This window comes from Nannobrachium achirus, assembly GCF_963921795.1.
Source record: "Nannobrachium achirus genome assembly, chromosome: 16".
NCBI classification, from domain to species: domain Eukaryota; kingdom Metazoa; phylum Chordata; class Actinopteri; order Myctophiformes; family Myctophidae; genus Nannobrachium; species Nannobrachium achirus.
The window spans coordinates 60,994,650-61,066,738 of NC_137823.1; the positions used below are offsets into that span (position 1 = coordinate 60,994,650).

The following is a 72,089-nucleotide window of genomic DNA, read 5'->3' on the forward strand; positions in this document are numbered from 1 at the left end:
ATGGTTAGCACTGTACTGTGTTCTTTCTCTCTACAACAATTCTAAAGCATGTAGATTGTAGATCGTCTGTTTTTGCCAATGTTGGCTCAGAGAATGCAAACCTTTACAAGCTGAGTGTCAGGTGATGCAGGCCAGCTATTTGTTCTTGGCTCTCCTGTAGTTTCTAGGCCCTCTCTGAAGTTTAGCAACTCAAGCTTCTGCTTCAGAAAGTGTCATTAAGTCATTCATAGCTATGTAGGAGTTTGACATAAAAAAATATATATTTTTAACTTGAGGTGAGACATGGCCGGTGACTATTAGGGTAAAGAAATGTCACAGTAATGAAACTTCTCCAGTTGATTACTTTAAGACTTATTTAAGTTTTCTGAAATTATGTTTAAATATGCAAATTGCATTTGGCATATTATGTGCTAATTTGCATCATTTCAGGAACACGTATGAAGATTGTATAAAGCAAGGTTCAAAACTTGTTTTTCTTGAAATATTGGAGTCAAAACAAATTACAGAGGGGATTTTGGATATTTATCACCCCATAAATCAGAGGATATTGGCAACAGGCATAAAACCGTTTTAGGAATAAAATGTGATGTAAATCAGGCTACAAATGATATAAAACCCTTCTGTAAAAAATCTTCAGGAAATAGATATGAATAGTTATTATATGGCCATAAAAGGGACAAGGACTGACAGATGTAGAGATCTCCATATATGGGAATATCATATGCCTGCTCCATATATGGGCATACCTGCTACCAATGATGTTAGTGACACTGCTAGGCAGGTTTCTGAACTGTCCATAGTCCACTCCACAGAGCAAGTACTCAGAGCAAGTAGACCTACTAGACAGAATATACCATGACGTATTGACATTTAGGGAGTGGGACCAATTATATGAAGACAATGAAAATAATGGATTAATGTAGGTTCTCCTTTTGGTCTGAAAACATCGTTCGAGGGGCAGCAAAAAATAAATAGCCGGCACATGTTGGACAAAGAAACAAACGCACCTAACCCCGCGTCACCACCAGGCGTATAACGGTGGAAAGCCTGGTGTCCATTTACTGTTCAGGGCTTAGATCCGGTGTAGAGCCCGCCTACTGTATCCGGTCATTTCCATACATGCGTAAAAGCGTTGCCGTATCCGCTCTACACCGGATCTACAACTTGCATGCGAATTGATTCTGAGCCCACTAGTCGTCGTCGTAGATATCGCTCTATGCATTGTGGGAGCGGACCAACTAGAGATGGGATTTATGGCTCTTTGAAGTGAGCTGGATCTCTGGGATCCGTTCCTTTCAGAGAGCCGTTCAAAAGACTGGCTCATTTTAGTATCGTTACTTTGTAGATTTTGATTATAATTACAAATAACTTCAACCATATATACATTATTTCAGACATATACATACCTGCCATTTGAAAACAGCAGATCTACAAGCTCACAATGCGTCGCATGATCGCATCTACATTTTACTCATAGGAAAACCTACATTTTGATCTTTTTTTACCGACTATATCTACTGCATAGTCATTCAATGTTATATGAGATACTTAAATGGTTTCCTGTGGAAATAAGTTTAGTCTTTTCTAGGATCTCCTTTTAGTAGACCTTGTACCAGTGAACTGTACCGTCATGAAACTGTACCTTTCCTATGCAAACTTCTAATAAAGTCTTCAATCAATCAATCAATCAATCAAACAAACAATCAACCAATACTTTTTTACTTTTACTCAAATAGTCTACATTTTAATTCCAAACTTCTACTTGTGGCAGAGTATTTCTACATTGCAGTAATGATGATACTTTTACATATTAAAGTAAAGAATGTTTACAACTGTTCATTAGAAAGGAACGCCTCCCTAGTAGTCTTGAAGCTAATCTTTCCAGTGAAAAGATGACTTCTAAAGTAATAAATAAAATCAACCAACGGACTCGTTTCCTACAGAGGATCGCCCCAATGGTCAATTTCAACACACTGAAGACCATAGCTGGTGCAATAATCCAGCCCCTCTTTGACTACGGAGTCCACGTATGGTATCGTGACGCCCCACAAGCCCTAAAAACTAAACTCCAAACAGCCCAAAATAAACTAATTAGGGTCCTACTTCACCTTCCCTATCAGACTCACCTCACCGCTACTCACCAGTTAAGAGTGGGGTGGCTCAGAGTAGATGACAGAGTACAGCAACTTGCAATGGGCCTGGTGTACAAGATACACTACACCACTATGATACCCAAGTACCTGTCAAAATACTTTATAAACATTAAGGATGTCCATAATTACAACACCAGAGGCAGCGCCACAGATCACTTTCAACCCAGAGTCAAAACCAACAAAGGGTCAAACTCCTTTTTCTGCTATACCACCAAAATGTGGAAAGCCTTACCGAAGGTCATAAAGGAGTGTGGATCACTAGCATCCTTTAAAATTGCCCTGAAGAATCACTTACAGGCAGCAGCCATTCGCAACTGGTAAAAAACTAACCTAGCCCAACCCTACCCTCCCCTGCCCCTTCTTTGTATATACTGTTTATTTAGACTTACTGTTTTCTTTTTTGTTTTTCTTTACATATCTACTGCATAGTACTGTGTTCTATTTGTCTGTCATTCAATGTTATATGAGATACTTCAATGGTTTCCAGTGGAAATAAGCTTAGTCTTTTCATGGATCTCCTTTTAGTAGACCTTGTACCAGTGAACTGTACCGTCATGAAACTGTACCTTTTCCTATGCAAACTTCTAATAAAGTCTTCAATCAATCAATCAATCAGTCTACTGCCAACCTGATCCCATCGTTCATTTCAAAGAGCCGTTCAAAAGACTCGAGTCGTTCGCGAACGTCCCACCTCTGTGACCAACAAACACGGGTGAACACAGAGCAGTCCGGCTGCTACAGATGAGGATGTGATCAGGATATAATTCACATTCCACACAAACCCTCATCCATGAATATGTAGCGGAACGACCCTTATCGTCGCCACTCAGACAAACAACAAAAAAACAACAATGGCTAACGGTGAGTGTTGACTATCATAGATAGTGGAGATGGTTTAGCATTAGTTTAGTGCCTAATGTTAGGCTGTTAGCGGTTACAACAGCCAGAGCGAAAATGGTAGCTATGGGGAATTGGGGATATATTATGAACATGTCTCAGTCTGTCTGTCTGCCTTTTGCCAGCACGAGTTTCAGTATGTTGTGTTGGTGCCTGCCTGCTTGGTGGCTATGCTGTCATTCTAGGACTGTTTAGGCTAAATGGCTATTTTGTTAGATTATTTGTACTAGTCCTACCCGTTCAAAGATGTGCTTCAAATTACAGAAGAAATGTTGGAGAACCCAGCAAAATGTAAAAAGCATCAATTTGTAATATAAGAAAAACAATATAACATGAAAATGTGTTGAAAGTACATACACGCACGCACGCACACACACACACACACACACACACACACACACACACACACACACACACACACACACACACACACGCACATACACTTCCCAGCAGACACAGCATTCTTGAATCAGGTCTTGTAAAAGTTTTCTGAAAAACATATGCTATATATCAGTGGTTCCAACTGTGTCATGTCAAGGACCCCCAAAAAGATATTGTGTTGTTTGGCCGCAGACCCCATCTCAATCTGATTTTTTTCTTCTGGGGACCCCCGGCCCAGAAGCAAAGATTTTGGTTACAAATGTTGCCTCATGCTAGATGCAGAATAGATATGCCTCATGCTAGATGCAGAATAGATAAACCATAAAAATGTTAATATACAGCATACGATTTGTGAAAGTGACAAACGGGCTTTGCAGTTATGTCAGGTCTGTTCATATGCTAATGGTCATGCAGATTCAGATCAATTGGTCCAGCCACCGTGGAGATACAGACAGACAGACAGACAGACAGACAGACAGACAGACATTCGGAGAATTATATGTTTGATGTATGGCCATAAATCATAACTCTTGTAGAGTGCTTTTATTTTGGGACGTTTGAGAGAAACGTCCCAAAATAAAAGCACTCTACAAGAGTTATGATTTATGGCTAAGATTTGTACATCTCACAAACTGGTAAATTGTAGCTTTTGATTTACTTTTACATTAATATAGCTCTTTTTTCTTTCAGAACCTGTGAGTGTTGTGTTCAAACTATACTGCTTGTCAGTAATGACAGTAGTGGCAGCGACCTACACAGTGGCACTGCGATACACCAGGACCATATCATCAGAGTTGTACTTCTCCACTACTGCAGTGTGCATCACTGAAGTCATCAAGTTGATACTGAGCCTTGGGATGCTGGCAAAGTGAGTATGAAACAAATGGAAGCAATCTGTGTATGGTTCCTCCCCCAAGTGTCCAAATTAAACTAGTAAAGCCTCTATCATAGTCCAAGGTGAAGAGCTATCAAAAAAAAATGTGTACACGTCTACACACGGACAAGCTGTGATGTTTCTCATATTAAATTTATGGTCGCAATAAATGTATATTATGCTAGGTTTATGGAGTAAGTGGCCTTGTTTTATTTTGACTGTCCGCTCTGGCAATGAATGATTGATGTATGTTACTGTAGTGTGTGTGTGTGTGTGTGTGTGTGTGTGTGTGTGTGTGTGTGTGTGTGTGTGTGTGTGTTGTGCGCACCTCAAGCAGAACACATTCAGAAATATTATAATAGCAAGGCCACAGTGAACATGATCCGGTGATATATGCAATTTCCGCATGGCTTTCCATTGTGGCCTTGAAATGATCTTTACAGAGCTCTCTAGGGTATCATTAAACACAGTGTCATTGTTACCATATGATGAGATACAGCATTTCTACTTCTGCACGACAAACGGCTGGAATATTACATTATTTGTGCTCTGTGTTTACTGTTTTCAAAATCTGTTTGTACTGGTATGTTTGGACTTATGCCTCATTCACACTACAGATATATAGTTGAACGTTTTGCTTGGTAATTCAATGTAATCTCAATGGAAACCAGCTTTAAAGGCTGGGCGTGTCGGCTGTCCTTGGAATCCAGCCTTTAAAGCTGGTTTCCATTGAGATTACATTGAATTACCAAGCAAAACGTTCAACTATATATCTGTAGTGTGAATGAGGCATTACAGACAGTGGAACTAAGATTAACCTGGTTTTAGGATGCTTTGGGGAAATCCAGCCCAGAACGTTTGTGCCAGCCTTCTACATTAGCAATGAAAAGATTCTTTATCTTTTCTCCACAAGATCTCCAAACTGTCGGTCTTGTGGGTCGCACCAATACTGGTGCTTCCTTTAATCTGGTCAGGAAGGAAGTCATTCAGTAAAGGTCTTACATAAGATCTGTTCAATTGTATACAGCAGGGGTCTTCAACATTTTCAGGCCAAGGACCCTTTAGTTGAGAGAGAGATGAAGCAGGGACCCCCACTACCTTATCATAGAGTCCATATAGTTTTATTGTTTGACAGCACAATCGTCAGTGTATTTTGGATTCATGTCAATTTGTGTTTTCAGATATTTAACCACTTGAACCGTCATACTTAATAAACTTGGCCTTTCACTCTGTACTTAGTCTGCTCTTTTTCCCCTCTACACCAAAGCTCTTTGGTGTAGCTTTGGTGTGGCTAAAGTTCTCAGAATATGGACACTATATGGTTCAAGTGGTTAATATAAAAAAGGAGAAAAATAAGTTTCTATCACTCAAAGATTTGGAGGACCCCCTCCTGTAGTAACCGAGGACCCCTTGTTGAAGACCCATGGTATACAGTATCACCATGGCATTCCTTTAGTTTCTGTTTTAACACATTTTGTCCCCATTTTTCTTGCTACAGGGAAACAGGTAGTCCCAGCAGGCTGAAGAACGCCCTTGTGGAACATGTATTAAGAAGTCCCAGAGAGTTGCTGAAACTGAGCATTCCTTCTGTTGTGTATGCCGTTCAGAATAACATGGCCTTTCTGGCCCTGAGCAACCTGGATGCAGCTGTGTATCAGGTAATGTGGCTAATCTCCCCAACCTAGATGCAGCTGTGTATCAGGTAATGTGGCTAATCTCCCCAACCTAGATGCAGCTGTGTATCAGGTAATGTGGCTAATCTCCCCATGTGTCTTTCAGAGTTTCAGATTTTGTGAATTTTCACTGAGTTGTTTCTATTAAATTTACCCCCATTGATTCTGGATGGGGACCCGTTTCGAAACGGGTCCCCATCCAGAACAAATGGGGGTAAATGTATTGTTATCACATTTTTGTCTTAGGAATGCGACAAAAAACAAAAAATATTATTGAACTCTAGTCTCCATGTCGTGACTAATCAATAGAAAAAAAGTCATTTTGGGCGTGAACTACTCCTTTAAGAAATAGTGAAAATAGCAGATTAAAAGGTTACAAAACATCAGTGCCGCGAACTTAGATCTGCTATTTTCGCAATAAACACCATCCTTTTAAATGCATTTTTAATATTTTTAAAAGGCTTATTGATCTCCTAAGGTAGCAGCTTTGTGCATCCATTTATATACCTACATATGTACCTAATTTCCTTATTATTGTTTTGATTTGATTGAGTATAAACATACAATAAAATAAAAGGGATAAAATATAAAGAAGCCCAAAGGCTTATTTCAATTGTGGTCCCTTATTCCACTCCTTATTGATTATTATAGACATGGCCAAAATAAGGATACCAGGTGAAAATGGTTAAGAAAAGCACAAAGGACCTAAGGAGGACAAATATGAAAACTTCTAACTTTCAGCATCCTATATCGTACATTGAAGCTAGTGTGTAAAGCTTCAATGTACAGATTATTGATGTTTTGATTTTGATTGATTTTACTAAATACGTTCTAGGACTACCTATGATTTTTAGATGACTATGACTAGATGTCTATGCATTTGATGTTGATGGATTGATTGAGCTTGTGCTGTCCTTGTTTATTGTAAATTGCTCTGGATTAAGAGCGCCTGCTAAATGCCTAATTGTAAATCCTAAAGGTGTTTGGCCGTGGAAGGCACCTTGTCTGACTGGTTCCTCTGTGGTTTCCCTGCTGTCTGTGTGTGTGTGTGTGTGTGTGTGTTGTGTAGGTGACGTACCAGTTAAAGATCCCCTGCACAGCCCTGTGCACGGTGCTCATGCTGGGCCGCTCTCTCAGCCGCCTGCAGTGGTTCTCTGTCTTCATGCTCTGCGGGGGGGTGACCCTTGTCCAGTGGAAACCTGCAGAAGTCACTGGGGTCCAGGTAGTGTTGTTGTGCCATGTTAAACTCATACAATGCGAAAAAGACGATTTCTATAATAAAATCTTCTTTTTGGAGCTGTGTGGAACACAAGCTCCCTATACGTGGCCGTGTGTGTGGGTCTGTCTGTCTCCGTGTCTCCGTCCGTGTCTGTCTGTCTGTCTGTAGCCTGCACTGCAGTAACCTTTTCTGACCACACATGTTAAGGGAGGGGCGCTGTTGCGCACGCACACACACACACACACACACACACACACACACACACACACACACACACACACACACACACACACACACACACACACACACACACAGCTCCACTTCGAACAGAGGTTCGATTTTAACTATGGCCTTCCCTGCCAATCGTCTTTTTATCGTCTTTTCAAAAATGTTTTTTGGACCTCCAACAATGTATTAGGCATGATCGCAATCACAAAATGAAAAGCGTGCACATGCATAGTGCCTGATCTGTGCACGAATTCGTCCACCAGTGTGCACACTATTTTTTAACCCTTTGTACCATTTTGGTGGCGAAACAGCAATATAAGAGGTCCCACTTTAAATACGGCACCGACTGTGTTAAGTCAATCTTGTGGGGCGCAATGGTTAGATGAGTGGATAATGTGTTGTTGTTAGGGCTGGAATTATGCAATATCACTCTATTTCTGACCAAAATAACCTCTATCGGTATTGTGACTATATTATATTGTCCCCCAATGCCCCTGGTTTGATTTTGGCTGAAGCTACATCACATGTCTTCCCTCTTGTCTTTGCCATTCTGTCTCACTAAATTGTCCTCCTGTATAACAAAAAGAAACTAGAAGCAGTGCTCTTTGGAGCACAGGTAGGTTATTGTGGCCTCCTGGTGGCGCTTGAAGAGGCCCATGTGAAAAATGTGGGGCAGCGGTTCTGAATTGGCATCCAGGGAGTGTGTGTGTGCAGTTTGGCAGCGACTGGTGCCAGAGACTAGCTGGCAACCGACAGACGGACAGACAGACAGACAGACAGACAGGGTGCAAAACATAGCCATGCCTTTCGGCATGGCGGAGATAATTAATAAAAAAACACTGATTGGTATATGTAATTTGCTCATAGTAATACCTATCTGTGCATCTGTCTTTTTCAGATTGAGCAAAACCCTTTTGTTGGGTTCGTGGCCATTGCTGTTGCTGTCCTGTGTTCTGGATTCGCAGGTAGTGTGTTCTCACCGCTCATAAAGTACCATAACCCGACTTAGTAGACATTTTGAAAAGGTTTTGCCTATAATAGCAGGCCAGTGTTAATGTGGTTAAATCTTGTGTGTTGGCTCTGGTGAAGGCGTGTACTTCGAGAAGGTACTGAAGAGCTCCGATACGTCCCTGTGGGTGAGGAACATCCAGATGTACCTGTCTGGCATCGTGGTCACCCTGGCTGGCGTTTACATGACGGAGGGCGACAAGGTCCTCGTGAAAGGCTTCTTCTTTGGTTACACACCGTGGGTGTGCTTCGTAGTATGTAAGTATGTATGTATGGAGCTTCGTAGTATGTGAGTCAAATGAAGCCAGTTGACTGTTGTTCACATTTAACCCTATAGTCCGGTCGTTTCGGGCAGTATTTTGATGGAATCGTGCACTTTATGAAAGAAGCATGATTCCTTGGGCTAAAAACGGCCCCCATAAAACTATGGTTTAGTGATGAGTCATCACTTTTCACAGTTTTGTGGGGGCCGTTTCTCGGAAAGGAATGTTTTTCTTGCGATACAAATGCTTGCACTGGATTCAGAATCCCGAAAAACACCTAGTTTGACCCCTCACATGCTACTTAAAGCATATTTATTTTTTGTATTTTACTGTATAGTAAAGTCTATGCGAGCCCAACTTTGATTGGCTACCACAAGTTTCCCAAGACAAATCTGCGATGTCCCTATAGCCAAAAATGTTCCATATGGCACGTTCTAACTGTGTGCCAAATGTCATGCTTCTTTCATAAAGTGCACGATTTTTGTCCCTAGTATTTGTAGTGTTTGTGTCTCACATGCTGCAATTGTTTATTGTTCTGTGCCATGCCATGCCAGTCCTGGCCAGTGTGGGGGGTCTGTATACATCGGTGGTGGTCAAGTACACAGACAACATCATGAAGGGCTTCTCTGCCGCGGCGGCCATCGTTCTCTCAACCGTGGCTTCGGTCCTTTTGTTTGGCCTACAGATAAGTGAGTCTTTCAAACTTTTGTAATTTAAAATATGTCATTCATTCATTCCAAGGTTCAGGTGCAGAACCAAAGCAAAGGTTCTGCCTGGTTACATGTCTCCATTCCGACATGTCTCCTTTCCGACATGTCATACAGCATGTGTTGGGTATTATAAAAAACAAATTGAATTTACAAGATGGCATGCATTATAAAATAATGGGTTTGGATACATTTATTAACCCATTTAGGCCTAGAATTATTGAATGCTTTAACCAGTGAAAAATAGCTGATATACAAGCTCACCGAGTGCTTGTAGATCTGCTATTTTTGAAAAAGTCGTGAAAATGTGTGCAAATCTTTGAATATATGTATTTTTAAAGTGAACGTTTGTAACTCAAATTTTGCTTCTGGGTGGTCCCTGGAACTAGATATTTTGAGATGCGGGTCCGTGGCCAAATAAATATCATTTTTGGGGGTCCTTCACATGAAAAGGTTTGAGAACCACTGACATAGTAGTCTCTCAAGAACAGACTAACTGAGCTCCAGTTAACTGAAAAGGACCTTTTCTTTGACGATGGCTGGCCAGATTTTTAATTTTTTTTTTTGAAGGATTCAAAAGACACTTATAGAATCGGGTCAAAATTCAAATTTTCACGGTTTTTCAAAAATAGCAGATCTACAAGCTCGCAGCGTGGCACTCAGTGCCGTGCTGTGAGCTTGTATATCTGCTATTTTTCACTGGTTAAAATATAAAATAATGATGGAACACAATAATGTGTAATGGTTGCTACAGTATGTTTGCCTCAATATTTCACAGCGGTCACTTTTGCCTCCGGAGCCTCGCTGGTGTGCGTGTCCATCTACCTGTATGGCCTTCCAAAGCAGGACACGTCCAAGGTGTCCAGGCTGGACGCAGACAAGGAATCCAAACAGAAACTCATCACAGTTTGAATCCACAAGCTGTGCAAGAACAGCTCTTTTTTTTTTTTGATTGGAGGACAAGCTTCATGTTACAAGGCCTTAAAGAGGCCGGGCCAGTGGGGGCATTCCAGAGCCACACTACAACTTTTCCTTTCAATGCCCTTGGGATTGGATCTAAATTCGGTACATGACACAGAACTTGGCACATAGCCTGTGTTTGCATGTAGGTTTATCCACCTCTGTCTGTACCTTCATGACCAATCAATTCACATCACAATCACCTTACATCACCCATGTGGGAGTGAGAGATCAATATGTTTAGTTTAAGAAAAGTTGAGCCTTTCTATGCCACAGTTATTTAATTCACTCTTTATTGTTTTCATTTTCAAGATTATTACTGTGTATCGTCGGTGTCGGGTGGAAACCTTGTATGTCCAAGACTGTTCTTTTTGTATGTATCATTTTAAACTAAACTAGTGAAAATAGCAGATCTACAAGCACACAACGCCTCGCACCGCGAGGCGTTGTGTGCTTGTAGATCGGCTGTTTTCACTACTTTTGTGCGACAGTCTTGTATGATGAAGCAGGGCCTTACTTGGTGAAAAAACGTGCAAACTTGAAACTTGGAAATACGAGGTTTCTGCCCGACAGTGACGATATTCTTTGGCAATTGATGCTAGAAAGCTGTCCCCTTTTTTATTAGTAGTTCAAAAAGACTACAAGGTCAATGACATCAATCATTATCTGGATGCTGGAGTACAGAGACTTTGATATGCCAAATGTCAATGGCTGCCAAGTATGTCATACTGTGTGTGGATAGCACAGAACTCTCAATTGCACTGCTCAACTTGGAAGGCCTCAGTCTCTTGTTGTTGGCATGTTAATGGATTGTGGACTGGGCAATATATCGATATTCTATTGATATGATATGAGACTAGATATCGTCTGGGATTTGGGATATTGTTATATCGTGATGTAGCAAAAGTGTTGTCTTTTCTTGAGCCTTATTGTATACTTTCAAAATGTGTCAATTTCAAAAATACCTAAACTAGCTGATCTACAACCTCACAATGCTTTGTGATGTGAGCCTGATATTGTCACAATATCATGTTATCACAATATCGATATTTTTAGTCAAAAATAATTGTGATATTTGATTTATCCATTATCACTCAGCCCTATAATAGGTCAGTGTCTTTATTATTTGCTGATCACTCTTTTTAAGCCAGCACCAGTGTATAGTTGAATCACTTCAATCTTTGTGATGATCTGTTTTATCATGTTTTTACCATGTCCATTTCAGTTTTAAATAATTATTTCACTGCTTTCATTAAACAATGATGCCTATGGTGTATAAGTGCAGTGTGTCAGTTCTGCTCAGTAATTATAGTATACTGTGAAAATTAAACCTATGCTGTGCTTCAGTCATAAAATCTGCACAATTACATTTGGCATTTTAAGGCTGAAATTGTACCCATGTTAGTAAAGCAAGCCTGGCCTATCAAACATGCAAAACAATTCAACAGAACACAAGGAAATATATCCACGACTTTCCAACGCCCCATAGTGCATTGCGCAGACGCTGTACCGAGCTTCCGGCGCCGCAGCCGAGTGTGATTTACAAGCTCACAACGTGTGCATCTGCGACGCGATGTGAGCTTGTATGTCTGCTGTTAAACCGGAAGTGTGGTCCAAACAGGTCCAAATAATCTCCAGTAAACTCCCGCGGAAACAGGTGGATAGGCCTATCTGTTAAGACGTTTTGGGGGGAGGGTCCCCCTGACCCCCGTTGTGAAGTTCCGCGCACCCCCAAAGAAGAAATCTCCCAAATCTGACAGTTCAATGTTTGCAACCCTTAATCCAACACAACACACTATCAGGGCTGGGACTTTAACCTCCAACTCGTAGTCCTCAAGGCAGTTACTCTATCCATTGAACTGCGATGACACAGAGGTTTTCAAGCTTTTGTCAAGTAAAATCTGATCTATACAAATTTGGCCGCAGACCACTATCTGAAAACATGTAGTGCCAGGAGCTCCTATAAGAAAGATGTGTATTAAAAGATAAAAAATCACACCCGTGTGAACTGAGCGGTGGTTTACCCACCAACCCCCCCCTCCCCCCTTCCCCTCGGGCCGCAAAAGTCTAGAGTTCAGGCTGCTTTTTTTGAAAAAAAAGTTTTGGGAAAAAAAAGGTTTTTTGAAAAAAAAAAAAATTGAAAAAAAAAGTTTTTGGAAAAAAAAAGTTTTTTGGAAAAAAAAAGTTTTTTGAAAAAAAAGTTTTTTGAGAGTTTTTTGAAAAAAAGTTTTTGAAAAAAAAGTTTTTAAAGTTTTTGAAAAAAAAAAGATTTGGAAAAAAAAAAGTTTTGAAAAAACTCGGGCGTGCTCAAACAACAGTAATAACTGCGTATTACCTTACTGTACTTTACTGTACTGTATACTGTACCTAACTGTACTGTATACTGTACTCTACTGTACCTAACTGTACTGTACTGTACATATTCTGTGTTCTATATCTATGAATTCTGTCACCTCCCCCCGCCCCCCCCCCCCAGGCTAGTCTCAACAGCACCCTCTTACCCACCAACCCCCCCCCCTTCCCCCCCGTGTGTGTGTGTGTGTGCCTGACCCACCCACCCACATACAAACATACATACCTACACACACGGCCACGCTATGGAGACGGTGTGACCACCGCTCAAAAATGTAAGATGTTGGAGACAAACAGTCAAGCTGGGGAATCAAATCTGTGACCACCCACTTCCCAGGTGTGCTCTTTAACACTAACACTATTATGTTTACTGTGTTCTAAAATGCCTAAAAGAGGATTATTTCCATTGTGGGTCAAACTTTCAAACATCTAGACAACAAATGGTAGACAAATATTATGCCGTTAAAAGTTTAGGGTTAGGGTTTATGGATGCCCTGTTAGGGTACCCCGTTGTACTCATAGGCCTATATGGGGATCCCCGTCATCTGGATGAACTTTGTTCATTGACACACTAAAAGCAGGCTCTGGTCCCACATAGGTCAAATCAGCCCAGTAAATGCATTACAATGCTCAAGATGCAGCTCTTACTGGTAAACAAACAGCCCCCCAAATAATGGAAATTCGCTTCCCAAAACTCAAATATGATTTGAACCACAGGGCAACCACACTTGCAATTTCACAAATTGCACATTTTCTAGCATATTGTAACATTTTAGTAGACTTGAGTGAGGCAGAGGCGAACCCGAGCCCCCCACTCAACAGACAAGGAAGCAACCCGCAACACCAAGAAGATTGGCCCGTTGAGCCAGTTGAGTTACGGTATCATCTCTTGCTTCAAAGGCGCTATATTTGCATGTGTAAACATACGTTTACATTGCCAAATTAACACTTTGACTGCCACAATGTTAAGGGTTTTAAGGGTATAACCCTTGCCACCATAGACGGCCATTCATTTTTGACGGAATAAATTGAAAATGGTAGGATGTACGAAAATTGACAAAAATTTCAGAGAATATAGAGTCGGAACCTTAGCTTTCACCATAAAAATTTCCTCCTGCTGTGGTGTTCTGCTGTGGAGAAACCTGAGGGAGAGCGAAAGCTGTACAGATGAAAAAGGAGCATCAGAAATTTACTTTCTGAGATAATTGAGGTCAAAGGAAAAAAACTTTCAGAAGCCCTAGAAACAAATTGGTAAATGGTACAAGAACACACAGTACCTCTAAATGAAGAACAGGGTACCGGCCATAATGCTGTAAAAAAAAAGTAAAAAAAAAGTTGTACCGTGGTCTAGTTATAAGGCAGGAAAGTGGAAGAAGCCAGGAGACTGACAGAGGCTCTTTTTTCATCTTCCCAGGATGAAGGAGAGACAGAGTAGAATCCACTGTGTTTTGACCTGGGATTTTTTATTCAAGCCTTCAGTTAGACATCAGACATCTCAAAAATAAAGATAAAAACTCTGATAAAGATTAAAAAAAAACTTTACATTGCTGTTTCACTTCAGTATAGTTGTAGATGTGTTCCATTGCAATCATCATTTTAGTCACTTCAAACTAAAACGGTCAAACTACCCTGAGCAATTCAAAGTCATAATACATAAAATTAAATAAAAATTGATGTACATTCATATGGAAATGTTTGTATTGACAAAGTCAAGCCAACTGCGACAAACTTCACCATGTTAGAATCCAGACCAGGCAACTGCAAGTAAGAGTAATTATGAAAAAAAAAAACATAATTACCATAAGGTATATATAATTATTTGCTATACATTTTATATACACAGGTACATATATTTCCAAAATAGCAGATCTACAAGCTCATAGCCCGGCACCGCGCTATGAGCTTGTAGATCTTCCATTTACATATGATGCCTAATAGCCGATCTACAAGCTCATAGCCCAGCAAGGCACTATGAGCTTAGTATTTTCATGGCTCTCCTTTTAGTAGACCTTGTACCAGTGAACTGTACCGTCATGAAACTGTACCTTTTCCTATGCAAACTTCTAATAAAGTCTTCAATCAATCAATCAATCAATCAATCCCTTCTTTGTATTTACCTACTGTATGTTTTTATACTGTTTTTTATTTCCCCCTTTTTTCCTGACTATATCTACTGCATAGTACTGTGTTCTATCCGTCTGTCATTCAATGTTATATGAGATACTGCAATGGTTTACTATGGAAATAAGCCTAGTCTTTTCATGGATCTCATGATCTCCTTTTAGTAGACCTTGTACCAGTGAACTGTACCGTCATGAAACTGTACCTTTTCCTATGCAAACTTCTAATAAAGTCTTCAATCAATCAATCAATCAATCAATCTCTCTCTCCCCAACTTTCTCTCTTGTATCATGGCAGAGAGAGAGAGAGAGAGAGAGAGGAAGAGAGAGAGGAAGAGAGAGGAAATCTGAGCAGGCTTAGCAAACAACGTTGGCACCAGGTTACTTTTAGAATAAAACACGATAAAACTATAAAAATACAATGAGGATTACCACTGGGATTCTTTTTCGATCTCCATCTCGCTGGATTGGTCAGACTGCGACGTTTGCGAGTGACTTATAGTGGTTGTTTTGCTGGGATGTGTTTGTTTTGCACTAAATGGAGCATCTGTCCTCCTTTCTCACCAAGCTAAGCTAAAGAGGCGTCAATTGGGTATGGCAAGCTATGGCAGCTGCCATACCTTGGCTACAGGGGGAATATAATAAAATGTACTGTAATCGTGCCTGTTGTCAAGGTATGGTAACATGACTGGTGTCTTGCACGCGAGCCTCGCGCGCGTGAAAGACACCAGTCATGTTGCCATAACTTAGCTTTTTCTGAACTGACGCCGCTGAGCTAAACGCCCTGCTCAATCGGTGGTCCGCGCGCGGACCACCTGTTGCGCGGACCACCTGTTGTGATCCGAGATGAGCATAATCATCTCTCATCTCATGCTTGCTCTCGGAGCGACGTCCCCCCAAACACGGCAATACACCACTGTATCAATCAATCAATCTAGCAACAACCACTTACTTTATATAGCAGTTCTTTTCGCTGCGACGCCGCGGCTCGGTGGTCCCTGGTGGCCTGGTCGATGAACCATGACGATCCAGTAAAACTTTTCAGATCACATGTAACGCTGTAGAAGTAGTCCTCAGTAGTATAGTAAAGCACTAAACTAAACCCCCCCCCAAACACATGCTGCTCCTTCCGTGAATGCCGTCCATCCAGCAATCCCAGGCCTGGGGAGGACGGTCATGTACCAAATCACCATGGTAACACAAGGTAACACAAGCTGATTGGCCACACAATGGTAACCATGGTGATTTTAGTCATTCCAGGGCCCAGGACGGCTGAATCCAAGCGTCAGTGATACATATGCTCCTAATCTTGTGTTTAATAAAAAAAAGACATTTATGTGGCATATGCCGTTCGTGGCGGTGAAGGGGGGGTAAAAACGTATGTGGCATATGACCTCCGTGGCGGTCAAAGTGTTAAGTATCACAGATAAAATAAAAACAGTTGAAAATGGGGAACATATAGACCTATACAGTTGGAGGGGGTACAGCATTGTGTAAACTGTAAACAGAGCCATGTCACATTGTGACATTTTATATATGTACAGGGTTTTCATGAGGCAATCTATAAACACTTCGATTTCAATCCAAAGGTCATATTTAAATGTTGCACAAAGACGTTAATGTGACGCCTTTTCTACATTACTCTGTCCAGGGGGTTGCCAACAGAGGACTGTCAGAATCCAGGAGACTTCTATTTTTTGTAAATAATCATCTACATATTATATTATATATGTCACAGCCCCTTTGACCTGGCCTGTAGGGCCTGTGGTGTCCATGGTGTTCTCCCTGTATATGTGCTTCTCCCACAGAGCCTATGGGTGTCGGCCAATGAGCTTGATGATTAGGTGCATTGGGAGCACCTGGCCAGTACTCCCTGGAGCCCTACATAAGACTGGGTGGCAAGCCAGTGTTTCTCTCCCTGTCCAGACGACAGCACCTCTTTTATTTGCTTTCCCTTAAGTTATGTTTGAGTTTGCACACTCTTCAACACCCCACACTTAGCCGGGGACCCACAAGCCCAAAAGCTCAAGGAATGGGGTAGGACCTGTGATTTTCTGCCGTACTTTTTATTTCCGTTTTATCTATTAGTTTGGTCATTAAGGTCCACAGAATGAGAGGCCTGCTCTGCCGGAAACATCGCGAAAAAGAGTTATGGCCATTTGTATATTCACTGTCCCATTGACTCCACTAGAAATATTAAAAAAAGGAAAAACATCTGCTTTAATTAGCATGTGAGGGGTCAAACTAGGGGTTCTTCATGATTTTTAGTAATAGCAAGCATTTGTTTTGCATAAACATTGCTTGGGTTAACTTTCGGCAGCCCAAAACTGTGAAAAGTGGAATAAAAGTGATGACTCGTCACTTTTGACTGTTTTGGGGGGCTGATATCTAGCCCAAGGAATGTTTTTCATGCAAAACAGATGCTTGCAATGGATTCAGAATCACGAAAAACCCTTAGTTTGACCCCTCACATGCTAATTAAAGCAGACTTTAAAAAAAATATTTCTAGTGGAGTCAATGGGACAGTGAATATACAAATGACCATAACTTTTTTTTCCGCGATGTTTCCAGCAGAGCAGGCCTCTCATTCTGTGGACCTTAATGACCAAACTAATATATAAAACAGAAATAAAAAGTACTGCAGAGAATCACAGGTCCCCTCCCATTTTGGTGACTGGGTCCCCGGCCAACTACCCCTACCACACATCCATGCATTGCTCACACTACTGATTACTGACCTACACAGCTCAAACTCTTGAAAGTATTACTTAAACATTTTGTTAATAAATTATTGTTACATTTAAAACCACTACCACGTGTCCTCAATTTGTCATGGCCCCACAGGCCGGGTTGTGACACATACACATTTAATTATTAATTATATATTTAATAATTCAGCAGTATTTAATTGAGAAACTAGTTAAACTTTAAAGTTTATGGTGTGATGATACTGCCTATTGTAGCACTTTGAGATTGTCACAAATGTAAAGTGTCTTTTTAATGTAACTGTCTAAAGTGAAGGGCAAAACAAGAAAAACTTGTGGCTGAAACTGCTATAGTTTTGATCATCTGAAACTAAGAAATCCATATATGACAAAAAGGGTATGAATTTGAATGACATTACTTGGGCTAAAATGAAACATCTCTGTTTGCTTTAAAGTGCTTTCAAGTGTAAATGCAGGTGCAGACTCAGTAAAAGTACAAATCGTTTTAAACAATAACCTGGAATAGAGTGTCAAAATGAACCCTGATCATCAGGGGGTGATCTAGTAGATTCAGTCATTCTATCAGGGGTAGAGGTGTTTGCAGTGGATTTTCATCTTTTGACCTGTCATCTCTCATTTCAACTTTAAATATAACCTCCAAAATCTTATTAGTGTGAAAGGCCTGGTGGTGCAAGAGTAAAGCAGATGCCTCACAATGTGAAGGTTGAGGGTTTGAATCTTGGTCAGGGAATGTCTTAATTTTTCTTGTTTTTAAGGCGATGAGGGCGGAGAGAACCCAGCTCCCTCCTCACGCCCTCTTTTAGCCCCGGTCGAAGAGGGAGGAGTCTGCAGGTGCCACACCTCCAGGGGGAGGAGCCACCTCCAGGGGGAGGAGCTTTTGAAATTTAAATATTAAGTTAAATCACTATTATTTGTTAGTGTTTTTTTTCGTATTTGTAGTTTCTTTTTTTTTTTCAGTTTATGTATTAGCGATCTTGCCCATTATCAATTTTATTTTATTATTTAATCTTTTGTTTGGATATTTGAGATCATTGTAATGCACTTTTGGGTTGTTTTTAGTGGTTTTTGATGTTGTTTAGAGTTTTGAGATATTTCAGTTTTGTTTGGGGTTTGAACTTAGAACCTTTGACTTATTAGACCTTGGTTTTAACCATTGAGCCACGCTGGCATGGATGTTGCAATACCGGACGTAATACTTAACCCAACTTTTAGAATTTAGATGGACAGTGAAAAGTTCCAGTGGGGAATTGAACCCCTCAACTCTGGTTTGTTAAACCTGCGTTTGTTTCTTGCGCCACAATGGCATGGGTGACACAATGGCATGGGTGACACAATGGCGGACGTAATACTTAAACCAACTTTCAGAATTTAGATGGACAGCAAAAATATCAAATGGGGAAATGAACTCAGAACCCCTCACCTTTGGTTTGTTAATCCTGTGTTCATCTTTTGAGCCATACCGGCATGGATGATACAACGGCGGACATAATACTTAAACCAACTTTTAGAATTTAGATAGACAGTGAAAAGTTCCAGTGGGGAATTGAACACCTCACCTGTGGTTTATTAAACCTGTGCTTATTCCTTGAGCCACACTGGCATCAGTGATACTGGGGCAAACGTAATACTTAACCCAACTTTTAGAATTTAGATGGACAACAAAATTTCCAGTGGGGAATTGAACACCTCACCTTTGGCTTATTAAACCTGTGTTCATCTCTTAAGCCACACTGACATGGATGACTTGATGGCGAACGTAATACTTAACCCAACTTGTAGGATTTAGATAGGATTTAGCAAAATTTCAAGTGGGGAATTGAACACCTCACCTTCAGTTTATTAAACCTGTGCTTATCTCTTGAGCCACACTGGCATGAGTGATGCTGGGGCGAACCTAATAATTAACCCAACTTTTAGAATTTAGATAGACACCAAAACGTTCCAGAGGGGAATTGATCCATTTATTTTTGGTTTATTAAGCCTGTGTTCATCTTTTGCGCCACACTGGCATGGACAATCAAATGGCGGACGTAATACTTAAACCAACTTTTAGAATTTAGATAGACAGTGAAAAGTTCCAGTGGGGAATTGAACACCTCACCTTTGGTTTATTAAACTTGCACTTATTTCTTGAGCCACACTGGCATGAGTGATACTGGGGCAAACGTAATACTTAACCCTCCAGGGGGAGGAGCTTTCCAAATTTACATATTAACACTTTCTAAGCCGAAATAGAATGGGGGTTGGTAGATTAGCCGTGAAATTTCTATTATTGTATTGTGATCGAGACATAATATTATGTTTATAAACATGAGCCCGCAGCCCCTCCATCTTGAACAGCGCCGTTGTTTTTTCTTTTTCTTTTTTTCCCCAGGTCAGTAACTCACCGTGATTTTCTCGATCTCCGTTGGGATAGAATGTGTGTTTTGGCCGATCATCGATCTCCCCGTGCGTTTCGCGTGCGCGATCCGTTCACGTAAATGTCCCCGCAAATAGTCCATGTGTGACTCAAGAGCAGAACTGAAAATTTTCGCTAGCATAGCCCCTAGCATGGCTGCTGTAGAAGCACCAGGGTACAGACAGTAACCGAATGGGATAATGTGCCTTGGAAAAGGAAAGGCCAATGACATCACTTCTGCTTCATCTCAGCCCAGCCATGAGCTATCGATGCACGAGTGGTGACTAGGGAAGGTTAGACGATCGCCGATTTTCGGATGAAAATCATTTATTTCGGTAAATACGGGAAAGTACGGGAAAGGACGATTGGCTGCCCCTCCCCCCCAGGAAGTTCGATAGAGTACGGTTTTAACATTAAGGGGCTCCCCGTGGCTTTGAAAGGGTTAAGTTAAATCATTTTTATTCAACATTCTCTCTAATTTCTTGTTTTTCTGTGTTAGTGATAATTCCCATTATTTTGTATTTTTTTCAGTTTATATATTAGTGATCTTGCCCATTACCAGTTTTATTTTATTGTTTCACCTTTTGTTGGGATATTTGAGTTCATTGTGGTGCACTTTTGGGTTGGTTTATTAGCTTTTGATGTTGTTTTGAGACTTGAGATATTTATTATCACCTGAACTGAATTTCTTGATAGAAAGTAGCTCATAACATGTCTATGATGGGTTTTTATGAAACAAACACTTAGCAGATAGAAAGAGGATACTGCAGGCTTTCCATACAGCCCCAATATTGGTGAGTTTGACGTTGTTTACAATCAGATAGCTAAAAACCGTTTTGATGCATTGGCTGCCTATGGGAGGTATTGCAACCCTAGATTCATCCGATTTAAAAAATAAAATCTAGTGTTGCAATTTGCAGCTAGTATAAACCCATAGATCACTCCTATGCCCCCCTGTGTGGGTGACATTGTAACATGTAAGTAATATCACAGTCATTCTAGGGCTGAAGTTGTCAGATAGCGTCCATACTCACTCAGAAACCTGTTGAAATGTCTCCCACACTCTCTTCTCCTCCAGGATAGTGTGTTATAGTCGGGGATCCACATGCCCAAAAGCTCAAGGAATAAGGTTGAACCTGTGTTGTTCTGCCGCACTTTTTATTTCAGTTTTATCTATTAGTTTGCTCATTAAGGTACACAGAATGAGAGGCCTGCTCTGCTGGAAACATCGCGACAAAAAGTTATGGCCATTTGTATATTCACTGTCCCACTGACTCCACTACACAGGAAAGGAAATATATTTAAACAAAAGAAAATTTCTGCTTCAAGTAGCATGTGAGGGATCAAACTGGAGGGTTTTCATGATTCTGAATCCATTGCAAGCATTTGTTTTGCACAAAAAACATTCCTTGGGCTAGAAAACGGACCAAGAAAAGTATGAAAAGTGATGATTCATCACTGTGATGACTCGTCACTTTTCACACTTTTGTTGGTCCGTTTTCTAGCCCAAGGATTTTTTTTGTGCAAAACAAAAGCTTGCGATGGATTCAGAATCATGAAAACCCTCCAGTTTGACCCCTCACATGCTACTAAAAGCAGACATTTTTTCTTTTTTAAATATTTCTAGTGGAGTCAATGGGACAGTGAATATACAAATGGCCATAACTATTTTTCGCGATGTTTCCGGCAGAGCAGGCCTCTCATTCTGTGGACCTTAATGACCAAACTAATAGATAAAACAGAAATAAAAAGTGCGGCAGAACATCACAGGTCCCCTCCCATTTTGAGGGACTGGATCCCCGGCTATTAGTTGACCAGCCACAGTCCATCTGGTAGTTATTAATGTCAGCTGGTTATGGTAGAAATACTGAGTGAAAACCCAGCTCCAAACACACTAACATGCCACACTGGTATATTATGCCTGGCCTGCTTCATTTGGTGACAACATTTACCAGATTATTGAATTCATAAACATCACAGTTTTCAGTAGTTTCTCTAACTGTCAGATTGTTTTCCTTCCTGCTTCTTTTAGCCCCACCCCCTCTAGTACCTGCGAGGTTGTCTAGAGTTGATTGACACCTGGATACCCAATGACACTGCTTCCATGATTATGGTATAAATCCATAAATCTAACACATATCTGACCAAGTAGCTGTACGTCTGCCCCTGGTGGACCTGGTGCTTTACAACTGGTTAGTGCAGCTGTCAGTGAAATGACAAACCTCTTGTCTTTGATGTTTGATGATCTCAAGGTTAAGAGATCAAACACTCTGACAACATTTAAAGTGTCATAATATGAATAATAATAATACTAGTAGAATGGAATGTAACAGGGAGGCTAAAAAGTGAATCCCAAAATTAAATACCCAAAACATTTCCGTCTCTGTCCCCCTATGTTGTTGTTGTGGATATACCCTAACTGTTTTGAAGTGCTATCCAAATACATTTCAACGATAAACGATAATTACTGGTATTTTTGTGAGATAGTTGTCAGAGATAGGCGTTTCATAAAAAAAAACAACGTTTATTTTATTTACACATCAACTGTATTAGCAGCCATAATGCATTTAATAGACAGAAGAGATTTACATCTTGTCAACAGGTTTGATGCCCAGAATTCTCATCCCGTTGGCCAGAACAGAGCGGGTCCTGCTGAAGAGTCGTAGCCTTGCCTGACAACAAACAACAAATGGGTCTGAAATTATGACAGAAATACCGTACATTATGTTTTCATGCAGTAGAGCTCGATAATATCATTTAAGTCCACATCATTACATTGGAAAGTGGAACTAATAGCCTGCTGTTCACTAATGACTATTTTTTCTATTGATTACTTATGCCATGGAGTTCAATAATATCTTTTTGTATTTGTCGCATTCATAATCATAAGACAAATTTGATTATAGTCAATGTACCCCCATTGATTCCGGATTGGGACCCCATCCGGAATCAATGGGGATACATTTATTGTAATCAAATTTGTAGGCAAATTTGTAGCATTTGTAATTAGGAATGTGACAAAAACCTAAAAATATTATTGAACTAAAGTCTCCATGGTATGAATAATCAATAGAAAACGTTGTGAACAGTGGGCTATTAGTTCCACTTTCCAAACAAAAGTCATTTTGGGGGTGAACTACTCCTTTAACCAAATATTCCCCTACACCAAATATCTTCACCAAAAATATCAGAACTACTTTTACAGAATGGTCACTCCAGAATAGTGATGCTAGAGTTCAAGTGGTTCAGCATGAAAATGTCTGAACCACTGTCTGTTTGGTGTCTGTTTGGTGCATTTGAAGTTCTTCAAAGCTCGGTTGGCAATAATAATTGCTTAATGTGTAAATGATAATTCCTTTACCTGTGCAACATTGTGAGGGCTTCCTTTCACTGGCAACTCCCTGAGTGCAGAGGCAACCAGGTGGCTGGAACACAGTGAAACATATTAAAAGCAATATACTGTATGCTTTGACTTATACATACTGTATAGCAAGATCAGTGATGCCCTAAACCAGTGTTTCTCAAACGTTCAAATTTCAAGGTTTCCGCTTAACTGACAGTGTACAAATGGAACCAAATGGACCCGTTAGGGTTCATTTGGTTCCATTTGTACACTGTCAGAGTTACAGACTTGTATGGGTCAATTTGGACCCCCCAAATGGAACCCACAGAGTCCCTGGAATCCACTTTCATAAACAACGCCCTAAACAACACTGGCAGGAGAGCAACATATTTCTCAGCAGTGTTTAATCACACCAATGTATATAGACAGTGTTGGGCTGAAACCTTGTATCTCTAATTTGTTATTATTTTGACACTGTCATTCAAAAAGTAGCGAAAATAGCATATCTTCAATCACACAATGCGTTGAGACGCAACTAGTTGTAAGCTTGTAAATCTATTTTTGAAAGATTTCACCAATCGTTATAAAGGTAGGTGCAATCTAGTCTTGCATTATGGGCATTCAACCCATGGCATTACATGGCCTACCATTAAGCTAACAGAGCCTGCCTGGTTTGCTCAAGGGATCAATTGAATCTTGACCACCAGGTAAAACTTTGTGTCAGATCCTCTATCTAGGTGGGACATGTACTTCTAAATGTCTCAACTGAAAAGCATGGAGACAAAATACAACCACCCCAACTGTACATTTTATTAGTATAACTAATAATAACAACAGATCCATTGGAACACAGGTTCTTTTTCACCATTTCCGGAAAAGTAAATGTTTTAGACATACAGTAAGGTTTCCACCCAACAGTGATTGGGTCATTTTAAATCTCTAGATTTCCATCCACTCAAGTGTTAGTTATTCATATTGTTTACTTTAAACAAATATTTGCTGGACAAACCCACAGCGCTAACATCCTGCTCCTTACCTCAGCTTCAACAGGAAGTTGACAAGGTGTTTGGGTTGTAAATCCTGGGCGGAGTGGAATAACACCTCATCATAGCTGCAACAAAGAGCAGGGCATTAGGGTTGATAACATGCAAAAGAAAGATTTGACAGTTACATTTACAGTTTAGGCATTTAGCAGACGCTGTTAATCCAAAGCGACTTACAATAAGCAGTTAATACACATCACTATAATAAGCAAGATAATATGTCAGTACATTAACAATAATATAACAAATGCATAGGAATATCAATCTAGACAATAACATAGGCAGACCACGCACCTAATCAGTAAAGAACGTCTTCTAAAACCTAAAAAAATGCTATCTAGCTTCATGTATGGTCATTGAGGGAAGGGGAGTGTTACAGTAGTGCTATGGGTTTAGGTGGAGTCTGAAGAGGTGAGTCTTCAGTCCACGGCGGAAGCTAGGGAGTGAGTCTGTAGTTCTAAGTGCGACTGGGAGTTTATTCCACAGTTTGGGGCCAGGAGGGCAAATTGGCTAGGACGAGTGGATTTTTGTCCTGGGGGTTTTACTATTTGACTATATTTGTAACAGCGCCTTTTAAATCAAATGGATATCCTTTACTCATTGACAATATGAGAAGAAATGAAAATTGAGGCTCTATTAATCACATAAAGCCTAGCGTCCCTATTCTGGGCCAAAGATATCCACTCTACAAGCTCACACTGCCTCACAACATGACATGTTCTGAGCTTGTAGATCAATTATTTTTGGTGAAGAGGATTGATGTAGGTGCAAAAAAGAGTGGACCTAGGGTGACCAGACGTCCCCGACTGTCCCGCTTTCAAGCTGCGTGTCCCGGTGTCCTGACAAATATCTCTAAGACACTAATAATATGTCCCTTTTTTCAACATTCACTACAAAATTGTCCAGTTTTTTAGCTAGAATTACAATAATAGTAGCTGTTTTCAGTGGTTACATAGACATTTAACATTCTTTACATGTAAACATGCTCAACTAAACGATCAGAAAACATTCATTGTGTGTCTGAATTCAATGGTGAGACTGTTTGTCAATCACTCACTGCCTGTGTGTGCGCGTGCACGAACGTTAGAGAATGGGCACGCACGTGCACGGTAACTTGCGCATTGGTTTGAGGGTCCCGGTTTTAGGCAACAGTGTTCCGGTTTGAGTGGCTGAAAATATGGTCACCCTAAGTGGACCAAGTATTCTGGGTGACCCGGGTCAAATAAGTACATGGTTTAAGTGGTTAAAGAGTGCTCAACTTACCGAAGGAGGTGCTGTAGAATGCATATAATACTGGGCTCAAGGAGAACAGAAGCATCCAATTCAAGCTCCTGACCATCGCCTTGCATCTGTATCAGACTGTGAACATAAAATTCAACATATCGTCACTGTCTGGCCAAAACCTCTTTTTGAGGTTTTTGAAGGCATAAATCAGGGCTATTGAACACCCTTTACATCTGAGTGTTTGTTAAAATAATATTGAACCAATGGAAAGTGGAAAGTAAAAGGTGCTTGGGACAAAACCTCCTAACTCCACACTTTCTGCCAAACCAGTTAACTCCACCCGATTGGCCATCTCCTTTTTTGCTATTGAACAGCCTTTACGTCTGTGTGTTGATTAAAATAATATTGAACCAATGAAAAGCAGTAACAAGCTCCACTTGAGCTCATTTTCCTGAAAATGAACATTTTGGAGTTAGGAGGTTTCGGCCCGACAGCAGAGATATGAGAGCTATGGGGGTCCTTGAAATGAAAAGGTTTGAGAAGCAACTGTTGAACGATCACCCACCTGCAGAGGCGGGCGTGGGTGTACTGCAGGAACACCCCCGTGTCTCCCTTCGCCTGCAGCATCCTGTCCCAATCAAATTTATAATCTGACTCCAGGGGACCTTTGAAATCCTGGAAAGAATGAAGCAAACAGAGCGTGTAACTACAAGGGGCCATTGTTTTTTCCTAGAGCTCAGGTACCCTGTGATTGGCTGAGACAGGGGGAGCACTTGTTTTGGTTCGGGTGATGACCTATTCTGTCAGCCACAATGGCCGCTTTTCGACCAGCAAAGAACCGGTTTGGGTTCTTTCTCCCGCCTATGGGATGAACCAGAGGTGAGCTTTTCCACCGAGAACCGAGTTGGTTCCGAACTGAAAAAGTTGGTTCGGAACGGGAACCACAAAATCCTTCGTACCTCTGGTCCAATCTGGTGGAAATGCAAGCCGGTTCGTGGCCAGTTCGCAAGAATGAACCAAGGTTCCAAGAAAGTTGAACGGCACCGTTTCTTGAACCAAGGTTGTTTTGGTGGAAAAGGCCCCAGGATGCTTACTTGGACTGTGCAGTGCCAGCGTGGGCACTCAACTCGCCTGATGGCCCACTCACACATTTATTGTGAAACATTGACATTCACAGGATGTTGAGTGAATCTAAACAGAGCTTAGTTTGAACCAAATTGAGGGTTCTGTGGCTGTTCTCGTTCTTTTCTTTTAAAATATACATTCTGACACTAACGGCATAAAATCTCTCTGTTGAGTTCACTCACTTCAACGATGAGTGCACTGATTCCCACTTTCTCAGCGGTGTCCTCAGGGTTGTCCATTCCTTTTGTTGCTGTTGGTATGATTTAGAAAGGGAGCAATTACACAACTAGCTTCCACTAATATTTTCTCAGGAGCTAAAAAACATTTCACACTTACCGGTATGTCTCCCTTAGATATCTACATAAATCACAAGGACTTCAAGGACTTCACGTGTGTCTCGAGAAGCGCTCGAGACACACGGCCATGAAAACCAACCAATCAAAACACCGCACTGACGCACCACACTGTCAAACCCCATCTTCTGAGTAGTTGTTCAGCACGTGCACTCAGAACACCCGGTGCGCAGCGCACTGGATTTCCGAACGACACCGCACTAAGTGCACAGAATAAACGAATGACAACATGGCACACCAGTGCGTTGAGTGCGCATTTCCGAACGCAGGGGGTCCCCCAGGGGTCTATATTATAGGTACCCAACTTATTCCCTCTTCACCAAATCAACTTTTTTCAGTGAAGGTTCATCTATTATGACATGCTCAGAACAGGGATGCTATTATTCATGTGGTTAATGTTACTTTTTGACTGGCTCATGTTGTGCAGCATCCTGGCGCGAGCCTCGTCCAGAACGTCCTCCAGAAAGATCACCTCCCCACGCCTGGTCTTCATGCCCTGCACCAGGCCAAAGGGCACGTGGCGGCACCTGCAGTGGACAGAGGGACAGCAAAGACATCAGGCTGGAAGGTCAGTGTTGAGTGTTGTACTTGGTACCAGTTGCCCTCATGAAGTAGAATGATCTCTAATAAAACACATGTGCTGCACATTGTAACACAGATTTCAGTGGAATATAACCAAACCAAATATATGCATTTCTTGCATTTAAAAGCTACCTCTGAGCCCAAGAATGTCCCATTGCCAGGAGGATCTGGAACAGCTGGTGGAAGTGATTCTGCTGACTTTTGTCCGTCTTGGTGGGGGTGGGGGGGTCAATGATAAATGATACACACATAGCACAAGCCATTATGACAGAGTTTAAAGGAGTAGTTCACCCCCAAAATGACTTTTTGTCGCTTTCCTAAGACAAAAACTGTATTAAATTCACCCCCATTGATTCCGGATGGGGACCCAAATGCATTCGGGTCCCCGTCCGGAATCAATGGAGGTAAATTTACTATAATCAAATATAAAATACAACGAAATATTATTGAACTCAAGTCTTCATGTTATAAGTAATCAATAGGAAAAAAAGTCATTTTGGGGGTGAACTACTCCTTTAAGTTGAATTAAAACATCACTATATATATATGTAGTGTATATATACACTACATATTGTTATCCAATCATCAAAGGTTTGAATTTATTTGCTGTGTTATCGGGAAGTGGCTCTGACATTTGATATTGACCTGATATTGAATAAGAAAACTAAAATGATATGAGCCAATATGTCAATTGTGACTACAGTATCAGTATCCTTCCTTACCACATAAATCATCTCATGAAAAGTAAACTTTTCTTTTCGGTCTATGGCTGCGGCAATATCTCTGAAACAAACACACACAGAAAACACACACACACACACACACACACACACACACACACACACACACACACACACACACACACACACACACACACACACACACACACACACAAACACACACACAAATATGGTGTTATCATCACCACATACTCGACAGCTCTTGACCTATGCACTGTTCAACTGAGTCTGACAACCTAGAATTGTTGTAATATTCCATGGCATATCAATACATGCATGAAAAGTTTGCATGAAAAAAAGAGAAAGAAACTTTTCCAAACTAGATTTTCAGGCTATGTGGCGTTGTGACACATTGTGAGCTTGTAGATCTGCTATTTTGGAAAACGTTCACCTAGGAAGACAAAAATTCAGACAACCCTTAACCTAACCCTTGCCAATACAGACAAAAAACTAATATCGGCCAGTCCGATATATCAGTTTGTCTCTCTAGTTTCTGTTTATTTTGACTTTATCACTAGTACTGACCTGGTGATGTAGAGCGATGTACCATCACTGCGGAGCACTGTAGAGTAGCTGGACATGTCTCCGGTAGGAGACAGGTCCACAACTCCAGTTCCCTTCCTGTAAACAGAACAGACATTGCGAGATTAATGTTAATACTAGAGATGTGGATTGAGTCATACATAATAATTAAAGCGTTTTCTTTTTTCAATGTCAAGATTTATAGAAGAAAATGAATAGTATAGCCTCTGGGCTCCAAATTGATAGTTTTTTTTCAATACGTTTCATTTCACAATATGTGAAGTTCTGAACTACTGTAAATAGAGTTCCTGCAGTTTAGAATTCAACACTTTTCCAGATCTCAGTTTAAGATCTAAGCGGTTTGTTTATTTTCTTTTGTACAACTTTCTCAGAAAGCATGCACAGCTGACATTGGTAACACATCATTCTGTGTACTGATCATAACTGATTGTGTAATAAAATACTCACTCTGTGGTCTTCAGCAGCCCCAGGGTCTGTAGTCTCTGCACCACCTCCTGGGTTTGTCCCTCGTGGAAGGACTCTCCAGAGTAAATGTCAAAGTGGACTCCTAATCGCTGAGAAACAAGAGACGACACAAAATGAAACTTGCGGGAACTTTACTACATCTGTGAACTGTAAGGTTATCTGTACAATACTTCTTACTTTGATCTGCAAGCCTCCCGTCATTCTAAGATTTAACCATTTCTTCAACCCTCTATTCTGAGTCAAACGGACCCGACTTACAACTTGGGCAGTTTGTGTGCCTATAATGGCATGCCTAAATCGATATGGAAATGTCATATCACGATTATTGTGAGCTTGTATATCTGCTATTTTTTAATAGTTAAAGCATTAAATAATTCTAGGCCTAAATGGCTTAAAGGTATATTCAGTGATTGTATTTCATTCAAATAAAAATATAATTGGTACGTTTTCCATTCATTCTCCTCACTAGAATGTGTGCTGACCATATAAGGACTTCCACCATGGCCCGTGTTGCGAGCATAGCTAGATTCGGTTTTCAGAGGTGGCCAGCCAGTCCTCGGCCAATCAGGGTAGAGTATGGCCGTAGTTATGTTATGATGTTTAGTTATGATGGTCAAAATAAAATGTTTGAGAACCACAGTCGCTCTGAATTAAGAACGTCTGCTAAATGCCTAGATTGTAAACTACTGAACTCATAAAATGCCACAGTCTCGTAGTAAATCAGTATCATACATATCCTGAAGCTGGAGACGTAGGCCTACCGATATTCAGTGATTGGGTCTAATGATCAAAACGAGAACATTATAATGGTGTAAAAAATCTATAAAAAACTAAACATTTCCACGCTGTAAGGCCAGTAAGGGACAAGATGACCCCCGGCCACTTTCATTATCACTGAATACACCTTTAAACTTGAAACCAGGTTGAAAGTGTTCGCTGTGGTTAGTTTTACCTTGTAAACCTGTTGATACTCCTTCACTGTGATTAGTTTTACCTTGTAAACCTGTTGATACTCCTTCACTGTGATTAGTTTTACCTTGTAAACCTGTTGATACTCCTTCACTGTGGTTAGTTTTACCTTATATACCTGTTGATACTCCTTCACTGTGGTTAGTTTTACCTTATATACCTGTTGATACTCCTTCACTGTGGTTAGTTTTACCTTGTAAACCTGTTGATACTCCTTCACTGTGATTAGTTTTACCTTGTAAACCTGTTGATACTCCTTCACTGTGGTTAGTTTTACCTTATAGACCTGTTGATACTCCTTCACTGTGATTAGTTTTACCTTATAGACCTGTTGATACTCCTTCACTGTGGTTAGTTTTACCTTGTAAACCTGTTGATACTCCTTCACTGTGGTTAGTTTTACCTTATAAACCTGTTGATACTCCTTCACTGTGGTTAGTTTTACCTTATAGACCTGTTGATACTCCTTCACTGTGGTTAGTTTTACCTTATAAACCTGTTGATACTCCTTCACTGTGATTTCCCTGAACTGTTGCCACAGTGACACGGCTTTGCCTTCGTGATGCTCCAGCTGTCTAAAGAATTCTCTGGCAGCGAGCCGTAAGTCCTCGTTGGTTTCTGCTTCCCTGTTGACTCGAACATAGACCTGCAAAACAAAAAAACACATTGTATCAGCACAGCAGTACCAGTAGACCAGGGGTTCCCAAACTTTTTTTGTCTCAGGGCACCCCATAAATATTGTTTTAATCAGAGGCACTACATTATAATTTTCACTCAGCACCTTATATTTATAGCATATCGTCGTTGTCGGGTGGAAACCTTGTATGTCCAAAACCGTTCGTTTTTTATTTATCATCTATAAAATGTACTAAACTAGTGAAAACAGCAGATCTACAAGCACACAACGCGAGGCGTTGATCGGCTGTTTTCACTAGTTTTCTGCAATGGTCTTGTATGATCAAGCAGGGCTTTGCTTTACCAAAAGACTTGGAGATACGAGGTTTCTGCCTGACAGTGATGATATTTTAGTGATTATGTTGCGAGGAAACCGTTGAGATAATAGCCATTTTGGTTAGAACAAGTGTCCAAATAAACTCCAAATATTATCAAATTATCTCGTGGCACCCCTGGACTGCCGTCACGGCACCCCAGGGTGCCCCGTCACCCACTTTGAAAACCCCTGCAATAGACCACACGCCCGCCTGTCAAACTGGCTTTTGATACCGGATAATACGATAGCTCAGAATACAGGGCAGAAACACAAAGATAGAATGGCTAAAACCCCTTCATGAAAATATGCAAACTCACATCAAATAAATGCTGCAGAGGATTCTCTTTCAACTTCTCCTGGCTTCCAAACTGTTCAAAGCCGGCTCCCAGCATTCCTGCAATCCAATGTACGTATATTAGGAGAAGATTATTCCTCAGCTGACAACATTAAAATCTGTTCATATTTAACACCTTTTTTTTTTCTTTTTCACTCACCAAACTGCATCCCCCAATCACCGAGGTAGTTCACCCGAATAACCTCGTTTCCAAGGGACTGCTTGAGATTGGCGATGAAATTGCCTGGAAATGCAGTTTGAGTATCCAATAAATGACCATTCAGAGAAATCAGGGCCAAATCATTCGAATCCTATTTATATAAAGAGAGTATTCCACAGCAAACTGTCTGTGCACTTATAAGACCTTCCAAGTCTTAAATGGATTGAAAGACAAAGGCAAAAACCTAATCCTAGAGACCCTTGTTACAGTAGTTACAATATGTACCAAATTGTTTTCTGTGAATATATAGAGGGGACATTATACAGCATTCAAACAAACAAAATGAATGAATAAGCATTTTTCTGCTTCATTAACTCATTGGCCGCCATTTTAACATTGACTGTTTGGCTCCCCTGCCATTTTGTTTAATGAAAAAATTGATATATTTTTTTTATATTGACATTTTTCCTAAATTCTGTATTCTGTATTTTGTGTCATACAGGACCTGAATTGAAACAGGACCACCTCTAGTCTCACCAAAAAATAAAACAAATAAATAAAAAGCTTTTTTTTCTATAGTTGCAGCCATCTCAAAATAGCCATTTTTGACCAAAATCCAGCTATAATTGAAACAACTGGAAATATTGACCTTTTTGTGATCGATCGCTTTTCAAGTGGATAACTCACTTGATATTTGTCTTTATGGCTTCAGGCATTATCAGATAAGTGTACTAATGTAATTATGTAATAGGATTTCTTTTTTTTTTAATTTTCTGTTTAGAAAAATGCAGAGAAACATATTTTTATTGGCTATGTCTGACCATACACTCAGCAATTTCACATATATACTACTGTATATTGCAGTATTTATGTGAGCATTTATGTGAGCCCCCACTTGGGGGCGCTTTCTCTCTGTCTCTATGTGTCTGTTTTCGGTCTCGGATGGGTTTTGATCTGTACAGGTGCACACACACAAATAGACATCAAAGGGGGCATGAGTCTTTTTTCTAACATGTCCTAGAATGTGAAAATAGCAGATCTACAAGCTCTACAAGCTCAACACATCGCTCTGTGACACATTGAGAGCTTGTAGAGCTTGTAGATCTGCTATTTTCACATTCTAGGACATGTTAGAAAAATGTCTCCCCCTGCCCCTAAAAAAATCCTCTGCACTGCCCTGCTAAACAGCTCCTCTGCGTCTTTGCTCGTTAGTAATCAACACTAGTTGATCTCTTGCTTTTTTGGAGGAGCGTGGTGGGGGAGCGTGGGAGTTTTGGTGGTGGTCCACGACCACCACCCTTGAGAAGTGTTGGCTGGAGACCAGGCAGGGTAGTGAGAGGACGGACCCCCTTTCAGGGACCACTTCACTTGTCTCTGAATCAACTGGATCGCGTCGTGTGAACTTTATGTAATCGGGCAGTTTTATTGATTGATTTTGTAAGAGTTGATTATCGTGTTCCCACTGCTCTGCTGAGCGAAGCGTTGAGCCCGCGGACCCCCCAGGGACCCCCTTTTGCAAAGGACCGCCTGTTGACAATGGCCTGCTTGGCTGCTTGTGGACCATTACAAAACAATATATTATAGCCTGGATATATGGATTATACAGTAACCTGTGGATACTAATCAACCATCATCATTCTCAGGTATGTTTTAGAAGCATTTATATGGCGAATTGGCGATAATTTTTTTGTGTCTTGAGAGAGAGAGAGAGAGAGAGACAGATCTCTGAATCAGAGACTCTGATAGCACTATTTCTTTATGGGACTGTGTGCTGATTAGGACAGGGGGACCACTGAAACAGACAGTGGTCGTGGACCACCAGCCAGCTAAGAGATGTGCACACACACACACACACACACACACACACACACACACACACACACACACACACAGCTGTTTTTTTCTTCTCTTTTTTTCCGGCTGCCAGCCTTTTGAGCTCAAATGCGTCTTTTGCCAATTAACTGTGGTTGGGGAGATTTATACATTTGTATTGCAATTTGTACATTATTACAGTCTTTTTTTCAAACACACTTACTTTGATGTGTGATATTTTAGGTTCCCTTTAAGATAAAAGGCTCAGAATTTGTCACGAGCAGGGGGAGAATGTAATTAAACATTACATTATATAAAAGCTAATTCTCGGGACTATCGGGCCTGGCGGGGAGCGACATTGGGATTTTCTCGGGACTATCGGGGGAGGCGGGGAATGAGTTAATGTATTTAGTGACTTTAGTTTATCCTTGTGTGTTTCAAGTGCATAATTGAATCTGCCCTGCCCCCTGCTGATGAAGACATGAACTACATGAGACTCACCAATGATAGTGGACCGCAGGTGTCCAGCATGAAACTTTTTGGCGATATTTGGAGAACTGCAACATAAGACCATATAAATATTTATATGTGCGACCTGGTCTGTTGAAACTCTACCTATTTCAGGCAGACAACTCTTGGATTAATATAAAATATATTTTTATTGAGCATTCACTGAGCAATTACTGAGCATGATATATGAAGCGGGTCCGCATCAGTGTGCCGACGGGCCGGTATTCCGACACTAAAACGAACCCTAACTCTACCCCTAACCCTAAACTTAACCTCAGTAACTGTACCTCAGTAACTAACCTGCCGACGCTAGTCGGAACAGTGGCCCGTCGGGATAGTGAGCGGACCCCCATATGAAGCATAGCATGAGCACAATATGAAGCATAGTTTGGCATCAGGACTCTGTCTCTATTCATTCCATGTAAGCATAAACATTTTAGATAAGTTATTATATACCAAATATAATTATTATATAGAATACCAAATAGAATTACAGGGAATGAATCAAGACCCCCAAAGGGAATCTAGAAAACAGAGTCTACAGGTGGATGCTGGGGAGGTGGTGGGATTGCAAAACATCAGCAGCAAAGGAGCGCAAGCAGAGCAGCAGCAGAGCGCGAGCAGGGCAGCTGCACAGCCAGGAGAAAAGCCAGAATGAAGAGGTAGGCAGAGTGATTTAGGCCAAGGCTACACAGAGCTGGATATTTGTGAATCTAGACATTTTTTGGTGCTGTTGGGGCTTGTAGCCACACAAAGCTGGATATTTTGGCAGTGAATCTGGATATTTTTAAATCCGGATAAATAAGTGGAGACACTGAAAAATATCCGCTTCACTGGATCCGTGTAGTCATGATACCCGGATCTCTCTGAAGACTTTACTGTGTGTGTGCTTGTTAGACCTAGATATCTTTGTCGTGTGGACCTAGATATTTTTCTATGTGGATATCTGAAAAACCGGGATATATGAAATATCCAGCTCCGTGTGGACCTAGATATTTTTTTATGTGGATATCTGAAAAACCTGGATATGTGAAATATCCAGCTCTGTGTAGTCATGGCCTAATACCGCCCTGATCAGGTGAAGAGATCATGTGACTGATGACCTGATCATCTGCATGAACTAGCTACGCAAGCTGCGCCTCATGTATTATCAGACATACCTGTATTCAACCAATGTTCTTCCTTTCTCCAGTCTGTTCAAAAGCTCACTATTTAACCCAAATCTCTCGTCCTCCTTTCCGAGGGGCTCCAACATTTTCTAGAACAGATTTATATCATCACCATGAAAACATTTAAATGCTTCTAGAACAGATATCATCACCATGAAAACATTTAAATGCTTCTAGAACAGATACCATCACCATGAAAACATTTTAATGCTTCTGATAAAAGTGAAGTTGGTAATTACTAGAGATGTTACCGATCAATCGGCAATGGATCGAATCGGGCCGATCAAAGCGTGATCGGCGATAATCGGTGGTTTAGATCAAAAGGTAAATTCACCGATCAGATCGGATCGGTGCATCCAATCAACCAGCAGTTCAGTATGCCCACTTGAGGCCATTTTGGGGTATTGATTTCCACAGTGCTGAAGGAATAATTAGTTACTGCTATGATAATAAATACATAGTAATGCTGGTAAATAACTATAAGGCAAATATATAAATGAATTAATGAGTGAATGAATGAATTAAAGTTAAAACATTAACATTTAGAAAATATAAATAATAACATGATCGGATCGGTGATTGATCGGTATCGGGTGATCAAACTTTTGTGATCGGTGCTCGGTGATCGGTTCCAAAAAACCTGATCGGACCATCCCTAGTAATTACACTGACACACTACTAGTGTATTTCCCCCTCCACAGTGAAAAACATCAAATCAAAACAGTGTTACCAGATGTACGATAATTAATGAATTATGAAAACATTTTAATGCTTCTGATAGTTTTCAATTACACTGACACTACTAGTGTATTTCACCCTCCACAGTGAGAAATATCAAATCAAATCAAGATGATACCTGCACAAGGATCTTCCGATGAACTCTGAAGTTGATCACTCCACGTCCAGCAGATACGTCCTCTATTACACTGTCCTGCTTCAGCTAATGAGACACAGTGAGGACAATGAATCACTAGAACTAGAATTTGTATATTCTAGAATCTATACAATGCATTCTAATGTCTGTTTGAATCGTGTAGACATTTTGACATATTTGACAAAATACAAATATTTGTTTTGCCAGAACATTCAAAGGGATATAGTATAGTATAGTATAGGGCGTGTTGGCATGAAAACGTTTGTTCCCCACATAATGCGAATCAATACGTTTTGTCTCGCTACGAGTTAGAATAAAAGATGGACATTCCAAACGATTATTACACCAAAATAAACGACTATACCAGTGTAAACCAATTTTAATCATTTGGAGGTGCACAGCCATGGAAGTTCTCTTGCTGGGTCCGGCCACCTGATTATTTCCATCCACGAAAATGGTATTGATCCCGGGCTAGTGCTTTATAGATGTGATAGTACTAGTAGTAGGTGCAAGAAGAAGCATCTTTTTAAAAACACTAGAAATGTTCAGTCTAAATCAGGGGTCTTCAACGTTTTTGAGCGGTGGTAAACCGCTCCATAGAGTGGCTGGGTGTGCGTCTGTAGCCACTTTTTCCTCTGCGTTTTGCCACAGCAATGTGTGTGTGTGTAGCCTGTACATCCTAGACTTAAATCCTAGTCTGAAGACGTTATGCAAGCACGACCACCGCTCACTTCACATTGGGTGTGATTTTTTTTAGTTGAGAGAAAGATGAAGCAGGGACCCCCCACAACCTTATCATAGATTTCATATAGTGTCATTGTTTGACAGCACAATCATCAGTGTATTTTGGATTCATGTCAATTTGTGTTTTCAGATATTTAACCACTTGAACCGTCAATACTTAATAAACTTGACCTTTCACTCTGTACTTAGTCTGCTCTTTTTACCCTCTACACCAAAGCTCTTTGCCAAAAATAGCCGATCTACAACTGTGAGGCGTTGTCAGCTTGTAGATCTGCTATTTTTGGCTTAAAGTTCTCAGAATATGGATGCTCGGGTTCAAGTGGTTAATATAAAAAAGGAGGAAAAAGGTTTCTATCACTCAAATTTGGAGGACCCCCTGTAGTAACTTTGAGGACCCCCTAGGGGTCCCGGACCCCCTGTTGAAGACCCATGGTCTAAATAGTCTGGACTCTGGGTTGTCTAAATGTGAGAAAAATATTGTTGTTTGCTCAATGATGACCCGCACCTCGTTAACTAAGGCTTCTGCCTGTGACTGTTGTTCTCCTTTGGAGGGTACAATCCCATCCTCAAACAGAGTGTTGATTGACAGCCTGAAGTCAGCAGTCTGTCTGAAAAGCACAAGATCAGGAACATTAATGAGATCAGTATATGGATGAATAAATAATGTGACAGACTCTCTCTCTCTCACACACACACTCGCACGCACACACACACACAACTTAACTGTTTCTTTGAAACTGGAATTGCAGAGAGAGCAGATATAAAAGCATCTTCAGGTTGCTGCAGAATCCTGGACAGCTAGGAGGAAAATAGCAATATTCTTTAAATTACCACATTTCATGAACACGTTTATCCTCCAAGCGACATCATCATGTTTTTGTTGTGCTTTAGATCAGTGGTTCTCAACCTGTGGGTCAGGAGTCAGGACCCCCAGGGGTCCCCAGATGATTAACTTAATGAGCAACATTGTTTTCTCTCTCAACAGTAAACAAAGCAACATAAGTTTAAGTGTATAGAGGGTAGGCTATATGCAATTTATAAAGTGACAATTAAATTATTTTTGAATACATCTAAAATGACAAATTGGCCAAATTGTCAAATATTAGAGGCAGAAGTTGTGAAAATACGAGGCGTTGTGAGCATGTAGATCAGCTATTTTCACAATAGGAACCATGTTATAAAAAATGTAATGCCTCAACTCTTAGTGCTCGACAAGGTGGGGGGGTCCCCAGTTGAAATATGATTATTTTTGGGGGGTCGCGGCCTGAAAAGGTTGAGAACCACTGCTTTAGATCTTCTATCAACCCATGGTGCTCCAGAGGAGACATGCATTTTAACCTTGCAACTGTTCCACATTCCTCAGTGTCATTACCTTCGCTGCAATGCTTCTCCTAAAGAAACAAGCCATGTGTTTGCTTTGAAATAACTTCAACAAGACATTAAACAATGGGAACTAATGTTAAATAACGGTTCTCTTCGCTCATAGCGCTTCATTCATAGACCAAAACCACCTCCATGGTCAAAACGTCAACAATGTGGACAATATACTTCCTGATCCGCCTCTTCCTTTCGCAGCATCCAATCGAAACGCTCCGTTCAATGGCGTCACCGCCCAGAAGGGGTCTGTTTAAAAGGATTCAAGTTTTTGTTGCACTGTTTGATCAGTTTGTTTCAGAGGTGGAAAAAGTACACACATGTTGTTAAAAGTATCAATACTGCACTGTAGGCCTACTCCGTTGCAAGTAAAAGTCCAGAATTCAAAATGTACTTGAGTATTTTCAAACAGCCATGGTATAAAATAAGGCTAAAGTGGTTTATGTATGTTTTATAATATTATAATGTATATCTGCAAAGTAACTAGACTAGTAACTAAAATTGTGGATGTAGTGGAGTAGAAGTAAATGTATTGGAAATTGGAAATACTCAAGTAAAGTACAGATACCTCCAAATTACAGTTTAGGCATTTAGCAGACGCTTTTAATCCAAAGCGACTTACAATAAGCAGATAAAACATCACTATAATAAACAAGATAATATGTCAGTACATCAACAGCAATATAACAAATGCAAATGAATATCTATCTAGAAAACAAACAAAAAAACTGTATTTAAGTACAGTACTTATGTAAATGTACTTAGTTACTTTACACCACTGGTTTGTTTTAATGTTGAATGGACAAGCTTAGTAAAAAGTAAAACGTTAAACAATAGCTTGTAGACCCATTATATTAAAAGGAAATGCCTAAAATAGGGTCCCCAAAATGTAAACGTATATAAAATCCTGAATTCATTACCCATTTTCACAAAACGGTTTTAATTCATAATACTCTGGGTTCTCCCACACATTTTTACCAATGGATGTCCAAAACTTTTTCAGAATATTTAACCCAATTTACAGGACTATAACAAACAATTCAGCGCATCCGCTTACTCCTTTGTGCACTGCCCATAGACAGGCAGTGTAGCAAAAATAAAGCGTGCACACTGAACGGACCGTGGCGTGCATGTGGATCGTGCACGATGGACACGCACGTGTCCACGTCAAAAGGCAATCGTGGCAGGGAACCCTCAAAGTCGATTTATGGTGGCAGAAAATGAGTTAACAAAATCAATAACCAAAAACAGAGCATAGCTATTTTTTCCAGGACCTTCCAGGACTCTTGATCAATTCCAAAACCTTTCCAGTACTGGGAAGGAAAAAAAAAGATCTAATTTCAAAATATTTCCAGGAATTTCATGAGCGTGGGAACCCTGTAATACAGTATCAACAAGTTTCATTTATACAGTATAACAAATAGGTTGAATTAAAATACATAGACACTTGTTTTGTGTAAACACTTTATTTAATATTTCTTAAAACCAAAGCCCTGTTAACAACTATTGCAAATAAAATAAAACAAATGAAATATCTTAGAGGGAACACAATCAAGCAAAAAAAAAGGAAAAAAAAAAAAGAAAAAATCATTTTAAACTAAATAAAAATACAGTGTGTACAAATGTAATTTACCAGTACAACTTCAAACATTGTTGAACAATGCCAAGATACCCGTTCCCGGCCTGCCTCGATCCCTTTCATAAGAAATGTAATGATTAACTATAAACAAGAGACATGATCAAACCACCTCTGCAAAATAGCCAAATTTAACAGGAAAAAAACAACCCAGTATGTGTAATGGCAGTGTGCCTTGACAAAGGCAACATCAAAACAAAGCCAAATAAATAAGACACGGCAGTTTAAGAGGCCACTGGTAAAGTCACAGAGGTCCATGTTGACAGCAGAGAGACCTCTAAAACACTATTTGCAACAGCGAACGTGGATGCCACCGACTGAGGCTTGAGACAGTGTGTCCACAGAAAGGCGATATGGTTGGCACAGGTAAGGAGAGGTTTCCAATCAGACCCACTGAGCCTGTGGAGCAGCTCAGCTCGCAGCAAAACATGGTATTCCATCTCCAACGGCATGTGGTCTCACTCAGGAAACATCTGTGGAGGTATAGAAGGAAACCATGATTTATATTACACATTATAACAGGGGTCTTCAATGTTTTCAGGCCAAGGACCCCTTAGTTGAGAAAGAGATGAAGCAGGGAACCCCACAACCTCTTCATAGATTCCATATCATTGTTTGACAGCACAATCATTGTATTTTGGATTAATGTCAATTTGTGTACTTTTCAGATACGCATTTAACCACTTGAACCGCCAATACTTGACATTTCACGCTGTACTTAGTCTGCTCTTTCCCCCCCTCTACGCCAAACGTCTTTGCCGAAAATAGCCGATCTACAAGCTCACAACGCCTCACACTGTGAGGCGTTGTGAGCTTGTAGATCTGCTATTTTTGGCTTAAGTTCTCAGGATATGGACACTAGGATTCAAGTGCTTAATATAAAAAAGGAGAAAACCTCTAGGGGTCCCGGTCCCCCTGTTGAAGACCCTTGTATTATAACATTTTGCTCATGCATACCCACAAATCAGTCTAAAATTCACCGGCAAAGGCATTTTTTTTGCATATTCAATGGCTACAGTCAGAATGTATGATTATTTTTGAAAAGTGTGACTTCTTGTGTTTCGTATGGACAAAAAAAAAAAAAAACGAAGAGTGTTGCAATTATCAAGTGAATAACAACCAATCGGTTTCGAAGTCTGATTAAACTTTAACTTTATTGTCACATCACAGGTTTTACAGGTGTAAAGAAGTGGGTAAAAGTCTTAAGGGCTGTCCATACCGTCTCCAACCACTGAACTTTTCATCTGAAAGTTCTTTCCCAACTCTACTTCAGAGTAATGCTTTTCACAAGTTGTGAGTGACGTCATGTTTAGGGCTGTCACGATATGACATTTTACATGACGATTAATTGTCACTCAAATAATTGGCGATTAACGATTTAATTGTGTTTTTGTCGTTGATAATTACATTTCTGTTTGGCTTTTAGGCTTTGAAGTTGTACATGGACACATAACCTAAATATACAAAGAAATTACTGACATATTTACTATTTATTTACAACTTACTAGTTAAAAAATTACTTTGATAGTGGAAATAGCCAATCTACAAGCTCACAAATGCGACGCGTTGTGAGATTGTAGATCTGCTATTTCCACTATTTCGGACATTTTTCAACATTCACGATTATGACAAAATAATTGCGATAATGTCAAATAATCACAATTAGACGATTATGTAATAATTGTGACAGCCCTAGTCATGTTGTAGTTGAACCAGACCTTTCCTGACGAAAAGTTTGGTGGTTGGAGGCAGTATGTGATTGGTCATCCACCGTATGAAACTTTGATTTGACTGAGAAGGTTGCTTCTATTTAACCACTAATTCAGGGCATGAAAGTCAGGGTTCTGCCACTGGGAAGGCCTGTTTTAACTTGAGTGCGGTTATGTCAATGCTAGTCTTCAATGAGTTCACCCATTATAGCCTAGATGGTGGAGGGGTGGATCACAGCACAACTCAAAATGTAACTGTGTTAAAGGGGTACAGGACTAATGCGGTTTGTACTGTAAATGAGGAGACATGCACCTTTTCAATGAACGACAACCAGAATCAGTTGCTAACATCATTTTTTTGTCAAATCAGTTGAAACCTAGCAGATAAGCCATTTTTAGCAGAAGAGATTTGGTATAGACTGAAAAAAGGAGGGGGCCAAGGATAGACACCAGCAAAGTATATACAGTAGAGTTTAAATGGCTAAGTTGCTCTTGAACTTACTATAGTAAAGTGAATGGTTTTCTTGCCATTAAAAGAAATGTAAAGCCTGGCTGCCATCAAACAAATAAAAAAAGACAATGCTATGGCATGTAAATAAAAAATAAAATAAAAAACGTGCCGTCTTTCCTTCATGGAAGATAAATATGGCAGGTCGTCTCATACAAAGATTTCAACTGATAAGTCACATTTTAAAGAAAAGACTGCGACTCCAACAGATTTGCTTGGCTAAGAAAGACAATGACCCAAGTATACTCACAGCTAGCAGGCTGCTCTCCAAACCTTCGCATTAGCTGATCATGAGTGAACTTGACAAAGGCGTCATATTGCTCTGTGGAAAGAGAGAAAGATTTGTTGACACTCTTGGCACAGGCGCAAAATACAGATCAACACTTCATCATCAACACCTGCTGCTTTCTGCATCAACACCAAAGACTCACCTGCAAGCTTGGCGGTCAATATCTCATTGTATTCTTCACGGATCTTCTCCTCACGCTCCTTCAGTAGTCGTTCGCAGATCATTCCGACTTGTCGAAGGGAAAATAAAGGCTGCTCTTTTTTGGTTGGAGATGAGGCACCAGAGGACGTACCTGTAAGGAACAAGTCAGATCATCATCACTATTAACAGATGTCACACTTAATGACCCAACGTAATTCATTTATCAGAGATGACACATTGGCCTCAGCTGAACTTTGGGAGGTCTCCAAAAATAACTATTTTGGATCAGTTTTTTAGTAGCCCGTGGCTCATAGCTCATGAGCCTATATCCAACTACCTTAAGGCAGGTACAAACTGCAAGATATTGAAGAGTCTGGGACTCATCGGATTGTGAAAGTATTTCACACTACACAAGTGTCTTTCTTGAAATCGACTGTCATATCGTTGTGGTTTTTTTCACTACATGATTGATCGCTGAGAAGGGATCACAGTCACACACTGTAGGACATTTTACAGTTGTAAAGGAATACACTAAGGATTACGTCTCTGCCAGAGGCCAACCAGTCGATCCTCCTTTTGTTGTGTCCATGTGTTATTGTGTTGAGCATTTAATGCACAACACAAACACATGCATCCAAGAAAAGGAGGCTAGGCTAGTACTGTTCCCTCACTGGTTGGAACTGATGCTCGCTACTCACTTCTTGCAGTGCTTATCGCAGTCCAGTATGCGATAAGAGCTGAAAATCAAACCTGACAGATATTCAGAAACGCTTGGAGAGCTGTCGGCGATCGCCAGGATCGCAGTATTCCGCAAGGATCTTCTTGCAGAGGCTTTCACACACAGCGAGCAAACCTTACCCAACTTTAGAGTCGTATCAAAGAGATGTCTGGCAACTGAAGAACTTCAAACTGCTCCGTTTTAAATGACTTCATTGATGTCTCACAAAGCGAGCAAAACCTCGGTGAGCAAAGCAGACCTTGTCGGCGAGCACCAAAAATGGTCGGTCGGCGAGAGCAAATATCGTGCAGTGTGTACTAGCCTTTAGTGTGAGACATCTTGATATACAGGTAACCTCCCTAGTATGTTTATGTTGCAGGGACTTAAACCCAATTCAATTAGTGTTAAGCATGGAGGCAATGGGTACCCTTTTAAGGTCTTTGTTATGACTTGACCGGTGGTTCAATGATCCAGACCACCCAATCTCAAGGGTGGACACTAACCACCAGCCAATGAGCTGGTCGTCATTCGTTTGTAGAAATATTAATTTCATTAACGTCATGTCTTCAAGATGCAACCTATTATTGCAACCTATTATTTTAACTGCATCGGAGCAAATGAAGTAGGTGAAAGACAAGGACATGAATGGTTATAGATCTAAGATCACTAAACAAAAGAGTAGAATCTGAGGCGTGTTGTCATTCCAGCTCATTTGCATAACATTCCACGTGATTCTCACCTCACATGCGTCACAGAGCCCCCCACAGAACCACATCCTTCTACAACAATCTAAAACCAAAATGCCCTTTGATAAAGCTGCAATCCTATCCAGGATTCAAACCCGGGTCACTCACACACGCCATATTTCTACAGCTCAGCAAGAGGCAATCCTTGCTTTGCCAAGGGAAATAGTTTTGTGTGCTTCAGGCAGTAGGTGTCCTAATCTGACACCAGGGTTCAAAGACAGTAGGTGGCCAACCCAACACCAGGGCAGGGAGGCCCATGTTTTTCCCAATGACCCTAAGCGCAACGGTGGGGGCGTGGGGGGGGAAAGGAGTGCTTGTTTTCGGTGATGACAACGGCGGCGCGCTGTCTCAGGCGACCATAAGCCACGTGAGACACCGCCGAGTGAGCGGTAGCGAGTGAGTCGCCATGTCGAGCGTTGCGACAGTCGCATGAGCCGACTCAGCTCCGTTACCGAGTTATGTGCCGTTATGGACAGAATAGTACATCTTCATCCCTGACTTTCAGCACCTCCACACGGTCCAAGTGAACACAGCAAAGCGCTCCCTACCTCCTTGCCCACCACTGGCCCCCACCGTTGCACTCAGGGTCCCTGGGAAACGGGTCCGCAGCAGTGTGCCGACGGTCCGGTATTCCGACACTAAAACTATAACCCTAACTCTACCCCCAACCCTAAACCTAACCTCAGTAAACCTTACCTCAGTAACTAACCTGCCGACGCTAAGTAACTAACCTGCCTTACGCTAAGTAACTAACCTGCCTTACGCTAATTAACTAACCTGCCGACGCCAAGTAACTAACCTGCCGACCATGTCGGAACAGCGGATAGTCGGGATAGTGAGCGGACCCCCTGGGAAACGCCAGGTCACGGCAGGGAGACCCCCTGGCCTCTACCAATACAGATGTGCTAGTTGTTTTAATAAATTCTACCATACAGAGTAGAGTAATTTCATTTTATTCGTTAAAATAAAAGTTAGGGATTGCAGCTTAGTAAAATGTGAAGGGACTGTCACATTTCACTAGACAGAGTCAGTCTATCCAGCTACCTGGCAGTGTGGGTCCAGTCTGTACGGCGTTGTGGGTTTGGAGGTCCAGAGGACAGCAGCCTTCCACCTGATGGAAAGCACTGTCCAGGTGCCTTCTCTTCTGCAACCGCTTGTACTCCTGCTTGATGTTGTGTAGGATTTGCTCTGAAATAAGAGTTGGGATCGGAGAGACAGAAAACATTTGCAACGTACCGTAAATGACAATTGCTCATCTGTTCACTTGTAAATACTTGGCATGCATTGTCTCTTCTACACAAGTCTGAGAGAAACACCACGTGAAAACACTACACACACACACACACACACACACACACACACACACACACACACACACACACACACACTCTCTCTCCATATTATGTTTAGCTCTCTTGATAAACACTATCATTTTTGACAAAATACCATACTGTAAAAAAGTAACTCCAATGTTTTACTTAACTAAAAGTATCAATACTAGACGTAATTCAAAATGTACTTGATTAAAAGTACATAAGTATTGGTATCAAGTACCATAAGTAGAAAGTAAAAGTATTGAAAATTGAAAATCCTCAAGGCTCAAGTAAAGTACAAAAATACCTCAAAATTGTAAGTAAAACATTTGAGTACTTTTTCCAGTAAAACATCCGAGTAATTTTTCCACTACCTTCCACTTCCACCACTGCCATTTGTAAACAATGAGTTACACCTGTGTTATTGTCCAATTGCTTTCAGAGTTGCACATTTGTAAAGGTCCATTATTACAGTATGGTATTTTGTAAAAGAATGTTAGTGCTTATTCTTATGTCTTAGTTACTTTACACCACTGACAAATGGTCGCGTTTGTTTAACTCTCAAATAGTTAAAATGAACAGAGGATTTTAAAGCTATCACTCAACAGGCGGCTGAGAAGAGAATTGATTGATTGAAGACTTTATTAGAAGTTTGCATAGGAAAAGGTACAGTTTCATGAAGGTAGAGTTCACTCACTGGTACAAGGTCTACTAAAAGGAGATCCATGAAAAGACTAAGCTTATTTCCACAGGAAACCATTAACAGAACGCAGCTTCTTTACCCGTAGTGAGCCGAGAAGAGGCGACCTGTCCGAAGGGCGAGGGCTCCATGCGAAGGTACTTCTGCGGGGAGGCGGTGGAGGAGAAGGAACCTCCAGGGGAAGACGAGGAGGAGATGACCGGGGCGCACCTCCTCCTCTTGGGGGAAGCACAGGGGCTCATCAGGGGGTCAAAGTCCATGGTCCGCTTCAGGGTGGCCCCGCAAGCCATGACAAACTAAACTAATGCTAACAAAGTGAAATGGTTCTTCTCCGGGTCTTTCTTTCACAGACCTCCAAACAGGGCCCAGCACAGCACTCTTGCTATCAGTGCTATTAGCTAACGCTAGCTTACTGGTAGTGGCGGAGATTCCGGTGTCCTGGAGACCGTAAATGTTGTCGGTTCTCCGGTGTCTGCTTCTCAATCCTGCGCCGGTTGTGTTTTCTGAACGCCACTCGTAACGAAACAACCACAACAGTTTGTGTGAACAAGAGCCTAAAAACAAGATGATAGCAGATTCCTTCCGTACTGTTAAATGCCAATCTACTGTACTCTGTGGTCGCTGTTCTCTCAAAGAAGAGCCTCCTGGTCGGACGGTTAGCTTTCCCTTTTACAACCCTTTTCAGTTCGTTATCTGTCTCGGCGCATGCGCCAAGAAGTGGGCCGTTATTCTGGTACTTGTAGTTTTTCTCCCGTGTTGTCTTCGCCTTGATGTGCTTTGTTGGGTGACATTTGGAACTACATGTCCCATAAAAACAATATGTGTCCCATTATTTTCAAACGTGTTTTGTTTGAAAAAAAGAAGCAACATTACAATACAACAACAAACTTAACTTAGGCTGCCTTATTAGTCCACGTTTTCTGCCTTTGTATTTGATATTATGCTTTTTCTGCTTTTAAAATTGATTTTATCCTAGTCCTAGATAAAGTACTATGTTCTTTCCGTCTGTCTTTCAATGTTATATGAGACACATAAAGTGTGGTTCCTGTGGAAGTAAAAGCCGTTGAGCTTTCTAGGATCTTTCAATCTCCTTTTAGTTGACCGTGTACCAGTTAACTGTACCATCATTAAACTGTACCCTTTCCTATGCAAACTTCTAATAAAGTCTTCAATCAATCAATCAATCAAAGGAATTGTCTTTCCTTTTAGGCCACTGATCAAGAACAATTTGACTAATTTAGAAGAAGGACTGTACTGTGTTCTATCCTATCTGTCTGTCATTCAATGTTATATGACATACTTAAATGGTTTCCTGTGTAAATAAGCCAAGAGTTTAGGATCTCCTTTTATTGACCTTGGCTTGTAGGCCTACCAGTGAACTGACCATCATGAAACTGTACCCTTTTCTATGCAAACTTCTAATAAAGTCTTCAATCAATCAAGGATCGGTTGATTTTTATTTTCCTGTGTTTGTTGAAACAGCTGGCCAAGCCACAAAACACATGGACGATTCAAATCCCAGTCCAGGCAGTCTGCACACTGCACAGTGGTGAGTGTAAAGTTTGCCTCACCCAGACACATTTTCAAGAAATGTTCCATTAAAAACAGCCAATGATGTTCATGGCCATTCAGAACTATACATTTTGTTAGAGGTCGAGCAGATAGGCCAGAATGATGTGTGGCATGGTATGTGCGGCATAAACGCCCAAAAATGCTGAGTGCGAAATGGTCATCTAAGGTCATCACTACATGCAAGCATGCAGTGTGTGGCTTAGAATAGATGGCCACGGCGCCCGAACAGCACAGGGATTCGGGGGATGGATGACATTTGGGGTGCCGGCATGGTCATCTAATAAGGTCACACACCATGCTTAGTCTTAGTGTTCGGCTTAGATGTCCAAAAGGGCATAAAATGACACTGAGTCAGTGCGTGGTCATCTAAGGTCATCACTACACGCAAGCTCGGAGTGTGCGGCTTTGATAGCCATGGGCACAAGAATGACATTTAGGGTGCTGGTATGATCATCTAAGGTCAGCGCCACACGCAAGCATGTGTAGTGTGATGGTCAGGAGGAGCACTGGACAAAGGATGGCAGGCATGATTAGGAAGGGATTGTGGATTATGAGGGAGGTTCTGGGGGGTCGCAGACCCAGATACTTTGGCTTAGGGGTCAAAAGTACATGTCTGTGCTGAGGTAGGTAGAGAGACCCTGCCTGGAACCTGTAGAAGAGGATAGAGGTAGAAAAGAAGAGGGTTACTGGAAACTATGCCATCTTTTCAAGTTGGGTTTACATACAATTCCACTCAAAGGAGCTTTATTGGCATGAGAAAGCATAAGTTTACATTGCCAAAGCAAGTGTCACAAATAAAAACAGATATACCACTGGCACTGTGATTGGTAGGGGAGGAGTTGTCAGCTTGATAGGAGTGGGTAGAGTGGTTGGCACCGGGTGGCATGGGTGCCTGGGTGGGTGGAGTTGCTGGTGGTTAGTTAGAGGTGTTTGGTCTTCTGCTTGGTCACACCTCCAGAACATCAGTTGTACCAACTACATACAGTATATATTTCAGGGGCATTTCAGGGGTTTGGGACTTTGAAAATTAAAAAAAAAATAAAAAAGGCCGGAATGCACACCAACGCAGGTTAGGGGGTCGCTTTTGCATGTCGGTGCTCAGGGGCCTATTTTCTCAATCCGCTTGTGCGTCAGACAACTTGTTCAGTTGTAAAACAACTACTTTAGGCAAAATAGTAGCCTGATTGCACAAAGAGATGTGCAATGTGCATGTGTTCCCAACACGCCTCTTTCCTGACTTCCGTGATACCCGAGTAGGCCGGGCGCTCGAAGGGTTCAGAAATGATTCAGATTCAATGAGATGATCCAGTAGTCACACAGCAGATGATTAAAGCTGTTGCTAAAGAGAGGCAGAGTGTGTTTCACAACAGTTCCTGTTTTCACATGGGAAAATCTACTACTTTGCCTCCAAAATGTGGAATACCCTGACAGACAACCATCCATTAAAGGATGTGTAACACCGGATTCTTTCAAAACTGGCCTGACATCAATCAGGAAACCACAAGGGGAGGTAAAGGTAATATGTTTTGAGCGGTGCTAACTGCTCCTACACCTGGCTTTGTCTTTATGTATGTATATGTACTGTATAATACCGGTATGTTTGTCTGTCCCACACTTGGCTTGGCTCATTGGCCAAGCTTCACAGGACGCTTAATGAAATTAACTCATAAAAGGCACCGCTCACTTCACACTGGATGTGATTTTTTATTGTACTAGTTGGTGATGACATGTATTATTACTTCCACCAGCAGAAGTAAGCACAAGTAGCTTACAGTACGTTCGGTGCCGCCTGTTTCCGGCTATCTGTTTCCAGTTCTGCTAATGAAAAAGAAAAAAATTGGAAAAACATGTATTATCTACAGAAGGGTATTCTCTACCATCACCAGCTACTAGTGGTGGTTCCCAAGCAAGTAAACCAGAAACAGTACAAATGTTGGGCCACTCTGTCCTAACCTTATACGGTAGGTCCTTTGTTTCTCCTCTTGGGCAGTCTGTTCTCTGTAAGTAACAAAGGAAACTGCATGCTAAAGTCAAAATTCTAACTTGTTTCATTTCACAGCAGCGGATTGACAGCGTTTCTGAGAAGCATGTACAGGACATGCTGCACCCCTATCACAACCAGAGGTGTGAACTTGCTAGGTTCCGTGGAGTGGCTTTTCGATGAGTTAATCAGTGAACATTCTTAGGGCTCATTAATCTTTAGAATCCACATTTTAACTAATACATAAATGTATGAGGAACCAAAATAATATTTGTGCTCTTAGTGCTACGCTATGTATGTAACAAGACAACAATCTTTAGCTTGACTGAGTCTAGATTGTTTTGCTTATTTATTTGTGCATTTATTTATTCATTTTGCTACTGTCCATTGGTAATTAATAAGCTATTTGCTTGATATATGTTTTAGTCCCACAGGGGCATGCGTTCCCAAAGGGCATCACCAGTTATTAAAAAAATAAAATAAAAAAAACATCTTAGTAGCTTTCGTATCCCTTCAGTATCACCTGTTCTTTAGTGTGCACACCTGGGTTGAATTTCTCTAGAAATCGTTGGCCTTTTAACACATAAACACGTCAGTGTTTTTCAGTAGAACAATATGTATTCAAAGCAAGGGAAGTGTAGGTGTTTGTGGTTTCAGTTCTTGTGTGTGTGTGTGTGTGTGTGTGTGTGTGTGTGTGTGTGTGTGTGTGTGTGTGTGTGTGTGTGTGTGTGTGTGTGTGTGCGTGCGTGCGTGCGTGCGTGCGTGCGTGCGTGCGTGCGTGCGTGCGTGCGTGCGTGCGTGCGTGCGTGCGTCTGTGCGTGCACGCGCATGTGCGTGCATTCGTGCGTATGCATGTGTGTGTGGCTGCAGGGGCGTCACACCAAATTCTGGGCCCTGGGTACAAGGATTCATTGCTGCTATTTTTGAAAAATCGTGACAATGTGTGCAAGAAACCTATGTAAAGGACCCCCAAGATGATGTATTTGGCCACGGACCCCGATCTCAAAATATTTAGTTCCAGGGACCCCCAGAAGCAAAATTTGAGTTAGAAATGTTCGCTTAAAAAATACATATATTCAAAGATTTTCACACATTTTCACAACTTTTCAAAAATAGCAGATCTACAAGCTTGCAGCGCGGCACTCGGTGCCGCGCTGTGAGCTTGTATATCTGCTATTTTTCAATAGATAAAAGTTATTAGGGCCCCTCCACCACCTTGGGCCCTGGTAACTCAGTCCCACTTTCCTACCCCTTGTGACGCCCCTGCGTGGCTGTGTGCATACGTGTGTGTGTGTGTGTGGGAGGGAGGTTGCTTTGTAATGTCATTGTTTTCAGACCTCACATAGTAGTGTGTCACAGACTTCTGTCATTGAAAGCTCCTGAGGACTATAGAGTCCGCACACAGACGCCAGCAGACAGCATATACAGTAGGTAACCATTGTGAATAACTTTGAACATATTTTGTAATACTTTCTTAACAAAGATGCCACTGCAAAATTCAGGAACTAATTACAAATATATTTTATGACACTTTATGAGACTTTGCAACACTTATTGTCCAATTATACCGTTTCCTCTCCCAAATAACTAACTCTAAATGGACAGGGTGCTTCTTGTTCGTGAAATAGCTGATTTTCTTTGTGAATATTTTGTTGTTGTTTGTTTCTTTGTTTGTTACAACCTAACCAAATCTTTTCAATCCATTAGAGAATTAGTTTGAAGTAATTGTAATTTTATCAGAATACTCTCATCACTCTCATGTCTTTTTTCTTAATTCCAATTAATCCCAAACATTTCATTTTCTTTTTTTACAGTTTGTAGAACATCACGATTAATAAGATGACTCATATCCTCATGTGGTGGATTAGATGAGACGAGTTTTGATACAGTATGTTTAGGTGAACTTGTACAGCCCCAGTCTTATCAAATTAGAAGCCCTCTAGTTTCTTTCACACACGGTCCAGCCATATACCGTAGGTTGTGGCCTAGTCTTATTAGAGAGAAGCCAGTTATTATAATTACACTAGACACACCAGATATGCTTATAGCGTTACCATTTGCCAGTCCTTCTAAATTGCAGAACTTCTGAATGGAATTGTGAAATGCCAGAAAAGCTGACAGCTAGCTCTTACATCACAGTGATGTGTGGAAAATACTCAGTTTAGTCAGGCTTTAACATCTCAGTGTGTGTGTGTGTGTGTGTGTGTGTGTGTGTGTGTGTGTGTGTGTGTGTGTGTGTGTGTGTGTGTGTGTGTGTGTGTGTGTGTGTGTGTGTGTGTGTGTGTGTGTGTGTGTTCTGTCTGTGCATTAAGATGGCTATGAAACACCCTCCTTTCCATGTGTTTTGGAACGTGTTGTTGGTTCTTCATGCCTGCTGGGGTTTGCAAAGTGGTGAGTGAAAATTATTGTGTGTGTGTGTGTGTGTGTGTGTGTGTGTGTGTGTGTGTGTGTGTGTGTGTGTGTGTGTGTGTGTGTGTGTGTGTGTGTGTGTGTGTGTGTGTGTGTGTGTGTGTGTGTGTGTGTGTGTGTGTGTGTGTGTGTGTGTGTGTGTGTGTGTGTGTGTGTGTGCGTGCGTGCGTGCGTGCGTGCGTGCGTGCGTGCGTGCGTGCGTGCGTGCGTGCGTGCGTGTGCTTGTTTATGGTTTCTTACGGTTTCTCTGTTGACCAGATGCAGAGATGCAGCATTCAGGTCTATGCCTCTCTGGAAATACGTCTTATGTGAAAGAGAGAGAGGTGAGCTGTTATTTAATTTACCACTTTCATTTCAGACTTTCTGCCCTCTTTGACAGATGTCTTTTTACATCCCTGTCTGTTAAATCAGGAGACATGCTGCTATCACAGAAATGCATCAGGAGGACAGATGCAGCCGATTCCTGATAAGGACTGTGATCCACATAACTACGCTGATGAATTTGAATCCTCCTGCCTCCTCTATCCAAAAAACATACTCAACTGCACCATAACCTGTGTGCTGTCACAGTGGGCCACATCTTGTAGCAGCCAAGCCTCTGCCTCCATCAGGTAACTGTCTGAACCTCTCTGTAGTGTCCATCTTTATCAACTATTAATTGCTGTTGGTTGATGCTCCCATTATTTCAAGTAGAATGAATCATAGCATAGTTTTGTTGTAAAAACCGTGTGATCTTCCCCTGTGCCCATACCTGCAATCAGCTGGCTTGTTAACCCGGCACACAAGAAGAATATTATGGCTCCTCCGCTCTCCTTAGTCCAAAGTTTGCTTCCTTTCTCAGTAGAGATGCCGTTAAAGACAAATGTGCCATTAGGACTTCCAAAACAGTTTCAGATTTGTAACGCATGTTTTTTGTGTTTTTGTGTCCTTTTCTCTGTCTTTTTATCCAGTACTCCTGATGGTAAAAATACAATTTCCTACGGGAACTGGATTCTCAAGGAGGCCGAAACATTGGAGACAGGAGTTACAGCCAAGTCTGCGAGTTTTTCCCACACAGTAGAAGATAACATCTCCTCTGTAATCCTGCGCATCAACATGTCTCTACCCGATACATGGACAATCTACTATGTTAAAAGGGACATTCAAGACATAGGTAGTAGTATATCCAAAGGCCGATGCAATCATTAAGTTGAGCCTTATTTCACACACATTGTTTGTTCACAACAATGGTTGTTTTACTAAGTGTGTGTGTGTGTGTGTGTGTGTGTGTGTGTGTGTGTGTGTGTGTGTGTGTGTGTGTGTGTGCGTGTGCGTGTGTGTGTGTGTGTGTAGAGGTCCCACCTCCTCCAGCTGACATCAATGTCTCCGTGATAAATGGAAGTCTGGTTGTGAGGTGGGGCTTGCCTGTCCTTCGAGTACCAATGGGATCCCACTGCTTCAAATACCAGCTGGACATCAATGGGGACCACTATAATGTGTCGAAGGTGTGTAGCATATTGTTTATACTGTATGTAACTTCCTGTCCCTGCTAAACAAATCCCATTAAAGCAAATCCCATGTTTAGTTTCCTAAACAGTCTCAGTTCGCAACCCATTTTATGGGTCAGGAATAATTAAGACGTAGTGAAAATAGACGATCTGCAAGCTTGCCACGTGGGCAACTGTTTAATCTCTCTTTTGGGTCTCGACTTGAAAGGTTTTGAACCACTGATTTAATGTACCGGTATTTACAGTATACTTTAAATGCATAAGTAGTACTTCCCTTCTCTTTATTATTTTCAAAATAAAATGGCAGGAATTGACAGAGACAATATAATTATATTTGTGTTTGCTATTATTGAGTATATTTTATCAGTGACACGTTTGTAACTTTGCATTTTGTTAGTGGTGTTTGTTGTACACTGTACAAGTGACAGCTACTAAACTGTTAAACACTTAAGCCCTATTTCATACTTTTGAAAAGAATGAAATTACAGAAAAAATAGAAGCTCTTCCCTACAAAGTGAAGCTACGGACAAAGAAAGACATGTGCCCTGGACCTGATCACTGGAGTGAATGGAGTGATACCATCAGTGAGTCTTTACCGGAAACATCAGTTCAGCTCAAACTATTTGTAGCTTATAAATAATATTCATCTGTTAGTTGGTTGGTTGGAAGGATAATATACAGGATAAATACATAGAATGTGCTGTATTCTAATTGTATTGTAGGCCTATATTGTTCTCAGTGTTCTAAAGTTTAGAACACTATAATAGAACAGAATAATATAAAATAAAATATAAACCATGGTGGTTGTTAGAAAAAAGGGAACCTTACGAATGCATAATTAGAGGCAGCTTATTTGTTTAGAATAATTGATATATCGTGTGTGTGTGTGTGTGTGTGTGTGTGTGTGTGTGTGTGTGTGTGTGTGTGTGTGTGTGTGTGTGTGTGTGTGTGTGTGTGTGTGTGTGTGTGTGTGTGTGTGTGTGTGTGTGTGTGTGTGTGTGTGTGTGTGTGTGCGTGTGCGTGTGTGTCTAGCCCTGGACTTGAGTAAGCCGACACAGATACCCGATGCAATGTCAGAATTCAACTGGGTAATTCTGAGTATTTGCCTCGGAATACCCATGATCCTCCTTTGTGTGCTGCTGCTGTTCAGACCTCACAGGTATTCTGTCTGTCTGTCTGTCTGTCTGTCTGTCTGTCTGTCTGTCTGTCTGCCTTTTCAGCCTCTCTGAGTTAAAATGACCCATGCAGAGGATCATGCAAAACGTATGGTAGACTATTTAGTAAAGGTGAAACAATAGGCAGCATCATCGCTCACAGGACATGGGGTGCAACAGTTGTTGAACGAATTGATTTAATCGATTATAAAAAATAAAAATAAAACATTCACGAAGCAATCGATTAATAATATCATTTGGACATGTCATTATACACAAAAATCTGAAAATAGACAAACTACAAGGTCACAACATGTGTTGTGAGCTTGTAGATCTGCTATTTTCACAATTTCGGCACGTCTTCTGTGTGATGATGACATAAAATAATCAGTAGTCAGTTGATTCATTGATAGCCTATATATATAAAAAGGATATTCGATTAACATAAAAATTCATCAATAGAATAATCAGAAATACAAAATAAAAATTATCGATTATTCGATTAACATAAAAATATAGAATAATCTGAAATAAAATCTAGATAGTTGCAGCCCTACACATGACTCAGTGGAAGAGAGAAACAGAGAGCGTGAATAATGTTAAAATAAGTAACGTAAAACATGTGGCCCCCACTTCTCCATAGACAGAACCAACCATGTGCCTTCAGCAACGGCTGAAAAGAGGAAAGACATTAAACCACCGCCTTACAGGAAGGATATGATCTTTTTCTATGAAGCTTGTAGGATCATCGCATGACGTGTGTGTGTGTGTGTGTGTGTGTGTGTGTGTGTGTGTGTGTGTGTGTGTGTGTGTGTGTGTGTGTGTGTGTGTGTGTGTGTGTGTGTGTGTGTGTGTGTGTGTGTGTGTGTGTGTGTGTGTGTGTGTGCTTCTGTTCTCAGGGTGTTCAGTGTTATATTTCCCCGCGTTCCTCAGCCTCCCGTAAAGTACAAAGCCTTCTTGGAAAATGATGTGCATGATGTCCATGTAAATATCACACCCAGACATACACACACAGTTACACACACATGCACGCACACAAACACACGTCACTCACACACACACACACACACACACACTTCTTCTTCTGACAGTCCATCGATGTCGAAGAGTGTGTCAGTTTGTTATCTCCGCTGACAACGTGCACACCCACACAAACCCAAACCCAAACCCACACCCACACTCACACTCACACACACACACACACACACACACACACACACACACACACACACACACACACACTTACACTCACTCATTGTCATCAAACCCCAAATACTCACACATGAAGGGTGCTGTACTACTGTGTGTTCACTGTTGTTTTTTCCCCTCCAGTTTCCTCCTGCTGTGCAGTCACCGGATTCTGTGGAACGGATCAGTGAGGTGGAAGAGACGGAGGCCACCCTCTAAAGCAGTGTTTCTCAAACTGTGGAACGGATCAGTGAAGTGGAAGAGACGGAGGTCACCCTCTAAAACTTTCTAACTTCAAGGTCTCCCCTTAAAGACCACCTCACCTCTGGGACAACCAGATTCAACAGCTACAACTGGTCATATGATGCATTTTGCATCATATGACCAGTTGTAGCATACTGAAATGCTAAAATATCTAAAAACACAGATTGAACACAAAAAATAACTCAGGATTGTGTTGATCGTGTCCCAAACAACAATAAAATAAGATCTGCTTGTCCCAGAGGTGAGGTGGTCCTTTAACTCTGACAGTGTACAAATGGAACCAAATGAACCCGTGAGGGTTCATTTGGTTCCATTTGTACACTGTCAGAGTTACAGACTTGTATGGGTCAATTTAGACCCCCCAAAAGGAACCCACAGACTCAGAGTCCCTGGAATCCACTTTGAGAACCACTGCTCAAAGCAGTGGATCCAGAAGACCTGGTCGGGAGCCATTTGTGTGGGGCGCGGAAATTTTGGGACACAACATGGGTCCCTTCATTTTTTACTACCTACATTTTGTCAAAACATTTTCAAAAAACATTCCCCCAAATGCTAAGATTTTCATGAATAAAAAAAGGAGATTATGATTATTATTATAGTAAGTAATTTAATGAATAGGCCTAAATAAAAAGAAGACATTCCATAAATTAGAAAACGAATGTTTAAGAAAAATAGCTGATATAAGCTCACAACAACGCCTCCATAACAACAGCACTGACACTGAGGATGAGTAGGGCACACTGTGATTGTACTGCATGTTTTATACTTATATGTATTCATTATTTATTAGTGAGAAGAGAAAAGAAGGCTTTAAGCCTAGTTCAGACCAAAGATTTGTGATGAGACTATCTAACTCACTTTAGGACATTGTGGAGAAAAGATGTCATCTTTACTTATATGTATGTATTTATTTCCAACATAAATTGTACATAATTATTTTTATATTAATTTAAAGTTTTCTAACTTCTACATTTGATTGCAAAGTTGCTGTGTAACACGGCTCTGTTTACACATTTCTTTATTGTCAGTTCAGTCTCAGGTTCATGCGGTTCGGTACCAGGTTTATCCGTTACTTAAGGCTTGTATTTTAATTGTATAGAATGTACAGTATATGCCTTTCTTACTTTTTATTGTTTTTATTTCACACATTCAAACTATGTGTCCAATGCTAATAAAGCCCCTTTCACTGAATTAAGCAGAACTGAACAGAACTAATCTTCATTTAATTGACTGTGGATATAAACCGTAGGGCGCTCACCCTCGTAGTAGAGACAGGAGACTGTCAGAGACTGTGTGGCTTCATAATGTTAATGTTTTCTGTCAATCAATGAAATGCATGCATGAAATAACTAATTGAAAAATAGAAGGTCCCCTCAGTCACAGAAAGTCAGTCAGTGTTTCCAATTAGTCTAACATGGTTAACATGGAGTATGAAGTTGAATGGGCTATAGGAGGGAGGGGGGCATGTCTGACCAAATTAATATGAAACATCTATTGAATCAAGCGACTTAAAAACTGTCTGGGGTGAAAATGACCACTAAACAGAAATGTTTTAAACTTTATGGAAAGTTAAGAAATGACAGAGTTGAACGTTCTCTTCCAAAGTCTTATCTTAATGAAAAATGTCAATGGCATATTTTTAACCTGGAAATAGTGGAGTTCTTAGTAGGGATATCTTTGCAAAGCCAAATCCAACATTTTACATTTTGCAACATTTTACATTTGAGGACATGTTGTGGTGAATAGACACCACGTTTAATAGCTTTTATTGTTTAATACATAATAATGAGGGTCCAGATATATGTGATTAGCAACCAAATTGTGCACTTTTTGATATTGCATGAAACCTTCAGCATAGTTAGTAAATACCATAATATACATTTTCAGATGTGGAGGAAGTCAGATTTGACCCCTGAGGACTGCGAGATGTCAAATCCAAGACAGCCCATATAACACATGCAGTATACTTTTGCAAAGTACAACTAATTGGGGATGTCCTATCATTTGTAGTGTTTCATTGCCCACAGCAGGGTTCCCCAATAGGCGGCCCGTGGGCCATTTGTGGCCCGCGGGGGGCTACTGTCTGGCCCACACCAACCCCAGTAATAATGGTGGTATAAGAGCAGCAACAACACTAGTATAATCGTCATTGTCGGGTGGAAACCTTGCATCTCCAAATGTGTACGTTATTTCGCAAAGTAAAGCCCTGCTTCATCATACAAGGCTGTCGCACAACAGTAGTGAAAACAGCAGATCTACAAGCACACCACGCCTTACACCGCGAGGCGTTGTGTGCTTGTAGATCGCCTGTTTTCACTAGTTTAAATCATTTTTAAAATGATAAATGCAATACTGGCTGTCAAGCAGTTTCAAGGGGCACACTTGACCCTTCTCAGGGGCACACCAAAGGTCCCCAGGCACAGTGGTTGAGAAACACTGGCCTACAGAGTATTGTATCCAGTGATTAAATCAATCCAGTGATTAAGTGATATTCGGTAGCGTAATTGCCAAAGTGTCTCCAAAAACAAAAAGGCCAGTGTCATTTATCTTCAAGTCATTTACTCTAAAGTTAACCATCTGACATCTCTTTTTTTGTTGCACATACTGTATGTTTCCACAAATACATTTCAAGTAATAAAAAAGAGGAACTACATCATCAAACACCACAAAGATACATTTGCGTATCTCTAGAGCATAGTCCAGGATATCATTCAATACAATACAACGCCTTTTTTCTTAAACTGTAGCTTTGAGTAGCATTTAGTAATACTAAGTTGTTCAAATTAAGCCTGATTCATACCTTGTCGTACGGCCGTATAGCGCACAACAAAGCATAAATTAGGGCAGGGGTCTTCAACGTGTTCAGGCCAAGGACCCCTTAGTTGAGAGAGAGATGAAGCAGGGACCCCCAAAATGTTTTCATAGATGCCATAAAGTTTCATTGTTTGACAGCACAACCATCGTTGTATTTTGGATTCATGTCAATTTGTGTTTTCAGATAAGTATTTAACCACTTGAACCGTATACTTAACTTGACATTTCACTCTGTACTTAGTCTGCTCTTTTTCTCCTCTACACCAAACGTCTTTGCCAAAAATAGCCGATCTAGCTTGTAGATCTGCTATTTTTGGCTAAAGTTCTCAGATTATGGATGCTAGGATTCAAGTGGTTAATATAAAAAAGGAGAACAACTTTTTTATCACACAAGATTTGGAGGACCCCCTCTAGTAACTCTGAGGACCCCCTAGGGGTCCCGGACCCCCTGTTGAAGACCCTTGAATTAGGGTTTAGTCCTATGATGATCAGTCTGTAGAAATCTCCAACAGGCAACTCTGGTCAGATGCTTTCCTCTTGTTTTATGATTCTGATTATTAACTTCACTGAAGTTGTGTAGAAGAAAATAAATTAAAGGGAAACAGAATTAGGAACCAGTGTTGACGCATGCAAGTCTCTCGCTGTTCCCTTAATAATTCTGAGAAATCAGATTTAAGAGGAATGTCCACAGTGCTAAAAGAGCAAGAAACAGCAGAATAATCAAAATAACATTATAATCACAGAGGGAATCGTTTTTAGACCATCTATATCACTGTCAACACTTATTTTTAATACAGCCCTCTGATTGAAAAACATTCATGTCTTCATGATTCTATTAAACTATGATGCTTGAAAATCTTGTATGTACAATATTATGGACAGTTGTAACAACGTTTGGCTACCTGCTGCAGTTATCAATATCATAGGGTACCTATTATTTTCCATAACGGATCTAGAATTAAATAAATACCTTAAATTCTGCAAACTGGTTGGTTGAAAACTATTTTAACACCTGGCCATGTACAGTGTGTAGTCTTAATGAGAGAGACATTATAAACTGCACAACTGCTTGTGATGTCTAACTTTGCATGAACATTTTAAGAGAAAATGGCTGCATATGTTTAAGATTGTGTTATCTTGTCATAGATAGCAACAGCCATCACAACTGCAGTCAGCTGTAACAAGAACAGTGTACTGTCAGCTGACAGCTAACCAGCATTTATATATATCTGCTGTTATTATAATGCATAATAGCACCCTCTGGCGCGAGAGTTTGAGATCACATGTGCACATACAATAAGAGAAAGGCAACACAGTAAACACAGCTACATAGTTAGTACCATAGTTAAATAACCAAATTACTGGATGTAGACCAAATAAATTCAATTGTGTCATTAGTTTGTAAGGCACCTAGCCTTGTGATTAATCTCATTGTGAATTCTGGAGACAGCGCTTGAAAAATCTACTTGAAAATACATTGAGAGAAGTTTGCCAGACAGTGGAGAACAAGTCAGCATTTATCCTCTAGCTCAGGGCAATGGAACAGCTATAGGAAAACAATGACAGTTTTACCCTTCCATCTGCCATTGCAGGATAAATCTAGCTCTCCCACATTGCCTTGTGTTACAAACCAATATCAGACGTCGCCCACCAACTGTTAAGAGATAGGGACAGGTTTGTCCATTTTTTGGAACTGGTTCAGTGACTAGGGCCTTTTGTGGGTGAAGATCCTGTCCCTTACGGACGAAAACGACACATTCTGAAAGTTACCGGTAATCAGTTTGTGAAATATTGTCACTTTCTTCCCCAGACACAGCTTCTTCCGTTCCTTAGTTTACCACAAGCGGCTTAACCTTTGAAGCCCAGGGACAGGTCTAGCGGCTAACCTTAGTTATGGAGAGAAATGCCAAGATCGCCGACAGCCTTTCATCATGTGAACTCGTGGAAACGTGGAATGTGACAAAGTGTCTGAAGAGGAGAAACGGACGTCGTTAACCCTTCAGCACCAGCAGCCCTTGCGCGCGTCCGCCGCGGCATCGTCGCAGATGCCCTCCTCCTCCTCCAGGGCGGTGAGGTTGAGCTCTTCGGTGAGGGACGTCCGCAGAAGGTCCAGGTCCTTCTTGTTGGCCGCGAGCACCTGCTCTGCCAGCCGCGTGAAGGACTGGGAGGGAAGACATCACAGTGGTGTGAGGGCAACACAGGAGACACTAAAGAGACCAGACTCAATTGACCAGACATTTGATTTCCCCCTGTGTAACATCACGTCATGCAGCTTCGGTAAAATACAGTATATCATCACTCTCTGGCAGAAACCTTGTATCTCCAAGTTTCACATTTTTGTAAATTGTTTAGCACAATAAAGCCCTGCTTGATCATACGAGGCCGTCGCACAAAAGTAGTGAAAACAGCTGATCTACAAGCTGATCTAGCTGATCAGGTAGATCTTGCTGATCTACAAGCACACAACGCGCGTTGTGTGCTTGTAGATCTGCTGTTTTCACTAGTTTATATCATTTTTAAAATGATAAATACAAAACAAACGGTTTTGGACATACAAGGTTTCCACCCGACAACGACGATATGCTACTCACTAATTTGAGCTTACAGCATGCATTGCTTCAATGCTACGCATAAAACAGTAACCCTGAGCTACGATCACAGAAACAAACAACACCACTGTAAGTGATCACCTCTGTGATGTTGTGGTTGGTGAAGGCACTTGTCTCGAAGAAGTCCATTCCATAAGCCTTGGCCAGCTGGAAGATAAGACAATAACAACAATGAATATCCCAAACTTTAGGCTAAGTACCCGTGCTTTGTCCATCCAATGTCCATACGTATTCCCGACCTTATGGCACCGGTTTTGGTGATAATGGTAGTTCACAGCAGTGGTTCCAAAACATTTGGGGGTCAAGGACAGAGTCAGAGTAGAACCCCATTTGAAAACATTTTGTGCCAGAGAGAAGCTGACATGTTAAAGAGTTAAGATGCTATGATACTGCGCCTTTGCTTGGGACATAAGGTTGACATGCATCCGTATAGAAGACGACTAGAGATACCTGCACACGAATGTTGTCTAGAAAGCCTAAAGCAAAGTCCATATGCTGAGTTAAAAGCAAAGAATTTGTCTTTAATTCAAGACAACTGTGTTAAACAGTGGTGGTGGGGAGATAAACCTGGAGAGATTGAAACCTATCATCTCATCAGGCTAAATTCTAGCCAGTGAAATAATAGGGAAAACGCAGTGTTCCTCATTTTGCTGGGGACCCCTGGAACATTTCCTCCTGTGATAACATCAAGTCATGTAGGGGACCCCATGCTGGGAACTCAAAATGAATTAGGATTGCTATTCAACTCAAAACCCACTGGGTCAACCTATACGACCAATAGGGAGGGGGACGCACCTTGTTGCCCTGTTCCGTAGCCACTTGCCTCTTGTCCACCTCATCGGACTTGTTCCCCACTAAGATCTTCTGGACCTTGTCAGGGGCGTACTGCATGGGAGTGACAGGAATGTACAATAGTGTAAGTGTAAGAGAGGCAAGGTTAAGATACAGATAAGAACAAGAAAGAGAGAGAGAGAGACTGGAGAGAAGGAAAATGAGAACGTCGGCCTTCAGGAAATGAAACTGAGATTACCATTAATAGGGAAGCATGCCAAGACAGATATAGCACATTCATAAAGGCAGACAGGCAGGCAGATAAAGACACCAAGGAAATGATGTCTAATATTGTCTATGAATGACAAAATGATTGCGATACACGTCACAGCTTGTCCGCGTGTAGACTTGTACACATTTTTACGGTCTATGGGTTTGCTGCTCTGACAACATGCTCTGATGTCACTGTGATGACACATCCGGCACATCTTGTCCACGTATCCGTGTATCTCTGAAGGTCACGCCTGACACTGTGGTTCCCTTGACACATCACTGTGACATCACAGCAGGTGATATCACAGGTGACATCACCTGTGCAAAAGTCCATCTATGGGTATTCCCCAGAATCCTTTATGTTCATGAAGATCCCTGATGTCATCGATATAAATCACTGGCCGGATGGCCAAGAGACATGGCCCATATCTGTGTGGCTGGTTCAGTTAAGGATCTCCATGTACAGTATGGGCATAAAGGATATTGTATGTTGTGATGTCATGGGAACCACTCTAACAGAATCCCTTTTATGCCCATATATGGAGATCCATTATGTCATCAATATTAAGCCCATCTATATGGAGGAAGACAGCCCATATCTGTGTGGCTGGTTCAGACGGGGATCTATCTCCATGTATGGGCATAAAAGGGATGTACTAAATACAGTACATGGATCTCCATATATGGGTAACTGGTCCGATATACATCACTGGCCAGATGGCCAAGAATTGGCGTCCTGAGGCGTCTTACTAGTATACATAGCCTACAGACAGTATCCACCTGTTGCCTGCGAGAATTTACTGTAGCATTATTTGCAGGACACTTCCGGTTAACAGCAGACATATACAAGCTCACGTCGCGTCTCAGATGCAACCGTTGTGAGCTTGTAGATCATCTCTCGGCTGCGGCGCCGGAAGCTGCCTGCACATTCTGCGCAATGCACGATGGGATGTTGGAAAGTTGTGGATATATACACACACATACACACATAATGTATACATATACAATAGTAATGTGAGAACAATCATTCTAGCCAGACCTTGCTCTCATCACCAGTGCCATAAGAATTGTCATTCATGAGTTTTGGAGGCAAAGCCTTTGAGTTATATAACAGTCAGATATAACATTTTGCAACTTGCAATGGGCCTGGTGTACAAGATACACTACACCACTATGATACCCAAGTACCTGTCAAAATACTTAATAAACATTAAGGATGGCCATAATTATAACACCAGAGGCAGCGCCACAGATCACTTCCAACCAGAGTCAAAACCAACAAAGGGTCAAACTCGTTTTTCTGCTATACCACCAAAATGTGGAAAGCCTTACCGAAGGCCATAAAGGAGTGTGGATCACTAGCATCCTTTAAAATTGACCTGAAAAACCACTTACAGGCAGCAGCCGTTCGCAACTGGTAAAAAACCTAACCTAGCCCAACCCTACCCTCCCCTGCCCCTTCTTTGTATATACTTACTGTTTGTTTAGACTTACTGTTTTCTTTTTTGTTCTCTCATTTTTTTTTCTTTACATATCTACTGCATAGTACTGTGTTCTATTCGTCTGTCATTCAATGTTATATGAGATACTTTAATGGTTTCCTGTGGAAATAAGCTTAGTCTTTTCATGGATCTCCTTTTAGTAGACCTTGTACCAGTGAACTGTACCGTCATGAAACTGTACCTTTTCCTATGCAAACTTCTAATAAAGTCTTCAATCAATCAATCAATCTAGTCAGGTATATCATGTCAGTGCCATGAGTCTCAAGCGTCTGTTCTGATCTTACAACAGCTGATGATGACAGCTGTGCTGTGAGCTCACCTCGTCCACGTCACTGGCCCACTTCATGATGTGCTGGAAGGAGCGCTCACTGGTGATGTCATATACCAGGAAGATGCCCTGCGGGGTTGAGAGTCAGACGTCGCCGGTCACTTCAAAGAGGTGGTTTATTATTGTGACAGTGCATTTACCCAGCCAACAAAAATATAAGGTGCTTGATGGAGGGGAAAGGAACTGGTTGGAATAACGTGTTCCTTCCACACGCTATGTCCATCCCGGGGAAATCCCCACTGTCAGGTGAAAAGAAACAACTTGGACTACTCATGCATTGAAGGAAGCATGAGGTCAGTCCGTTGTCTCCCCAGGCGCGGCAGAGGGAGAGCAGAGCCCAGGATTACATAGGCAATTGGCACTGGGTGAAAATGGGTTGCAAAATCGTGGGATAAAAATTATGAAGAAAAACAAATATATATAAGGTGCCGGCTACACAAATCTGGATATTTCTGAAGCTAGACACATGAAGCTGGATATTTCGGCCGTGAAACTGGATATTTTTTAAACCGGATAAATAAGTGAAGACATTGAAAAATATCCGATTCACTGGATCCGTGTAGACATGGAACACGGATATCTCTGAAGACTTTACTGTGTGTGTGTGTGTGTGTGTGTGTGTGTGTGTGTGTGTGTCTGTGTGTGTGTGTGTGTGTCTGTGTGTGTGTGTGTGTGTCTGTGCGTGCGTGCGTGCGTGCGTGCGTGCGTGCGCGCGTGTGTGTGTGTGTGTGTGTGTGTGCTTGTCCCCCTAGTGGAGGTCTGGGGACTCAGATTATTTTAGACCTAGATATTTTTCTTTGTGGATATCTGAAAATCTGGGATATATGAAATATCCAGATTCGTCTGGCCGTGGCCTAAATGTATCATCATGACATGCGCTCTTAGCAGCCACTTTCAGTAATCTCACAGTGTTGTGGTGTTATTATCTGCCATGTGGCATTAGAAGTCTGCTGACAACAATGCCAATAAGTCTAATAGATAAATGTTGGGTTTTATTGACCTGATGTACAGTATGATCTCACAATGCTTATGATGTTGGACAGGTGTTTTCGCCCTTACGTTTGTTTTATGGCAAACCTTTGACTGTAAACACAAGAAACTTGGAGTGGTTTTGACATTCATGATTCATGTGTGACTTATGGGTATTTGGGGCAACGTCAAAGTGTATTACTTTCGGATCATTCCAATCCTGTGTTCTATTCGTCTGTCATTCAATGTTATATGAGATACTTAAATGGTTTCCTGTGGAAATACGCTTAGTCTTTTCATGGATCTCCTTTTAGTAGACCTTGTACCAGTGAACTGTACCGTCATGAAACTGTACCTTTTCCTATGCAAACTTCTAATAAAGTCTTCAATCAATCAATCAATCCAAGGGAGTAATAGCCTACCTAAGGGGATTGATCACAGAAATTATGATCTGGCTTGTTACTAGAACTGTGATGTTGTAACTCAAATTATTTAACCATTCACTGCACGTGCCCCAACTACTGTAAGAGCAGACTTGAGATTGGGACCATGGCTGTGACTACAGATGAATGCTAACTGAAAGTGCAGTTTGTCGGTTCCAAACAAACCTCCTAAACAAACCCACTGATGCACCCAGATTTAAGGCCCTTTTCCACCGGCAGCGATAACGATGACGATAGCCATAAAATATCACAGCGATAATTATGCCTTCACATTGATGTCCGATAAAGTTATCGGACATCAATGTGAAGAGGCACTAATTAACAGCCGCTCGCGCAGAGCGCATCGCCAGCTGTTTGTCAGAGACCCAGTTCCATATCACTGTGATCTTAACCACATCGTTGTTGATCCTAATGATGTAGTTGTCGGCTATCGCTGTCTTTATCGGTGTTGGGTGGATGCTGCCGATCCACTTCAATTGAAAACCCACTTTTTAAAATCGTTATCGTCATCGTTATCGCTGCCGGTGGAAAAGAGCCTTTAGGCTGTACGCAGGCTTAAACACACATTGTCCACAAAGCAACTTTACGTTTTGATTGCAGGTTTTAATTCTCCAAATAGAGTGCTTACAAACAGGTTTTCCAGGCATAGTTCTGTGGCTCTGGCACTGGTAAAACAAAACATTTGTCCACCAGGTGCATGCCCTTCCCTCATTACCCAGGCCTACTTACGCCCTTGCTGCATCAGTTAGGCCTGGGAGAGGTGTGCCCTTGGTGCCCAAATCAGTCAATTAACTAATAAACTAATAGTGCCAAATAATACTGAGTGATAATTACGAATATAATAATGCAAATAATAACTATAAACTAACATACACAAGCAGTTCAATGGCTTCTACAACAATAGTGAACAGCTTAAATTTGGGAAAAGTGAAAAATCTGCTTTGTTAGTCCCTGCATACTCTAGTCTATGTCCATGTTCAATATCCAATTCCAGATCAATTGGTCTCAAACCACTGAGGAGAGAAACAGAATGAAACTGTACCTGTGCTCGTCTGTAGTACTGTTTAGTGATGGTCTGGTACCTCTCCTGGCCAGCTGTGTCCCTATAAAAGCGCAAGCACACGTGTGCACGCACACACACACACACACACACACACACACACACACACACACACACACACACACACACACACACACACACACACACACACACACACACACACACACACACACACACACACACACACACACACACACACACAGATTTTGTTACATTTTGCACACCCTCAGAGTATTGTACTGTACGCCTCACCAACACAAGCCTAAATGTATCCCTCAACCCTTTTAAACTAAAAATAGCCCCTTCAAAAAAGGAACAACAAAATGTCCTGACTTTATAAGACTTTCTTTGTCATTGTGAAGGTATATGCGCATGCACGTACGTAGCGCACACACACACACACACAAATGCGCGCACACACACACACACACACACACACACACACACACACACAAATGCGCACACACACACACACACACACACACACACACACACACACACACACACACACACACACACACACACACACACACACACACACACACAGACGCACACACACATGCATACTATGTCCATGTGCACATGATAACACCATGTGATATTCTCTCAGTCAGGGTTTCTTTTTAAAGACAATTACAGTGGACCCTTTGTAACTACACAGCTAAGTGTTAAATTAGCCACATGAACTCTCCCTATTCTAGGTAGGTCATAGGCAAAGAAATAGAAAAAGGTTACAACACGTAGCATTGCTAATCATTGCTAATTTTGATAGCGTGTAGACATTTACCTAAAAGGACCCATAATCTTTAAAGAATGATTTTACTGTTTATAAAGATTCTGATTTGGTAAGCAGCAGTTTATGAAGCGTCCCTAGAGAGAGTATCTTACCATATCTGTATTCGGACCTTGACGCCATCTATTACCAGCGTCTTCATTTTGAAATCAATTCCTGCAAGAAAAAAAGATAACAGTCGAGGAACAACAATATGACATTTAGAGATGACAGTTTTTGTGGCAGATAAAGTCTTATTTGATAATAATATCCACCTTCCCAACCCAGTTCATTTTACTAAGGTTATTACTGTGCAGTGTGCACACCACTGGCAACAAACAAACAGTGTTTGAGCTCGGTGCTGTCTGAAATAAGAAGCAGCTTCCAACGCATTTACAATTAAAGCAACTCTGAAATTGATTAACATGTGGATTTAAGTCTTTACTTGCGGTAAGAGCTTTTCTACTGTGCTTTTTTTCTTTTTTTACATCAAAGGCAACAATAAGAGTATTAAGAGACATTTCACCCCCGTATAATCACCCTTTTGGAAGATATGTCTAATCGGTTTGCTCCATTTAGTTCAGTCTTCATTCTCTCTGATCTCTGTCTGTATTGATCAGAGGGAGATGAAATAAGGGAGGAGGGCAACCGATTGCGGGATAACACCCACTGGTGCCATGGCATTGGTCCGAAGGTTCATTAGGCCGAATTGGTTCATTAGTCCGAATTTGTTAAGAATACTATGCCTAACTCTAACCCTTATTTCCCCCTTGGGATAATAAAGGTATCTAAAGGTATCTATCTAACCCTAACCTTAACCTCAGTAACCCTAACTGAATTCGGACTAAGGAACCTTCGGACTTATGGGCAGTCCCCCATATGGTTGCCTGTTTTTCATGACTATCTTCTCTGCACAACATGGTTAACTGGATAAGAAGCAAACACTCTACATTAAGTAGTTCAACCCAATCAACCTGACCAGCAATATGCATGAGGCAAAGCCACTGTTGCACTCTGCAAAAAGAGCCAGAGTGTCAGATCGATTCACAGGCATTTGGAAAGCCTAAATGTGGTGTGTTTTTTCTTCTTCTTTTTTTACTTTTTTTTTTGCAGCTTGTCACATGTACATCACTCACAGGGTCAACATTTTTACATGATTTTGATTATCACATTTCAGTCCATATTAAACATGGTGTCATTCTGTTGGGTTATAAATTCAGTCCATTTCTCCCATTTCTCAAGGAACAGTTCTTCTTGTATCCTGAGTTTGTGTAAATCTCTCCGTCACATATATTTCCTCCACAATGCACAGCCACTTCTCACAAGTTGGAGGGTCACTTTTATACCACAATCTTGTTATTGCTTTTTTTGCTGGCTGCCAGCAGAATACTGTGTATTTTTGTATGACCAAGTTTGGAATCCAAGAGATTTGGCACAAGGAAACAGCTGACAGATACACTCGGGCCAGTCTCGGCCTATGTGGTGAAATAGCCAGTATCTATCTTAGACGATAGAGAGCGTTCAGTCCAGCTGGAAAGGCCAAGAAAACAAATACGGTAATGGCTTGCCTAGTTGCCTTGCCTGGAGCGCAGTGAGAGTGAAGGGTGAGAAATAGAATCCGTCTCTCCTTCTCATTGTTCGGCAGCAGGGGGCATAGCACTTAGCAAAGATGGAGTCATAAGTCATCCATGCTGCAGTTTATGTCTTGAACATTAGCTGCTGCTGATGCAAAAGGAGGTTTTTGCAAGTATCCAGACAAAGAATGTTCACACATATATTGTGGTTATTAAAGTTCCCTTTTCTTCCCTTTTTTGTATTGTAATTATTGCCATGATGAATTGGCTGTTACAATCAACCCCATAACATTCTACTCATTAAAGCCTGATCGATTCCATCCAATTTCATTAGTATTCAATTTTTCTAAAACAGACAAAATAGCCAATCTACAGCTCACAATGGGTTGCAGTGTTGTGAGCTTATAGATCTGCTAGTAAGAATTGTTTGCAAATGTTTGGGCATGGTTCATAGCCACACATATAACGGATATGCCCAAAATGCCAATCATCAGGACACATCGGCGCATCATTGCAGATACATAAACAAAATAAATAGGGCTTCTGCATTGACTACCACTGTAGTTTTCACCAATGCCATTCCTTAAAAGGATGATTTACATCTTACACTTCAGGCTATGACATTTCACTAACTATTAACCAATTAACTTCCTGGGGGCGCAGTGCTAAAGTGCCCATCAGCAGGGAGTGTTGGGCAGGAGGAGTGGAACGAGGGCTCTACACGTCCTCCCGGTGGGGGCTCCTCACTGGCAGGTGACTCAGTAACCACAGGGCTCCACTGGCGGCGTCGCGTTGCTCTGCGTCTTGACGCCGTCATTGACGCTGTCACATTGACGTCCGACCGGCTCCACCGCAGCGCATCGGCTGTGACTGCGAGGTATTCATTCTATGGCCAATATAGCCCATTTCCAAAACAACATGAAAATCACTTTCAAACAGGAATAAAACTATTTGTGACCTGAATGTGAACATATAGCGCACACTATGTTCAGCAGAGAGCAGCAATGCACCACTGACCACTTTATTTTCTCATGATTATAGCCTGTTGTACATAATTTTATCAAAGTAGACCGCTGTAATTACATAAAAAAATATGCTAGGATTTTTGGGACATCTAGTCACCCTTGTGAATGGATAGCCAACAGCAGAAACGCACGTAGGCCTACATTTAAATATAGCCTACAATGCATTTATTCATATTTTATACATGACTGGACGTTGTGGACGCCGTCAAAAATTTTAACCGGGGCGATTTTCGAGTTTGGACGCCGTCACTGGAACGTCCGACGTTGACGTTACCGTCGGCAGTGGAGCACCCTTCATCTATCTATAAATGCGAGAAGTCTCTGCGTGCGTGCGTGTCTGTCTGTAATCCGCGTATCTCGAGAACCGTTCGTCCCACCGGCTTCAGATTCGGCACGCGCGTTCCCCGCCGTGGCACAGAGTGCAGTGCCGGGCCTCGACCCGACCCGACGCGCGGTTTTCCCGAAACCGGCGCGAAACGTTCGGAATCTCCTTATGCGGGCTGATTGTTGACATCAGGCTGTTCCGGAGGAAATCGGCACAAGCGCTGACTCATTGTGACATCACATCATAAAAGGCTCTGAGATCACGTACGCCACATGAGTCAACAAAAAATGCCATGGTTACGTATTCTGATGTTCCTATATGGGCATAAAAGGCTGACATCAGGGTTTTCCGGAACCGGCACTGTGTCTGCATAGATCTCCATTTATGGGCATAAAATGGATGCAGACAGACAGATACGGATATCTCCATATATGGGCATGAATGGACACAGGCAAACAGATGGTCAAAACGGGTCCTATGACAACAGGTATAATGGGGTTTGCATTAAAGGGGGAACCAGCACTGTGTCTGCAACACAGTCGGAGGCACAGACAGATACAGAGATCTTCATAATGGGCATAAAGGGACACAGACAAACAGATACAGAGATATATATAATGGGGTTTGCATTAAAGGGTGGGGCATTCATTCCCTATTTCAAATTCGGCACGCGCGTTCCCCGCCGCAGCAGGGCATAAATGGACACAGGCAAACAGATGGTCAAAACGGGTCCTACAGAGATCTCCATATATGGACATAAAATGGATGTAGACAGACAGATATCCCCATATATGGGAATAAACAGATGGTCAAAACAGATCCTATGACAACAGGTATAATGGGGTTTGCATTAAAGGGCGGGGCATTCATCCCCTATTTACATTGTTCCCGAGTTGGCCAGGGCGCCGACTAGACGCTCGGCCGCGGCCGAGCTTCTAGTTGATTAAAACGGGAGCGTTCCCAGCGTTGACGTTGACGCGACGCTCGACGCGCCCGGTGGAGCCGGGGGGTAATATACAACAACAGCAGTGACAACACAGCAAGTGTTTGGGGAGGAATCAATTGGCACAATGACTACATTGGGGAGAAAAGGGTTTAAAAAGAAACACATTTTTAAGTATATATTTAAAAAAAATAAGAAAAAAAATAAACAGATAACTTCCTAAAAGGAAAGATAACCTGCAATATTTGAAACCTAGGCCTGATCTGATGACTCCCAGACGACTTTAAAAGTCGTACAGTGTGTAGCTGCCTTAACTGAAATGTTGTGGTATATCTCACGACTCACGCTATGGGAATTCCTCCTTCTAATGAACCATGACAGCACAGACAAGCACAAGATAGCAGTTAATTTGAAAGGACAGCATTTCACAATCAGACAGTGGCAAAGCCATGTCAACACTAATGGGTACACACCCAAAAGTGACTTGTTTAATTACCATGACGATGATGCGTTTCATCTGTGTGACGATCTCTCTAATGGACGCCCTGACAC

At 41.3% G+C, this 72,089-nt stretch overlaps 4 protein-coding genes across 4 annotated transcripts in view; 1 reads left to right on the forward strand and 3 right to left on the reverse strand.

Moving 5' to 3' along the window:
* Positions 1-2,878: 2,878 nt before the first annotated feature.
* slc35a1 (solute carrier family 35 member A1) lies at positions 2,879-10,768 on the forward strand. The gene is made up of 8 exons (XM_080744623.1): positions 2,879-3,014; positions 4,122-4,299; positions 5,804-5,963; positions 7,048-7,200; positions 8,324-8,390; positions 8,515-8,691; positions 9,251-9,385; positions 10,182-10,768. Exons 1-8 carry the CDS (start codon positions 3,005-3,007, stop codon positions 10,313-10,315), a joined length of 1,014 nt encoding a protein of 337 aa, XP_080600749.1. The 5' UTR covers positions 2,879-3,004; the 3' UTR covers positions 10,316-10,768.
* An 11,776-nt stretch (positions 10,769-22,544) lies between these two features.
* rars2 (arginyl-tRNA synthetase 2, mitochondrial) lies at positions 22,545-38,448 on the reverse strand (the record flags this gene model as incomplete). The annotated part of the gene is made up of 20 exons (XM_080745082.1): positions 38,313-38,448; positions 37,665-37,738; positions 37,446-37,548; positions 36,179-36,262; positions 35,314-35,411; positions 34,145-34,200; positions 31,832-31,915; positions 31,655-31,731; positions 30,834-30,992; positions 29,360-29,466; positions 28,895-28,990; positions 28,352-28,412; positions 27,762-27,838; positions 27,450-27,574; positions 26,877-26,944; positions 26,135-26,244; positions 25,609-25,704; positions 24,339-24,413; positions 23,321-23,384; positions 22,545-22,631 (listed from the first exon to the last, which is right to left on the reverse strand). The coding sequence occupies exons 1-20, from the start codon at positions 38,346-38,348 to the stop codon at positions 22,545-22,547; spliced, it is 1,737 nt and encodes a 578-aa protein (XP_080601208.1). The 5' UTR covers positions 38,349-38,448.
* A 1,367-nt stretch (positions 38,449-39,815) lies between these two features.
* LOC308301367 (akirin-2-like) lies at positions 39,816-46,690 on the reverse strand. The gene is made up of 5 exons (XM_080745331.1): positions 46,157-46,690; positions 45,106-45,249; positions 42,599-42,748; positions 42,418-42,489; positions 39,816-40,423 (listed from the first exon to the last, which is right to left on the reverse strand). The coding sequence occupies exons 1-5, from the start codon at positions 46,362-46,364 to the stop codon at positions 40,413-40,415; spliced, it is 585 nt and encodes a 194-aa protein (XP_080601457.1). The 5' UTR covers positions 46,365-46,690; the 3' UTR covers positions 39,816-40,412.
* Positions 46,691-60,942: 14,252 nt separating this feature from the next.
* The window catches only part of rab15 (RAB15, member RAS oncogene family), a gene marked incomplete at both ends in the record, with an annotated part of 19,107 nt that continues 7,960 nt past the window's right edge, over positions 60,943-72,089 (reverse strand). The window contains 6 exons of the mRNA XM_080744427.1: positions 60,943-61,104; positions 61,634-61,699; positions 62,348-62,437; positions 64,418-64,495; positions 66,881-66,941; positions 67,787-67,847. Of these exons, the coding sequence (XP_080600553.1) occupies positions 60,943-61,104; positions 61,634-61,699; positions 62,348-62,437; positions 64,418-64,495; positions 66,881-66,941; positions 67,787-67,847 (518 nt within the window). The remainder of the gene's footprint in view (positions 61,105-61,633; positions 61,700-62,347; positions 62,438-64,417; positions 64,496-66,880; positions 66,942-67,786; positions 67,848-72,089) is intronic.

Coding starts and splice junctions, on each gene's coding strand:
- slc35a1 (XM_080744623.1), top strand. Junction 4,300..5,803: donor AGCCTTGGGATGCTGGCAAA/GTGAGTATGAAA, acceptor TTCTTGCTACAG/GGAAACAGGTAGTCCCAGCA. Junction 9,386..10,181: donor TTTGTTTGGCCTACAGATAA/GTGAGTCTTTCA, acceptor AATATTTCACAG/CGGTCACTTTTGCCTCCGGA.
- LOC308301367 (XM_080745331.1), bottom strand. CDS start 46,364: ATGGCTTGCGGGGCCACCCTGAAGCGGACCATGGACTTTGACCCCCTG. Junction 45,250..46,156: donor CTCTTCTCGGCTCACTACGG/GTAAAGAAGCTG, acceptor CTCTTATTTCAG/AGCAAATCCTACACAACATC. Junction 42,749..45,105: donor GACTGGACCCACACTGCCAG/GTAGCTGGATAG, acceptor TGTTCCTTACAG/GTACGTCCTCTGGTGCCTCA.